Raw genomic sequence first — 72,089 nt, 5'->3', positions numbered from 1 at the left:
CCTTTCAGGTGTGGGACGCTGAATTTGGGCATTTTCAGTTTTCCTGAGGGAGCATTAACATCCCAGTCTGGACTTTGAAGTTCTGGCATTTTCAGTTTCCCTGATGGCATGTCTAAGTTGACATCTGGGGTTTTGAAGTCCAGTTTGGGAGTTTTAAGGTTTGCCTTAGGCAGATTTATGCCAGCACCAAGACTGGGACCAGAAATACCTAGGTCAGGTGTATCTATATCTAGGTCAGGTTTAGAACCTTTGAAGTCCATATTGGGTGCATTTACATTTATATCTGGCCCATCCAAGTTGCCATCAAATTTAGGCCCCTTCAGATGTGGGAGGCTGAATTTGGGCATTTTTAGTTTGGGAAGTTTCAACTTTGTTTTTGGTGAACCAATGTTGACATCTGGAGTGCTCACATCTAAATTGGGAGCTTTAAGGTCCATGTTTGGCAAGTCCAAATCTGGGGCATTCATTTTACCCTTTATCTTTGGAGCTTTTAGACTAAAATCTGGGGATTTCAGATCTGCATTTAGATCCAGATTTGGTCCTTTTGGCAATGTACCTGAAAGATTAAATTTGGGCATTTTCAGTTTTCCAGAGGGAGCATTAACATCCCAGTCTGGGCCTTGAAGTTCTGGCATTTTCAGTTTCCCTGATGGCATGTCTAAGTTGACATCTGGGGATTTGAAGCCCAGTTTGGGAGTTTTAAGGTCTGCCTTAGGCAGATTTATGCCAGCACCAAGACTGGGACTAGAAATACCTAGGTCAGGTGTATCTATATCTAGGTCAGGTTTAGAACCTTTGAAGTCCATATTGGGTGCATTTACATTTATGTCTGGGCCATCCAAGTTGCCATCAAGTTTAGGTCCTTTCAGGTGTGGGACGCTGAATTTGGGCATTTTAAATTTGGGAAGTTTCAGCTTTGTTTTTGGTGAGCCAATGTTGACATCTGGAGTGTTCACATCTAAATTGGGGGCTTTAAGGTCCATGTTTGGCAAGTCCAAATCTGGGGCATTCAGTTTACCCTTTATCTTTGGAGCTTTTAGACTAAAATCTGGGGATTTCAGATCTGCATTTAGATCCAAATTTGGTCCTTTTGGCAATGTCCCTGAAAGATTAAACTTTGGCATTTTCAGTTTTCCTGAGGGAGCATCAACATCCCAGTCTGGACCTTGAAGTTCTGACATTTTCAGTTTCCCTGATGGCATGTCTAAGTTGACATCTGGGGTTTTGAATTCCAGTTTGGGAGTTTTAAGGTCTACCTTAGGCACATTTATGCCAGCACCTTTGAAGTCCATATTGGGTGCATTTACATTTATGTCTTGGCCATCCAAGTTGCCATCAAATTCAGGTCCTTTCAGGTGTGGGAGGCTGAATTTGGGCATTTTAAATTTGGGAAGTTTCAGCTTTGTTTTTGGTGAACCAATGTTGACATCTGGAGTGCTCACATCTAAATTGGGAGCTTTAAGGTCCATGTTTGGCAAGTCCAAATCTGGGGCATTCATTTTACCCTTTATCTTTGGAGCTTTTAGACTAAAATCTGGGGATTTCAGATCTGCATTTAGATCCAGATTTGGTCCTTTTGGCAATGTACCTGAAAGATTAAATTTGGGCATTTTCAGTTTTCCCGAGGGAGCATTAACATCCCAGTCTGGACCTTGAAGTTCTGGCATTTTCAGTTTCCCTGATGGCATGTCTAGGTTGACATCTGGGGTTTTGAAGTCCAGTTTGGGAGTTTTAAGGTTTGCCTTAGGCAGATTTATGCCAGCACCAAGACTGGGACCAGAAATACCTAGGTCAGGTGTATCTATATCTAGGTCAGGTTTAGAACCTTTGAAGTCCATATTGGGTGCATTTACATTTATGTCTGGGCCATCCAAGTTGCCATCAAATTCAGGTCCATTCAGGTGTGGGACGCTGAATTTGGGCATTTTAAATTTGGGAAGTTTCAACTTTGTTTTTGGTGAGCCAATGTTGACATCTGGAGTGTTCACATCTAAATTGGGAGCTTTAAGGTCCATGTTTGGCAAGTCCAAATCTGGGGCATTCATTTTACCCTTTATCTTTGGAGCTTTTAGATGCAAATCTGGGGATTTCAGATCTGCATCCAAATCCAGATTTGGTCTTTTTGGCAATGTACCTGAAAGACTAAATTTGGGCATTTTCAATTTTCCTGATGGAGCATCAACATCCCAGTCTGGACCTTGAAGTTCTGGCATTTTCAGTTTCCCTGATGGCATGTCTAAGTTGACATCTGGGGTTTTGAAGTCCAGTTTGGGGGTTTTAAGGTCTACCTTAGGCAGATTTATGCCGGCACCAAGATCGGGACCAGAAATACCTAGGTCAGGTGTATCTATATCTAGGTCAGGTTTAGAACCTTTGAAGTCCATATTGGGTGCATTTACATTTATGTCTGGCCCATCCAAGTTGCCATCAAGTTTAGGTCCTTTCAGGTGTGGGAGGCTGAATTTGGGCATTTTCAGTTTCCCTGATGGCATGTCTAAGTTGACATCTGGGGATTTGAAGCCCAATTTGGGAGTTTCAATGTTTGCCTTAGGCAGATCTGTGTCTGGTGAATTTATTCCAGCTTTGAAACTGGGACCAGAAACGCCTAGGTCAGGTATATTTACTCCTGTATCACTCCTGTATTGACCTCTCGGCATTTTGAGTTTTCCAGATGGGCTTCTGATTTCCAGGTCACTTGATGGCACACCTAAGGCAGTATCTGGGAGCACTATTCCACCTTTAAGATCTGGTGCGGTCAGCTGCACATCTGGTGGCCCCAAGTCTCCATTTAGGTCTGGCACTGGAATGTCTGGTAAATCAAATTTGGGCATCACAAACTTGGGAGCCTTGTATTTTCCAGATACACCTGTGATGTCTTCCTTCCTGAACTCTTTAGTCAAGTCATCTGAAGCACTTGGCAAGTGCATGGCAGCTGTAGTGTCAATATCTGAGCAATCTGGCGATGTCCCAGATAGAGGGAAGTCTGGAGCATTGAGCTGCGGGCTTCGTCTATTAATTTTTGCTCCCGGGACATCAGAATCACGTAGAGCAATATCATTCAATCCAAGGCCCATTGGTGGAAGGTTCATATTGCTGCCGTATGTTAATTCTCTGGCCTCAGCTTGTGGATCAGCATCAGCATCCGTCTTTGATTTCAGGAGTCCAAAGTCAACTCCAAGACGAGGCAACCCCGTGTCATGTTTGAAGCCAATCGTGGATGAGGCAGAACTCTCCTCCCCAGAGGAGTCACCCTTCATAAACTTCCTTACTTTGGCATTGTAGAGTTTACTGTAGGAATCCTTCAGCATCTAGAAACACGGGACACACAGTAATGTGTTGATTAGAGTATAACATCAAAGATATCTGAACTTTTTGTTGATAGTATCTGCCTCTGTCTCTTTCACCTACCGCCTCAGGACTCCGTCCACGCTGGTCCAAATTGTCAACACTCTTGCTCAGGCCGCCCCGAGTGAGGACGTGGATTTTGTCATCAAATGGTTCCATCAGTTTCAATACTTTTAGCACCTCCTCTTTTGACAGTTGATCAAAATTTATTGTTGCGCCTAAAATTTCATCCCCTGAAAATGACAAACCAACTGTTTACAAATGCTTTCTCCACAAACTTCACATCCACGTATGTATGAGCGAATAATATGTACACATTTAGCGGCAATCCTAGACTTAACATCTGATACCTGGTATCTATGATGACGGAGCATGCACACTGGTTCGTGTGCAAAAAAATCTGATTGACCATCAAAACAAACCTCCCAAATGGATTTGGCTTCAGGTAAGTGTAAAATGATTTATTCGATTCAAAGATGTGTTCTTATTTAGAGGGACCTATTATGAAAAACAGGTTTTCTCTTGCTTTAACATAAGTGGTCTCCCCTCAGCCTGCCAACTCAGAGAAAGAGGAAAGCAACCAAATTCTGCAGTGTCTGTACCAGCCCCCCAATCTCGCACTCAGAAGGCACGCCGGTTACCCCCAGTGGCCAGCCGCGGTACTGCAACAAAAAATCCAATGGGGCCCAGAAAGCTTTTTTCCCATAGACCGCAATAGTAAAAGAGAAGCCTCTAAAACTGTTCACAGGAACCTCCAGCTGTAATCACCGGCAATTACTAATCTTTGTATTCTATATTTTTAAGTCATGGACTTTATATCCGTCAAAAATGTTTTATAACGGCCAGAAAAGTCAAAGAAAAGTCTCTTTCTGGGCGTGACGTCACGGCCGTGTCGGTGCCATTGATGTGCCCCAGAGCATCATGGGAGGTGACTCAACCGCGCATGCTCTATGGGCCCCTTAACGCGGAAGTAAACCTGGAAGTCAGGAACTCATTTCGGCGTATGCGCTGGTGAGCAAATTGAATTGAAATGAATGGGCGGCCATTTTCGATGTACCATCCAGTTAATATTATAGATCCATGGTCTGTACAGCCGCCCGGATGATCCGTCCAGTGTGATGTGGATCTACGAGCCAATAAGATTCTGCTCCTGTTGTAACGTAACGACAGGAGCGATGCGTGAAACCACGCCCACCACTAACTCCACCGGCCGGAGCTTCCGCCATTTTTTCGTAGCGGTGTATCACGTCATTCAGACAGCCAATCAGCACAGAGCCTCATTATCATAGCCCCGCCCACTCAGAATCCTGCATAGTATTTCTAATTTATTTAGCAAAAACAACCAAAAGCTTGTTTTTAAGACATTCAAGGCCTGTTTAAAATAGGTATTAGATGCCATAATAGGTCCCCTTTAAAAAAAAAAAACCTTAGACATTGTGTCTAACATTCATATCAAGCAAACTCAGTGTGGAGGAAAGCTGGAGTATTTGAGTGAGAGCTCTTACCTTCCTTCAGGTCCTGGTTGTGTGCGGGGCTGCTGATCCCGGAGATGACCAGGCCGCCCTGCTCGGACTCCTCCAGGGTCAACGCCTCGGAGAGGCTCCGCCCCCTGCGGTGGGCCGGCTGCAAGCAAAACATTTGATGAAGAGCAGAAACCTACATTCAAATATCATCGCATTTTTTTTCTCAACTATCTAACAAAGAACTTATAAAGTATGGCGTTGCGTCATACCATGGTGCTTGACGATGAGTGGCGTATCTTTCACAAAGCCTACAGGAGAAAACACAACAGTGAGTGAACACATTGTGATCAATATTATGTAACCACGTTTTTCCAGCAGTTAAACCAGTTAAATACATTTAAGTCCTGATCCAAGTTCAGTTTAACCTGTTCAGTAGGTGGAGGAGAAGACCGAAACCTCCTTTTCATTTCAGTGGACTATTTAAATAAAATCTGCTTTTGCAGAGCACAGGAAATGGAGATGAAAATATAAATTCAGATTTTCTTGGTCTCTATCAAGTGCATGTTTTAATGCATTTCATCCATCTTTTTGAACATGTGGTCCAAATGATCACAATCTAAACACGTGAAGGAAGAAGTTTTGTTTCGGTACTCTTTCCTGGACAAGTGGCATTCAGGAAGCACAAAAACACACACACACACACACACACACACACACACACACACACACACACACACACACACACACACACACACACACACACACACACACACACACACACACACACACACACACACACACACACACACACACACACACACACCTCAGGTATTCAACACATGCCTCCGGGCTGTGGAGTCACTAGTGGGAGAAACCAGGGACAGGTTTTTCTTTTCGAGTGTTTCCCATGTACGAGCCAATAATCATAATAACCACACCCGGTATTTTTCAATTCATGAATACTGTCCGCTCACTGTCTGAGAATCAGGGCTCTATCTGTTCTTAACAATCACGTGACTTCACTGCGAACGTGAGCAGGAAACAGAAAGCATTTATCTCCAATCAGAAGCTGACTTCAGTTTCTGCAGCTACACAAAAGTAACATTCAAACTCTTATCTCACTTCCCAGCAAAAGTATGTTTAAAAGAACAAGAAATGTGTGCATGTTATTTTGTGATGGGGCTGCAACATCTTAATTCAATCTACAAAAAATATTTCTGGTCAGTCTTTATATCAATGTGATCTCTAATTGGCAATCTGAAGATGACATCCCAGGGTCTCAGATGTTTTCAGGTAAAGCCAGGGGGTTCTGGATCTGGACAGGTCTCCAGTCCATCACAGAGCCACGTGCAAACTATCACCAGTACTCGAGTTGTAAAAGAAATCAGTGGGGATGGTGGATTTTATCATATGGGGACAGATAATTTGTGCTGATTACAAATAATATAATATATTACAAATAATAGCAGTGACCAAAACACCTGCAGAAATACTGCAGGAATGACATAGCAGCAGTTAAATGCAGCCTTGTAAGCTTTAAATATCCACTGGGCTTACATCAAATACATCAAAACACAACAATAAAAAACACTTTTCTGAACTTATCAATATGACTCTGTCCTTCACAGGATAAGTAAAATGGATCACTGCAAAAACTCAAAATCTTAACAAGAATATGTGTCTTATTTCTAGTTAAAATGTCTCATTTTAGTAAAGAAATCTCATTACACTTAAAACAAGACTAATCACTGGAAAAAACAACAATTTTCACCTGTTTTAAGTAGATTTTCACTTAAAATAAGTAGAAAAATCCGCCAGTGGAACAAGATTTTTTTTGCTTGTAATGAGAAGATAAATCTTGTCCAACTGGCAGATTTTTCTACTTATTTCAAGTGAAAATGTACTTGAAACAGGTGAAAATTGTCAAATAAGTTATTTTTCTGGTGATGACTCTAAATGTTGAAATAGCAGTAAAACCACATTCATTGATGAAATGACATAAGGGATGGAAAGGGGGGATGGCAGTTTTACAGGGGGATGATTTGGACCGTTTTTATTTCAGGGGGGGATGCCGTCCCCCCTCATCCCCCCTCAACTCCAGTACTGCCTCTCACACACTCACAGTTCACCTGGCACGTTCTGGATGAGGTGGGAATACCAGGACCAGACCCATGCAGGCACGGAGAGGACATGCAAACCCTGCTAGGGGTTGAACCAGGAACATTCTTCCTGGGAGGTTTGGGTCTGGTTTAAGTCAAATTATTATTATTTTTTAAGATTTTTTTAGTGGCTCTAGTGGCCCTTTATTCAATTTGCAGACAGGAAGGGGCTAGAGAGAGAGAACGGGGATGACATGCAGCAAAGGTGCAGGCCGGGATTCAAACCTGCGACCGCTGCAGGATTGTAGCCTCGGTATATGAACCGCTACTTAACCCACTGCACCACCCAGCGGCCCTTAAGTCAAATAAATAGGCAAGACTGATCTTACAAATACATGAGCTAAAATGTTTCAGTAATGAGAAATGAAAAATGCAATCAAATTGACTAGAAAGTGAAAACTGCTGACCCTAAACACGACCTAACGTACCGTGTGAAAAATGTCCCCAGATAGTAATAAAATATCATTCTTTTTAATGATTAGATTATGTCTGTTGGATGTCTTAAATACTGAGTTTCTTGAATATACATGTCATCATCCTGATATTTCAAATGTCCTCAGATGATATCTGATCAAAGAAACACTGCAAAAACCTAAAATCTTAAAGAATATTGTCTTATTTCTAGTTAAAATGTCTCATTTTTTGTCAAAAAAAAATCTCATTACACAAAACACAAAACAAGACTCATCACTTTCACCTGTTTCAAGTAGATTTTCACTTAAAATAAGTAGAAAAATCTGCCAGTGGAACAAGATTTTTTTGCTTGTAATGAGAAAATAAATCTGGTCCCACTGGCAGATTTTTCTACTTATTTCAAGTGAAAATTTACTTGAAACAGGTGAAATTTGTCAAATAAGTTATTTTTCTGGTAATGACTCTTGTTTTAAGAGTAATGAGATTTTTTGACTAAAAATGAGACATTTTAACTAGAAATAAGACAAATATGCCAGGTAAGATTTAGAGTTTTTGCAGTGAACGGCTGATCCACAGCTAAAAAGGTTAAATGTTAAACACCTCACGAATGAGCTGCAGTTTCAGTCAAGACAAAAACACAAAATCAAAGGCTCAGCAAAAAGCAGAAATGGGTTGTTTTTTTTCCACAACCAGAACCATGAAGGGATAAAACTGTACAGAAACATATAAAGCAACAGCAGGGCATCTCTCACGCTGAGCAGGGGCAGGTTGACAGAAACCACCGGCATGCCAGAGACTTGAAAACTGCACTGCACACCTCTTTCACCTTAAGGACCCAGGAGCTCCCAGGATGAGACACACAACTGACAAATAAAAGCTGAGAAACCAAACTGACCTGAGGATCTGTCACACCGTGGCTTCCACTGGAGCAGGTTCTTCTGCCGCTGGAGCTGAAGCCGAGACGTCAGTCCATGCTGGGAGTCTGAGAGTCTGAGAGTCTGAGAGTCTGAGAGTCTGAGAGTCAGTGAGGCGAGCAGCGCCGGGCAGGTGGACAAATACTCAACCTGAAGCCGACAAACAGGTTCCACCTTAAATGTTCTGCCATCATTAAGAGTCACAAACACACCCTCTAACGCCATACGCCCTCATGAAAACACTCCTTAACTACCCCACACCTCTGTGCCCTGTATACAAACAACACACACACACTGCTGACAGTCAGGGAACACACACACACACACACACACACACACACACACACACACACACACACACACACACACACAGACACACACACACACACACAGACACACACACACACACACACACACACACACACACACACACACACACACACACACACACACACACACACACACACACACACACACACACACACACACACACACACACACACACACTTGAGTGGGCCAGGTAGCCAGTTCTGAAGCCGTGACCACTCTAAAACATAGACCAAACACTCAGGTCTGCTAAAATGAAAAAGGAAACGTGGACCTGAGCCAAGAGGAGCGGCAGGAGTTGTGACTCATGTAGATACTTGAAATCACAGCTTGTATTGGTCACAAAGGCTGGGAGAATCTGGGTACAAAGAAAGGAGTGAGGCTGCAGTCACGCAGCTGTTATGTCATCGGACCTGGAAAGACAGAAATGTTATCAGGCACGCCTGCTGAATGGAGACTGATTGATTTTCCCTTTGGACGACAATATAGTCCAACAATTGACGTTTAAACCATAAATCAGTCTGTTAAGACAGAAAATAGAAACAAGTCAGAATAATCTTTGCTTCTGTGTTTAGTCCTGCATTACAGGGCCATGTTCCTGGATCAGTTTATTTCTCTCTTGAGGAGTGTAAGTGGGCGCTTTACAGACGTTACACGTCTCAAAATGACACAAAACGAGTTTGGATCAATAAATTATGAGTAAATAATGTCCGTTTTTAACAGACCTGTACATGCTGCCCCTTGGGGACGTCATCAGGAGACACGGCATCAGCTTCCATAGTTACGCTGACGATACGCAACTGTACATCGCCGTGTCTCCCGATGACACAGGGCCAATTGATGCCCTTTTTAACTGTATTTTAGATATTAAGTCATGGATGGCAGCAAACTTCCTACAGCTCAACCAGGGCAAAACAGAGGTTTTACTCATCGGTCCCGAAGGCCAGAGAGAGAAACTTTTACCAAAGTTACAGGATTTTAAACCCTCAAAATCAGTTAAAAATCTGGGCGTGATTTTCGACTCTGAGCTCACTTTTATTCCACATATTAAAAACATAACAAAGATCGGTTTTTACCATCTTAAGAACATAGCCAGAGTCCGCCAGTTTCTCTCTCAGGCTAGTACGGAGGTGCTAATGCATGCTTTTATCTCATGTCGTTTAGATTATTGTAACGCCCTGCTCTCTGGTCTTCCTAAAAAGAGTATTAATAACCTACAGCTATTACAGAACTCAGCCGCACGCGTGCTGACGAGGACCAGAGGGCGGGAGCACATTACACCTGTTTTAAAATCGCTGCATTGGCTCCCCGTGCACTTCAGGATCGATTTTAAGGTTCTTTTACTAGTTTTTAAGTGTCTTAATGGTCTTGGGCCTTCTTATTTGTCTGCACTACTTTTACCCTATCGACCCTCACGGACCCTGAGGTCCTCCGGTGCCTTTTAACCATACCAAAAGTTAGAACCAGGACACACGGGGAGGCGGCATTCAGTTTTTATGGTCCCCGATTGTGGAACAGCCTCCCGGAGAACCTCAGGAACCTCGAGAACCTCAGGAGAACCTCAGGGGAACCTCAGGAGAACCTCAGGAGAACCTCAGGAGAACCTCAGGGGAACCTCAGGAGAACCTCAGGAACCTCAGGAGAACCTCAGGAGAACCTCAGGGCCGCAGAGACTGTTGATGTTTTTAAAAAGAGGCTCAAGACCCATCTCTTTAATCAGGCTTTTAACTGACTCATTTAACTCTTTTAAATTTCTTATGCTCACCCTTATTTTTATTGGATCTTACTGCTCTGTTTTATATTTAGTTTATCCTTTTTTATCATATTTTATTTTTGTTTAATTTCATGTTTTATCTAAATATTTTAGTCGTTATTTATGGTCTATTTTATACATTCTACTGTCTTATTCTTTTAGTTTTTAATGTCTTGCTTTTTAGACATACTTTTAGGATTTTACGTTATGTTATACTTTTTAAACTCTTTTAGTGTATCTTATCCTGCTTTCTTGCAGCTTTTATCTCCAGTGTTTCCTCATGGGGAGCCTCCATGCTGGGAGTGACTCTGGCCTGCAGGGGGTCGTCCTGGGGGTGGTTCTGGCCTGGATGGTTGTGGAGCTCTGCACCACGGCTTCACCGCTGTGGTGTGGACTCCTCTATCCGTCCGGGCCGGGATGGTCTCTGTGGGCCCCCCCCTTGTAGCTGCGGGCTATGAGAACTCCTGGCGTGGACGGCTCCCTGTTACCTTTTCCTCACCTGGATCCTCTGTGCCTAGCCATGTCTGCACCGTGTGTCTGTGTGTGTGTATAACCTAGGACGGTCAATTGTAGTGTGCTTGTGTCTGCGGGGAGGGGGGAGGGGGGCAGGGCATTAATAAGTTTTATGTTCATTTGTTTCATGTTAAGCACTTTGTGTTGCATTATTTGTATGAGAAGTGCTATATAAATAAAGTTTGATTTGATTTGATTTGATTTGACATGAAGACAAGACTTCCTTGCCACTGTTTGGCTTAAGGTTTTTCTCCCACTAGGGGAGTTTTTACCTGCCATTGTTTATGTAATAATTGCTCAGGGGTTTATGTTCTGGTCTCCGGAAAGATCCTAGAGACGACTTGTGTTGTAATAGACACTATATAAATAAAATTGAATTGAATTGAACAAGACAAAAAGGAGAAACATTAACAAATCAGTTATTCGAGTCTGCTTGCAGTCAAGAGTGGCAGTTGAACGGCAGAAAAATCATTAAAACACACGTAGGCTACAGGTCATATACGGCTTGAGACCCAGAAGATGCCGGACCATTTCAAACGGGACCTTTAAAATAAAACCAAACATGAAAATGAACAAAAGATGCTTTTTTGTGTGATTTTGTGTGGAATGAAAACTGCCTAAAATGGAAACGGCCTCATACTTGATTCTAATGCGGGGGGGTTGTCCAAGTTTGGACCGGACTAACCAGTTTTCTGGTCGAAACAGGGAAGCTGCTTTGAGAGCAGAACCAGAATTGAAATGAAAGCTTAAAAAAAAAGGAGAGAAAATCTGATGCAAATTGGTGTTTGGCTGCAAGAATCAGTTTGACAGCAGCTTCTCTTGTGGAGAAAGTAGAGCTGTGTCAGGAGCTCAACGTTAACCTGACCTGATGTGAAAAGAACGAAAACTGACGATATCTTGCTGCTGAATATCTAAACTATTTTTCAAAGCATGTTAAGAATGAAGAAAGTCTCAACACAAACGTCTGAACCTGACTGAGCTGCGGTGACCCTTTGACCACTTTAACTACGTGGACGTGAACCAAATATGCTCCAAAGTGTTCGTCAGGTCTGAGCACAAATGCACGCACACAAGTTTTACACTGGTTTAACCCTAACCCTAACCAACGATGGCAACTTGGAATATCAGGCGTGCATCATGTATATCCAGTACTCGAGTTGTAAAAAAAAAAATCAGGGGGGATGGTGGATTTGATCATATGGGGACAGATAATTTGTGCTGATTACAAATAATATAATATATTACAAATAATAGCAGTGACCAAAACACCTGCAGAAATACTGCAGGATTGACATAGCAGCAGTTAAATGCAGCCTTCTGTAAGCTTTAAATATCCACTGGGCTTACATCAAATACATCAAAACACAACAATAAAAAACACTTTTCTGAACTTATCAATATGACTCTGTCCTTCACAGGATAAGTAAAATGGATCACTGCAAAAACTCACAATCTTAACAACAATATTTGTCTTATTTCTAGTTCAAATGTCTCATTTTAGTAAAAAAAATCTCATTACACTTAAAACAAGACTCATCACTGGAAAAAACAACAATTTTCACCTGTTTCAAGTAGATTTTCACTTGAAATTAGTAGAAAAATCTGCCAGTGGAACAAGATTTTTTTGCTTGTAATGAGAAGATAAATCTTGTCCCACTGGCAGATTTTTGTACTTATTTCAAGTGAAAATTTACTTGAAACAGGTGAAAATGGTCAAATAAGTTATTTTTCTGGTGATGACTCTAAATGTTGAAATAGCAGTAAAACCACATTCATTGATGAAATGACATAAGGGATGGAAAGGGGGGATGGCAGTTTTACAGGGGGGATGATTTGGACCGTTTTTATTTCAGGGGGGGATGCCGTCCCCCCTCAACTCCAGTACTGTGTATATCTGCAGGTCAGGGTCACAGGGCTCGGCTGGAGCCTGGCCAGCTCTCTGTGATGAAGCTAAGAGGCAAAATTGAATGTGGTAAACAGGCTGCAGGCTGTATGGCCATCTTACAATATGCAGCAAACCATTTTCCTGAGACAAGACATCAAAATGACATAAATGAATAAATAAAAAGAGCAAGTGAGTGACTGAAGTCAAGTGATGCCTTCAGTGTGAAGTGATGTAAAAAATATGTAAGCAGCATTGAGATACATTTCTGGCTTTTATTTATCATTAAGTGGAGGCTTTGAGCAGGTTTCAGGGAAGGGAGTGGGTGTAACACGGTTATAAACCAAAAAGTGTACGCCGTCTTGGTCAACATTTACAAGACAGGTGACTTTCTGACAACATCCAGTCAGACTCCCAAGTCTGGTTCAACTTTAGAGCTGCACTTTATTTCTAACAACTTAATTAAAACAAAACAGTCATGTACAGTACATTCATCATTTCTTCAAAACCCAACGTAAGGAATCATAACTTATTTTTGCTGGCGGCAGATATTTACAATTACAAATGCAACAAGTAGAATTAGCAGCCAAAATATTTCTCTTTATTTTTATAAATAACAGCCCGGCTCCCAAGACGGATGCAGACTTTGTGTTTAATTCAACTCTTCAAATGATTTATAAAAATAGTTTTTTAGTTCAAAGCCCACAAAGCCCATAGATGAGGGCTCTTACAGTTTATGCGCCGTGATTGAATGAATGACGTCTGTAATTACAGTAAAGCTCGTCTGGTGGGTCCGTGGTAGAGAACAGTTGGTGTAACTACTGTACGTCACTGAGCAGCAGTTTTAGACGTTACTTCACATCCCAGCTGACTAAAACTGGTACTTTACGAGTCTCGGTAAATAATGAAAAGCAGAAACGGTGTATACAGTGGTTAGTGTATCTCCGTCTTGATCGACGTTTAGGTAACAAAAGCAAAGAAAAAAAATCCTTATTGTAAAGTAGTAGTTGGCAAAGTTGCACGATAACTCCCGCCGTGCATCCTGGGAAAGGAGGAGGAAACAGGAAACAGTGAAGTACAAACGCTGTTTAGAGCAGCTGACAGCACTGACGTGTAGAAACAAGTTATACTTTTACACAGTAAAAAGTACTGCAGGGCAGTAAAATAAAATGTAGACATGGATATAAAGAAACACGTCAGCCAAAATGTTTACGTTTCAACAAACCAAAGTCGGAAATTAAGGTAAATACAATAAGAGCTTACATTTCTTAGGAAATGAAACAGCAGCAAATGACATTTTTCTGGCCACACGCGTGACGATGAGCCCGTGCAGGCGACGCCTCTCAGCTTCAGCCGGGCCGGAGCTGCAAGCGTGTGTGGAGTCTAAAGGTTTCTCAGCAGGCCGGTCCGGGATACACGAGGGGAAAAACATCGTCAGGTTTCACAGTCCTCTCCTTCTCCCGTCTTTGGGACGTCTCCATCTCCTAACTCCCCAACCAGCCGGCGGAACACCGAGGAGTCAGACTGGCAGAGAGCAGCGGGAGCGTCAAACTCCAGCACCTTCCCAGCATGCATCACCAGCACTCGGTCACAGTCCATGATGGTGTTGATCCTGATGAAACAAAAACAATATTCTCTAAATATCCACAGGAAGACGAGGAATCAGCCAAGATTTGAACGTCTCATTCGAAAACAAAACACTTTTGACTCTTACTAATGAACTGGATTGAAAACACAAAGTTACAAAGGTGAGAAAAGGTTTTACTGCATATCGTACTGCAGCACGGGGCAGGAAAACTGACTTTTACAGACATTTGCACCAGGAAACATTTACCTGTGGGCGATAGTGAGCACAGTCTTGTCATGAAACTTGTCCCTGATGGTTTGCTGCAGCAGTTTGTCCGTCTGGTGATCCACACTGGCCGTGGCTTCATCAATACACAGCAGCTGCACAAAAACACACTCTGGAGGTCAGAGGTCAGTTAAAAACAGCTGCAAACTGTGTGGGGATGACTGAAACTGAGGAAGTAAGGACGCAATAATACAACCCCAATCAACAAAAGTTTAACTTTGAATTTATAACAAACTATATGACACCCAGACAGCGGTTTAAAGGTAGGTTATTTTGTATGGTGTAGTATATTACAAATATGATTTTTCGGCACAAAAAAACCTCTTTTAGGAGAAAGATTCTTCGTGTTCCTCTAAGCTGTTTCTTATGTTTTTCTTTTTGTCATCACTTTAAAGAAGGAATTTAGATGAAAACTGTACTTTGAGAACCCTCTCGTGGGTATAAAGGCAAAGAGGGGTTCAAGAGGCTACGGTTGGAACATTTAAAACCTTTGTTCCGGGTATGGGTCTCTGAAAAGCGTCTAGAGACAACTTTTGTTGTATTAGACGCTATATAAACAAAATTGAATTGAATTACCTGCTCTTTTTGCACTGTTTTTTTTTCGCACTACTTTTATTTCCATTCCAATGTATATACTGTCTATATTTTGTAATTATATATTTTTACTTTACCCCTCCCCTGCATGTGTGTGTTAAGTGTACTGCTGCTGAACAAATTGAGTTTCCCCATTGAGGGAGAAATAAAGGATAATCTAATCTAAATAAACAATGAATAAAAGGCATTCAAATCTACATATTTTTGTAGAGCTGTGTCTCTGAAAACAACTGTTGTTTTACTGTATACTGTACTTATTCCACATGTCACTGTTAAATGTACAGTGGAAAAGTGTTTTTAGTAGAAACCTTTAATTATGTCAGTTTTGGTCCTCCATAATCATGGTTCCGCGTTACACCAACGCAGAGCCTGCGCCGTAGGCTCTGCGTTGGTGTAACGCAGAACCATAAATCAGCCATAAAGGTTTCACGCGCGCACGTAAAACTCATTATATATATACATTAAAAAAATCCGTGTCCCTTTAGGGGCTCCGTACCTCTTGGCCTCCACCTTCAAATCACACCACTTCTTTTTTCTGCAACAGATCTGTCCGTGGCACTCGCTTTATTTTTGTTAGTGATGCCATTACTGTGACCACCAAATAATGTGGTTTTCCTGCCTCCACCTCATCCACAACATCTCGATCTCAGTCTCCGTGAAATTTAGTGGCACGGTGGCTGGACACGTCTCATCACACGTCTCATTCATCCTGACGCAGCAGAAACAGACTGCAGGTGGCACTGCACATGCTCAGCAGGCTCATTCATATACAAATACAGTCATCAAGTACTTTGCATTGCCCATTTATGGTATGAAGTGGGCGTGTAGACGGCGGGATATGAGGCGAATTCACGTGCGCAACCTTCCAGGTGGACTGTGATTTATAAAGCGAACATTGCGTGCAGATGTGCGTGCAAACGGTTTTATAAATCAGGATTTTTTTGTGTGGACGCCATTTTCGGCTTTTGGGCGCACACGCACTTTTAGTATGAATCCTACGCACTCTTTTATAAATGAGGCCCCAGGTTACCATTTTAGGAGAAACAAACAGGAAAAGCAGCTGAAGCTCTCGGTAAAAGAGCTTTGCCACCACCACAACGTCCCGGTACGGTAAAAAACGCTAGTCCAGAAGTGGAAAAGAGCGGATAAAACAGGACTAAAAGCAGAGTGAATATCGGCAGTGCTCGCCCTCGTCGGAGACAGTTTATGGACAACAAAGAAATGAAATTTGATGCAGAACTTGCAACATTTTTTTTAGATTGGCAAGTTAACTGCTGCAGATTTTTGTTTCGTTAAACATTTTTGATGGTAGAGTAAGTCAAGTTACTATGGTGTTAATTCAGCGCCAAATGTATTGATCTCAACTATGTCCTGCCTGTGATGGAAATATTAGCCTTGGCCTGAGTACAGAGTGCAAACTCATGTTTGTTTCTGAAAGATCAGCTCTGGTGCCACAATGACCTGTTATCGTAATGTTTAGTCATCATTTTGTTGTTTTCAAAATCAAGATGCATCTTTCATTCTTTGTCATTCCTGTATCGAGGTGCCTGATGTACGTTTTGACCCATTCGCAAGCAAATAATTAATTAAATCTACTGAAACTTGGATCATCTCTCAAGTCTTCCTGGTCATCTAAATGCCTTCAGTTTCCGTCCAGATAATTGCGAGTGGTTTAAACATTTTATAAAGAGGTGTTAATCCGTTTTTCCACCACACCGCCTGCCCGCAGTAGATTGATGAAGTGCTGATTTGACTCGTTTCAGAATAACAGCAGCAAAAAGAAAAAGGCACAACTGAGAACGACACTTTGGAAACAGAGTTGCTTTTAGAAAATGATGGTGATAAATGAAATGTGTAACAGAAAAACGTCTGCACTCTTAGTTTGAGTAGTAGATTTTGACTTCATGGTTACAGATCCTGGGTTTGGATTATCAGATTTCCGGTTTTGATTCACATTACATTTGATGTTGAATTGACAAGGAAAGACTGTTTTCTCGTTTCTTACGCAAGGGTAGACCAACTCACTTTGTGCAGCTACACTGCTCCACATTCCCAGACTGGCGTATGGAGTATGAATTTCATTTCCGGGTTCACATGACACATTGCTACTTTAATATTTAGTAATCAAATTTGTTTCACTTGCTCAAATCCGTCCATTACCTTTCAGGCCTGCAGCACACTTTAAAAACATTTGGGAACTCAAATACGGTAACCTGTAAAGACCCCTTGCTAGTCTTTAAAATACGTCATTACAGCGTGACTGTTTAGAAAACACACACATTTAATAGAGGCACAATAATGGTTATAAAATCAGTGTCTATATTTAGTGTTAGTGTCTCTGTTCAAAGCTTTTCTCAGTGTCCCAACCTCCCAGCATTGTGAAGACAGGACATTGTTGTGGAAGTACTGGTTATAATTGTTGGACCGTTACCCAGAAGTGTCACCAGGTGGGAAGGAAAGAGAGAGCTGGGTGTCATCTGCCTAGCAGTGGTAGAAGCCATGAGAGCTGATGATTTCACCTAGTGAAGAGGTGTATAGTGAAAAGTGAAGAGGGCCAAGCACCAATCCCTGTGGCACCCCTGTTGCCAACTCATGCAATCTGGACACTCGTCCTTGCCATGACACTCTGAAGGATCTGCCTGCGAGGTAAGACATGAACCACAAGAGGACAGATCCTGAAAGCTTTGAGAGTGTGGAGAGGAGGATGTGGTGGTTGACCGGATCAAAGGCAGCAGACAGGTCAAGCAGTCTGAGGACTGAGGACAGACCAGCAGATCTGGCAGCCCGTAGTGACTCAACAGTATGAGGACTGAGGACGGACCAGCAGATCTGGCAGCCCGTAGTGACTCAGAAACTGACAGAAAAGCAGTTTCAGTTGGGTGGCCTAAAGCCAGACTGATGTGGATCGTACAGGCAGTTGTCGTGAAGGAACTGTGAGACCTGACTGAAGACGGCACGTCCTAGAAGTTTAGACATGAACGGGAGCAGTGAGACCTGCTGGTAGTTTTCAGCCTGGCCAGGGTTGAGTGTGGGGTTTTTCAGCAGTGGAGTGACTCAAGCTTGTTTGAAGGCAGAGGGAAACATGCCAGAAGTAAGAGAGGAGTTGATAACGTGGGTTACTGCAGGTCTGACCGTCGGTAAAATGCTCTGCAGGATGTCGGTAGGGACATGATCAAGAGGACAGGTCGTTGGTATTGAGCCAACTAGAAGTTTAGAGACCTCATCCTCATTTATCCAGCCTTTAAGCTGGATGTGAAAAATGAACTTTTTTGTCGGTACTCAGACAGGTCAGTGTGCTCTTTGGATTTGTCCCACTTTCTTTCTGCTGCCCTAAGACCAGCTCTGTGGTTCCTCTGAACCTCCATGGACTGGGAGGTTTCTGTCCAGCTGGTTTGGACACCAGAGGACAGAGTTTATCCAGAGAGGAGGCCTCTCCGTAGCCTCATTAACAGATAGTGTGGAAAAGTCTGAGAGGGAAGGGAGGGTAGAGCAGACCTCATTAGACAGCTGTGTAGGGCAGAGCGATCGTAAGTTTCTGCGGTAGGAAACCATCTTTGGAGTCGGGTGAGTGACATGAGGGAGGGAGATGGAAAATGTAACCAGGAAGTGTCTGAGAGGTGCAGTGGTGCGACACACACGTCAGCTGTAGTGCAGTTTCTGGTCAGCACCAGGTCAAGGATGTGACCAGCTTTGTGTGTTGGGGGAGTCTGGACCAGCGCAAGATTGGAAGAGTGGATGAGACCGAGAAACTCATTTACCTGTGTTTTGCCGATGTGAATGTTCATGTCTCCCAGTATAATTAGCGGAGAGCATCATCAGGGATGTCAGAGTTAAGAGATGAACCCATCTATGTTGCCTCCTGGAGGGCGGTATATGACCAGAAAGTAAGCAGTGAAGGGCTTAGAGATTTTTACTGCGTGATGTTCAAGTGATGAGCAGTTAGCAATGGGACAGATGGATGTGAAAATACACTTTTTGGACATTATAAAAGCCTGTACCACCTCCTCGTCCAGCAGAGCGAGTGAATTCTGCATCTACGGATAGAGCAGCGGATCCAAGTCTCAGTCAGGGCGACGACCTGCATGTCTGAGAGACGTAACAATGAACTGCTGAACTCTGTTTTGTTAACTGCAGACTGACAGTTCCAGAGACCAAAGGTAAAAGAGGATGTGGCAGACGGACACACCCTGGGACAGCACAGGTTTTGTGGATTGCGCTGCCTACGGGAGGCACGTCTTGGTCTGTACCCGTATCTGACCGGGATGGTTTTGATACACATTTTGCACTACTTTGGTTGTAACTGTGCTCAGTGGACTCACGCAGGTAGACTCGCAGGTCTTTACCCGTTGTGCTTTTAATCCGAGGTGGTCAGTCACAACGCTGACGCTTCAGCGCCCTGAGTGTGGTAAAATACCAGAAGTCGACTCAGCTGAATCACTAAGCTAATTGCATTTGGCCGTACCCGCCTCTTTCTGCTTGGCCCCGAGCAGAACAGTGGGTGTGACCCGCGTCACGGCCTCAAACTGCAGTCCAATCCAGACAAAAGTGCTGACGGCAGAGATTCAGACTAACAATGGCCATCAACAGCCCGAAGCCAAACCAGAAACTCAAGCAGACGCTCACCTAAACCCACTAATCCATACTAATTCTATCTGACAGAGCTGCAGTGCTATTATATTGGCATTACAGACGGGCATCCAGGCAGACGCCTCTCTGTGTGCTCAAAACTTTATGTACTGATAACTTCAGGTGCAGAGCGTGTTTCTGATTAACCCGGCCACACATCCTCATCCTTTTTTTCCTTCAAAACAAAGAATTACTCTGTTTTCCTTGGATTTGATTTCTTACCTATTTGTTATTATGTCCTGTCGCTTTTAATGTCAATGTAAAGCACTTTGAATTACCTTGTGTTGAATTGTGCTATATAAATAAATTTGCCTTGCCTTGCCTTGACTGCGATTTCCAAGGATGCAGAGCAACGTTTCTGCAGACACCAGTGGAAGTTTTTAAAAATAAGGGACATTTTCCACTGCCCGCTGTCCCACCAGCCCAACCGAGGTCCAGTATTTGCATTCCATTTTAAGACAGGTTTACAAGAAATCTAAAATATCTACCTGTCAAACATTTATAAACTACAATTATGTGTTCTGAATCTGACAGGTCTGCGTCTGTTGACACTGAAATGCTGTGGACATTCCTATGTATGTCATATCTATAACAGAGCCTAAATGAAAACATAAAAGTGAAATAAAGCACATTTATTTATTTTAAATATTTTCAGTTTATATACACATTGATTGTCTTCAAGTGAAACATTTACATTTTCCCTCTCTGGCATTCATGACTGTCAGAACGCGTAACTGAGCCCCGTCCTGCTCCTCTTTAGGAAAGTAAATTTGGTTTCCCATTTTTAGAGATATTTACACTAAGTCTTTGCTTTTTTGGAAGAAATGTTTTCTCTCTCGTTACATCCATCCATCTCCTATTTGTTGTTCCGAGTTTGTTCCCGCTGTTGCCACTAACCTCGCGAGAACCAGGGCACAACGAGGGGCAGTTATTGCAAGGTTAGTGGCAATTCACTTAGGAGAGGCATAAGAATGCTTTTTAAAAATTATTATATTATAAAACGGGAAATTTACGGGAAAATACTAAAAAGGAAAGAGGGGTACAATACGGTAGTTTCCTGCCCAAAACTGGAGACTTGACAGGTATGAACTCATGTGACGTGTAGGAAGAGCAACAACCACACTGCAAAAACTCAAAATCTTACCAGGAATATTTGTCTTATTTCTAGTTAAAATGTCTAATTTTTAGTCAAAATACTTGAAATAAGTAGAAAAATCTGCCAGTGGGACAAGATTTATCTTCTCATTACAAGCAAAAAAATCTTGTTCCACTGGCAGATTTTTATACTTATTTTAAGTGAAAATTTACTTGAAACAGGTGAAAATTGTTGTTTTTTCCAGTGATGAGTCTTGTTTTAAGTGTAATGAGATTTTTTTGACTAAAAATGAGACATTTTAACTAGAAATAAGACAAATGTTTTGAGTTTTTGCAGTGCAGACAAGTATCTGCAATAGATATCCCAAAATGGGGAAATGCCTGGGGGGCTGGGCTGGGGACTCATCTCTCCAGAGAAAATGTTCAAAATAAATGGGTCTGGCTGGCCAGGCTACTCCCTGATGACACACACACACACACACACACACACACACACACACACACACACACACACACACACACACACACACACACACACACACACACACACACACACACACACACACACACACACACACACACACACACACACACACACACACACACACACACACACAGAAGCAGCGGTGCTATCGTGGACGACCAGACTGTTCCGCTGAATCCTGACGGGGACGGCATCAGTGACTCCACAGAAACCAACCTGATATTTTGTCCGGTCTGCCGTGTTTAAGGTTAGAGCAAAACGCCGTAGCTGGGACTCACCTTGGCCTGCGTGAGCAACGCTCTGGCCAGACACAGCAGCTGCCTCTGGCCAGCAGAGAAGCCTTTCCCTCTCTCTCCCACCTCAGCATCCAGGCCCCCTGCCATTCACACGCACAAACACAGAACAGACCCTGTGATCATCCCTCAATCATCCCCAGTAAACATTAGCAGATACAACTATGGAAGTACTTAACAGAATCAATACACAAAGGAAAATAGGGAGAAGCAAAAACCTGTAGGATGGCATCACTGCCAAATTATCAAAAAATACAATCTATTACGTTTTGACAGTTTTGTAGGCTTCTCATTTTTAAAACTTATTTTCAAATGTGTGAATAACCTTGCCCCAGAAATACTAAACTAAACAAACAAAACGGTGGAATTAGAACTAGGGCTGCAACAAGTAGTAATTGTAGAATAGCAAAACGCAGAACAACATTTGGACAGTCATCCTTCTCTGTAATAGATACCAAATTATGGAATACACTGAACCTGAAATCAAAATACTGACAGAGCTCAAGGTTTTTAGCAACAAGTAAAACAATGGCTGAAACTGAAACAAGCTGGTGAACATTGACTTTAACATACTGTACCACTGTATTATTTTAGTTTTCTGTCCTTATCTGGTTTGTGTTTTTGCTTCTTCTCTTTGTATTGTCTTTATTCTGTTTATTCTGTTTTGCATTGTTTTGTATTTTAATGGTTTTGTACTGTTTTAACTCTGCTTTCCAATGTTAAGTAAAGGCCTAACCAGGGACAGGGGTTGCAAATTAGCTCTGACTAGAAACCTGTTTGTATGACATCTGTTTTGTATTTTTTATGAAATAATGTTTGATACATTTGTCCCTGTTCAATAAACGTAATTAAAAAAAAAAAAGCAGAGAAAAAAATCATGCTGCAACGTATGAAATATGATAATAAAAGTGTTTTACTGAACTTCTGAACTGACCAGTTAATACAACATGTGCAGAAGCAAACTGACTGTACATGAAATGGTTTAATTTATCAATCATTCTGAGCTAACAGAGACTTTCTCAGGTGATACTGTGTGGAGTTTAACTTCCCGAGTCAGGAGGTTTTCCAACACAGTTTGGTTTAAAAGGGGCCCTCAGCTGTGCTGCTCAGCGATCGTCTCCAGATCAATAACTCACCCATCCTGCCGACCACGCTGCTGAGGTGGCACTGGTCCAGGACGTCCAGCAGCTGCTGGTCCGTCTGTCGCCCACACGGGTCCAGGTTCTCCCTGACGCTCCCGCTGAACAGGAAGGGGTCCTGAGGAATAATGGCCAACCTGGACCTGCAGAGGGCACAAAGAGCACGCTGATGATTCCACCTCACAGCACTACGGGACGAGGTGAGAAAATCATTGATAATCTTAAAGAAATGTGGTGTCTTCTAACTGTGGCGTACCTCAGCTGAGCCAGGCCCACGGTGCTGATGTCCAGGTGATCTAGCAGAATCTGCCCCCGGTTCAGTTCCACCATGCGGAACAGGGCCAGGAACATGGACGACTTGCCAGAGCCTGTGCGCCCCATAATGCCAATTTTCTCCCCGGGTGGCACCAGCAGGCTCACTCCATCCAGCGCGTTGGGCAGACCCTCCCTGTAGGACAGAGCCACGTCACGAAACTCCAGCCGGCCCTGCTCGGGCCACGCAGGGGGCAGCTGAGGACAGAACACCAGCAGAAACACACACTGATACAGCAGCAGTGGGAAACAGAGGAATCAATGCACATACAGTTAGCAGACCTTACAGAACAAACTCACTCACTTTGTAGGACGTCTAGTGTGACTTTTTTAATTTTAAAACCTGAACACTGCATTTATAATTTTGTGAGGGTAGTCAAGGAGCAGAGCAGATCTGCAACATTTTATACAGGACTGTCTTTGTACAGTTTGTAAGGATTCAAATATAATGTGACGTTGTATAGCTTCATTCCTGCTTTGTATAAGGTGTCTAGATCTTTTTTCTGTTGAATGAAAGATGCCTTAGACAGCTGGGCCCAGTATTTAACTTTGCTTTTCTAATTATGCTTAACATTTGTAAAAAAAAAATATTTTCAAATTTTAACTTATGTTACATGATAATGTCTTTGAGCACTGATTTAAAAAAAGCCAAGTTCCAAAATTTGTAAAATGAATGCTGATTGAAATTAAATATTTATTTGTTTTTTCATTTTTTTTTTTTCTTTTGTTTTGTTTTTTATCCCAAATTAAGGAATTACTGGTGCCTGGTTTCTGTGAATTCAAAAGCTGTCCTTCTCCTAGCATATATGTAACACACTTGTGCTTATCAGGAGGAAAACAGACAACCAGCAATTACATTCATGAATTATATGAAGGTGCTACAACATAGTTTGCTCCTTTTCTACAATCACATCTACAATAAAAGGCTCAACCATTACATTGTTCCTGCATTTGTTCTTACTGCGGTTTCATGTTTCAAAACTGCCTTAAATGAAGTTAATAGTGGGAGTGACAAAAAAAAACCCAACCTGTTTGATGCTTAATTAAATTGCAGTTTGCATCTTAAAACCATATAAATCTACTTTATAACATTCAGATTTTTACAGACAAGTTGCATACAAATATATTACCAAATAAACTATATATATAAGATATGCACTGTAAATGCACATTTTTCATCCATCCCTACATACAAGAATACCCACTTGAGCCCAACGTCTGCAGTTGTTGGTCTAATCTTCAGAAAGAGAATGCTGGGCTGCAGACCAGACCACATGTTTCATGAAATGTTTGCCTTGATAAAATAGATGTGATTTCAAGACCTCCCATCCCCAGGGGAAACTGGTGTTTCTTTAATGAATTTATCTGTGCATACAGGACTGTCAGAAAATTAGAATATTGTGATAAAGTTCTTTATTTTCTGTAATGCAATTAAAAAAACAAAAATGTCATAAATTCTGGATTCATTACAAATCAACTGAAATATTGCAAGCCTTTTATTATTTTAATATTACTGATTATGGTTTACAGTTTAAGATTAAGATTCCCAGAATATTCAAATTTTTTGAGATAGGATATTTGAGTTTTCTTAAGCTGTAAGCCATGATCAGCAATATTAAAATAATAAAAGGCTTGCAATATTTCAGTTGATTTGTAATGAATCCAGAATGGATGACATTTTTGTTTTGTAATTGCATTACAGAAAATCACAATATTCTAATTTTCTGAGACAGTCCTGTACATTTTCAGGAGAAGAGAGATGGCAGACGCAGCGGTCAGGTGTGGGCGGTCACTGGTCACGCGAGTAAATATGGTCCTATTTGTTCCTAACTGCTCCCTGAGCTGCAACACTGTTGTGGACTGGCCTAAAGGAGCATTCTGAGTCTAGTTTCAGATGATAAGGAGTGAAAACGTTCACCAGGAACCAAAACGACGTGAATCAAAGCAGTTTTGAGATAGCTGAGTGTAAATCCATCTAATAAAATTCAGAATATATCCATTTAACTTATAAGTTATATGGCCGTGAGACCTTGCAACAGGAGACCCTGCAGGAGTCATCCCGCCTGCGCTCTGCTTTCTGATGTTGTGGCCTAAGACAGTTACTGTATTTTCCGCACTATAAGGCGCACCTAAAAGCCTTACATTTTTTCAAAAGCTGACCGTGCGCCTTATTATCTGGTGCGCCTTATATATGGATCAATATTGAGCCGCAACAGGTCTATAGATATTTCAACAGATATTTTTCAGCAAAGGCTCTGTGTGTATTGTTGAAATGTCTTGCGACATTTGACCGTTTATAGTTAGACAGTTTTTCTCCATAAATTAGGCATACTGGTAGGCCACTCTCATCAGAGGTAAATGCAAATGAATCTGCCCAGGCATCATTGAATGTTCCATTTTCTTCTGATACTTTTCTTTTCTTACATTTCTCCATACTTGGCCTTGCTGGGGTTGAAAGTTGCAACGAATGGATGGCGTTTTGGCGGATACACCGGATTTTGAGCGACGAAAAACAATAAAATACAATAAAAAATAAAATACACTCCAATTAAATACTTAGTTTTGTTTTTTTTCTGGAATTTATTTTCCCAAGCCACTCGGAGCCGCCGAAGGATGAAAGAGCCGCATGCGGCTCCGGAGCCGCGGGTTGAGACCCTTGGTCTAATGGATAACGTAACTCCAGCCTCTACTGTAGCGCCTTATAATGCGGTGCGCCTTATATATGGAAACCGTTTTAAAATACGTCATTCATTGAAGGTGCGCCTTATAGTGCAGTGCGCCTTATAGTGCAGAAAATACGGTATTAATAACTCAGAACCTATGTTTGGGATCATTGTCATGCTGCAGAATGATTCTGATTCCTATTTAATTTCCTCTACCATGGCATTGGTGAAGCCGTGAGGAGGCTGAGCTACAGCCAACACCAGTTATGTCTCTCAGCATACACTCGACAACATTTCAGATAAAATATATCTGCATTGTTGAAAGGAGGGGTGGTAACCTGTGTGAGCGAGGGGTTTATTCTTCCTGTGTGATATGACCGCGGGTCGTTACGTTTGAGCATCAGTTTTTGTGGTGGTTAAGCCTGACCTGCACGTTCTGATCCTGCGGCTCGGTCGGCAGGTCAGTGAAGTATTCCTGCGTCCGCTCCACGCTCACCAGCTGCATTTCAGTCTGCGTGAAGCTGAATATGAGCCCGGACAGGAGCGATGTGATGGACAACGCATAGGAGAGGGACAAACCCACGAGACCTGAAATAAACACCACAAGCAGCAAAACAGAGACACGGTTTTAACTAAATCAAATACTTTTGCACAGTTAGAAAATCCAGCTGTCGTCTCACCTGGATCAACAACACCATACTGGTGCTGCACAACGGCTATCACCCCGAGGCCCGTCACTACAGCAACACCAATCAGCTGCAAGCGGATGTCCAGCCACTGCATGGCGGCGTTGCTAAGAAACAAGCAGCGCTGGTTCTGCTCCAGGCGCCTGGCGCTCTCCTCCACAAACCTGAGACGAGAGACAACAGACCTTCTGCTCTTATATGTAGACAGACACACTGTGGAACGAGCAATGCTTTTAAGAAACTGTGAAAAAGGTGATGGTCTGGTAAAATACATATGATTTCAGCAACTGAACATGACGACATCGTGCGCTGAGCTAAAAAACAAAGAGTAGATGAGATGCCCGCTGCCATTTTGAGTTGAAAAAACACTGTAGCAGTAATGTTACAACTCAGACTGTGAAGAATTTATTTGTGTAATTTAAGGATTTAAAGAGTTTTATTGTGTTTATGGCCTGTTATACAGGTCAGGTTTTTTTGCTCGGTTGAAAGCTCGGTTGGAGCAAGGATTGGTCTGCCATGTTGCTAGCCATGAGCGTGCACATCCACAGACGGGATTCAAGATGGCGAGCAGACCCAGACATTCAACTAATCTTCTCCATCACACCAGTGAGGGGTTCTCCTGCATGTGGTAACTCGCTGCCAGAGTGGTAGGAGTATCAGGAACTAGTCTGAACTGAACAGAACTGATTGAACTAATATTTTTGGACTGAATTGAACTGAAACCTTTCATTGAACTGAACACTTGAACTCACATTTGGACTTGAACTTAAATTTAAAGTGCCATACTTTTATTTTCATACGTTTACATTTTTGAATGTGATTTGAATAACTGTGGTCCACCTTGATTTAACTGTGTTTTGAAGGTATTTTCTTACCTGTAAAAGAAAGGAAAAAGAGTTAACTCAGGAAGAAAAATAGGAATCCTAAAATAGGTGCAACCTAGGAGAAAAGAGACTGGTCTAACCAGCTTTATTAGCTTTACTAAAATAAACTAGGTGAACTAAAGAACAAAAAGAAAGAGTGATATACTTTTTTTCCATTTATACCTTAATATTAAGAACCTGCAGGGTATTTTTAGTTTCATGTACTGTGTTTTATATGTGTGTTTGTCGTTCACTAAATTGCCGGCTTTTTCTACCTCTGGTGTCATTATTTTTGCTCCCCACTCCTTAGAGCCTAGAACTGGTCCAGTGGGGCAGTTAGTGGTGTGATACCGGTGCTACACTGGGCTTTAAAAGGGCTGATTTTCCGGGCTCTGACCTGGCGGAGTGTCCGCTGGCCCGGATGGTTCCCAGCCCCGTCAGGGTCTCTGAGAAGTGTGAATACACGGGCGACAGCGTGAGGCTGCACAGACGCTTCAGCTCCCGGGAGGTGTGTCTGTAGAAGGACTGAGTCCGTTGGTAGAGCAGCGTCAGCGGGAGCAGGGGGACCAGCACCCAGGGCAGGCCGTAGCTCATCACCACCAGCATGCCCAGCAGGCTGAACACGTTGGCCAGCAGGATGTTCAGGATGAACGGCAGGCTGTCGTCGATGGTGTACAGGTCCGAGGAAAAACGGTTGAGGATGCGGCCCAAAGGTGTGGTGTCAAAGAAGGTCATGGTGGCCTGGAGGAGGACACAGAAAGGACCGTTTTTGTCATTATTCAACCTTTATATCAACTGCAGAAATCAAAGTTGGATGAATGTTTTCACTGAAATCTATCTACCAACAGCTCCAGCGGTTCTTTTCTTTCTACTGGATACTGATAAAGGAAAGTTATCAGTAGGATGTTAATGAGCCAGTTCAGACGTAGGGTGTGTCCTAATACTCCCCCTGCCCTCGTTTTGATCCCTCCCCCTAGATTTTGCGCGTTCCCGTGAAGGTAGTGGTGTCCCAATTCCTCTTTTCACCTAGGGGGAGGGGGCATAACGAGGGGGAGTGGCTGAGAATAGCCCCTTCACAGCGAGTGTTTTCAGATGCACCCTAGTTTGATCTAGGGGCCTAAAATTACCTAGAATACTTTTCGTCGTCATTTGCGGACTCAATCCAAAAAAAAAAACATGGCGGACATTTCTTATTTTTTAGTGAATAAAATCAATATTTTGAGTTAGTTTCTGCATAAAAATGCATTTTGATTACATTTTTAGCGAGAAATATACATTTTACTTTCATAATATTCACTCAGTGAATGTACATAATCCCTTTTTTGTCCGTTGTTCGTGAAGATCGCGCCAGAATAAAGGCTGTTAGGTTTCGCCGTAGGCTACGTAACCTACGCTGTACGCCGTACCCTACGCCGTAGGCTCTGCGTCGATTTAACGCGGACCCATAAGCTCCAGAGCCGGCAGGCAGAAATCTCCAAATTTTCGGAGCAAATTTCTTAACAGGCGTAGCTACAACTGTTAGATTTCATCTATTAAACCAACATCTTCCTAAATGATTTATTTCAGCCGGCGTGATTCTCAACAGAGCTGCAGGTTTCTCTCCCGGGACGACGGAGCAGCTTGACCCGGAGGACACGTCTGTCCCCCCGGCCGTGAGCTGAGGCTGCTCCCCGGGGCCGGCGGGTCTTCTCATCTCCGAAAACGTAGAGTCAAATTTCTTAACAGGCGTTATTTGGATAAACTGAGCCCAGGTTGGGGATCTTAACGGTTACTTTTACGCCTGAAAAAATATTAAAACTTAATAAAGTGCCATATTAACAGCGCTACAGCTGAAATTAAAACAGCTTTTGGCTCTCAGCTTCCTGATCAGGGTAGGGATGAAAACGAGGGGGAATAGGAGAAATGGGACAGGCACCTGGGCCAAGTGCCCTAGATCTCAAGTGCCCTAAAATCTCCCCCTTCTTTTTTGGGGGTAGGGAAGAAAAGAAGGGCGAGTGAAGAAAAGTAGGGGGAGTATTGGGATTGGGCCATAGTTTCTGACACCCAAAATGAGTTTATTTTTGAATGATATCATGCCAATGACATAAAAACACTGTAATTTTGAAAGGAAAGCTTGATGGTACCACAGGAGTGCTATGAAATGATGAGCTAAACGGCATTATGGTACACAAGTTCACCTGCTGCAAGTTCACCATTCAAGATTATTGAAGCTCATGATGACACTAACAGGCTGAAATGACATCTGCAGATGTGATCTTTTATTTTTCTACTGATGAGACTTAATCTTAATTTTTCTAGGGCAGTGCGGATGCAGAAACCTGAGTTCTGATTTTCAGATAGGACTCGTGTCGCTTCAGGCTGTGGTCGGAGATCAGACAGATCCAGTAAACGGCCATGTGCCATGAGTGACAACAAATATATCTGAATCATGTGGATTGTTTTCCTGTTGGCATTAGGGCTGGGGATCGATTCAAATGTCAAGAATCGATTCGATTCCGATTCTTCAGATTCAGAATCGATTATCAAGATTTGATTCGATTCCGATATTGATTTGGGTTTGTGTTATTAAATAACTGTTTTTTGAGCTGTTGCATGAATTATATGACTGTAGTTCTGCAACATATTAATACTAGTATTATATTGAGATTAAACAGCAAGTATTGCAGCTAATGATGCTGTAAGGACCAATCAGCTCCCAGAATGCTGATAGAACTGCTTTCAGAAACATCGTGTGGCAGAATTACCAAACAGATCCAGGGAGGAAACAGAGACGGATGAAATCAGTTTTATTTTTTCCCACATTCCGTTTTTATTTGTTCCATTTTCGGTCTATTTTGGTTTTTAATTTTTGAGCATTTGGTTTTTAGCATTCTTTGCAAATGTAACCCCAAGACAGTATATAAAGTAATGAAATATAGACAATTTATGCAATTATAACTGAAAACTTTAATGTTTTCATACCTTTAAACATATTTAAAGGCAAAAACATGGCACCAGTTATTCTGGTGTCCAACAAAACATTCCTTTTTTGGGCATAAACAAAAAAATAACCAAAAGTTGTAATGTAATGATGAAAAAAAAAAAAAACATAATTAAATAAAAGAAACCCCCCCCACCCCCTAAAAAAAAAGAAAAAAAATATCGATCTTTAGACATATGAATCGATTTTTTGGAATTAATATGAGAATCGATTTAGAATTGGGAAATCGATTTTTTCAACACAGGCCTAGTTGGCATGCATGAAGCACTTTATGACAGGGAACACATTTCTCATCATTCAGATCCCATCGCGGCTGCAAAGTTGCTGCAAAAACCAGTCAGCAACAACGCAGGACAGTGACAGTAATCAGCGGCAAGACGTTGCCAGTATCGACTACGATCGCTTCCAACCTGCAGCAGCTGAATCTCCCACTTCAACATGTTTTTTACAGTTAATGCGAAAAATTAATGCCAGACGCTTTCTGGTGCATAGCCATGATGTTTCAGAGGGTTGTCGCGTTCACGTGAAGGACTGACACAGGACAGATGTCATGAATCTGAACGGTCAAATCCTATTTTTACCAAATTAGAACTGTATTGGAGCCAGACAAAGTGGCTGTAGCGTGAATCCATTGATTCATTGATCTTTTAATGGAAATTTCTGAGCATTCAGTTGTGTTGGATTTAATGGCACCAAGTAGATGAGACGGTGTCTCTGAGTGTCACACCTCCTCGTCTAGAGCATTTGAAGCCCAGATGAGACTCAGTTTCAACAATATCCTCCCATCGGGTAGTCTGGAGTTTCATACCGGCAACCTTAAAGTCACCAGCTTGCTCCTCTGACCTTCACCACGCCTGCCAAATGTGATAAAACCCCGTCTGCCCGGCTCAGTCCTGACAGCGGGCGCTCGGCGTCTGACAGGTGTCTGGGGGCTTAGAGCTGGGATGACGCACCTTCAGGACTCGGTCCAGGAGCCTGTTGTGGATGGAGGAGGCCGCGCAGACGACGCCGTGGGCAAACAGGAAGGCTCGCAGGGCCGTGAAGAGGGTGTTAGCTGACGCAATAGAGCTGTAGACGGTCAGGTAAAACCTCACATCCACACTGCTGTTGGTGGACGGGGACGCCTGCCCGGAGGGGGGAGGAGATCTGAAATTAAAGAATAGCATTTTATGAACATGGAAAGCTATGACATTGTGTAAATTTGCTTACAAAACTGATAAAATAAATAAACAAATAGAGAATCAGTTTACACTCCATAATTCCACTAAAGAGAAGTTTTGCTTCCTGATGAGGAAGCATTTGTTCAACCAAAGAAATTATTTACCGTATTTTCCGCACTATAAGGCGCACCTAAAAGCCTTTAATTTTCTCAAAAACCGGCAGTGCGCCTTAAAATGCAGTGCGCCTTTATATATGATAATTACGGTAATTTCTGTTACTGTGGGTAATGTAGTCAGGGGGATTTTGGGTAATGTAGTTGGTGTCGCTGAAGTAACGGCGCTAAAAACGTCAGGAATCGTCACAGATGTTCAAGGCAACAGCAGCGACGCTGACTCGCATAATGGCGACGTTGATGAGACGGAGAAAGCTGGTTTTTATTTTGTTAATAAAGTTTGACATACGGTACTTTTCTTGTTTTGTTTTTTTTTGCATTTGCTGTAGGATTTTGTAGCATTTCCTGTAGCGCAGCTCCATCAGATAGATACGTAACTCAACCCCAGCCACTATACTACAGTATTTTACCATATATTTAGTGCGCCTTATATATGGAAAAAGTTTTAAAATACGTATTTCATTGAAGGTGCGTCTTATAGTGCAGAAAATACGGTAGTTTCATACCTTCAAAGGTCATTGATAGCTGCATCATACCTTCTGTTATGTGATTGTCATTACGCTGTAAATCATCCATGACTTCTCAACCCTCGTTAACATTTGTTAGTCATATAAAGGACCCGCCCAAAGTACTCGAAGTACATAATGAAAAAAGCCAGGCCAAGCCAGAAATCTGGGAGTGGTTCTGGACTCAGACCTGGATTTTAACAGCCACATTGAGACAGCAGTGAAGTCTGTTATCGCCTAAAGGACATGTGGAGGATTAAAGGACTGGTGTCTCAGCAGGACTTAGAAAACCTGGTCCTGCTTTTATCTTCAGTAGACTGGACTACTGTAACGCTGGTCTCACGGGTCTCTAGAACCTCCATCATTTAGTCCAGAACTGCCCGAGTCCTCACTGAGACCAGGAGAGTGGCCCATATAACTCCAGGTCTTAGATCTTTACACCGGCTTCCTGTCTGCCCCAGAATAGATGTTAAAATGCTGCTGCTGGTTTATAAATCTCTGAATGGTCTGGGACCAACACACATCTCTGATCTCCAGGTCCACGATGAACCAACCACAACCCTCAGGTCGTCTTTCTGTCCCCAGAGTTAGAACCAAACACGGTGACGCAGCTTTTATGCTCCTCACCTCTGGAACAAACTCCCAGAATGCACCAGGGCTGCTGAAACTCTCAGTTGCTTTAAATCAAGGTTGAAAACCTTTTTATTTACTGCTGCATTTCAGTAATCTCCCATAATGCACTGCAACCTTTATTTCCTGCATCTCATTTATTAATTATTTTTAAGTGATTATTTTAAATCCTGTAAATTATTTTTTATTTTACTTATTTATCTCATTATTATTTGTTTAAACTTTAAATCATGCCTTTTAATGTCTTCGTAAAGCACTGTATCACTGTGTTGTTGAATTGTGCTATATAAATCAACTTGCCTTGCCTGGTGAACACACCAGAGCTGCCAGGAATCTCAGAAACCTTCAGATGTTTCACATTTTAAGAGAACTGTACTTAAGCACGGAATTGGTTATAAAAGAAAGTAATTTTTGATGAATGACCATCAATCAGGAATTAATCCTTTTCTGAAAAAGAAAAGCTTCTCCAACATCGGATTACTGACCCTCTGCGTAAATAACATGACACAGATGAAAGCACAGGAAGGTTCATCTTCCTGTGCTGGAGTGTGCAACAAATTAATGACCATGTTCTATCACTCTGTGATTGAATCTGTCCTGACGTTCGCCATTATCTCCTGGTTTGGTAGCATTATCTCCTGGTTTGGTAGCATTATCTCCTGGTTTGGTAGCATTTTCTCCTGGTTTGGTAGCATTATCTCCTGGTTTGGTAGCATTTTCTCCTGGTTTGGTAGCATTATCTCCTGGTTTGGTAGCATTATCTCCTGGTTTGGTAGCATTATCTCCTGGTTTGGTAGCATTTTCTCCTGGTTTGGTAGCATTATCTCCTGGTTTGGTAGCCTCTCACTAGGAGATAAAAAGGGGCTGGAACACATCGTCAAAGTTGCCAGCAAAATCATTGGTGTTGCCTTCCCTGATTTGCCTACTGTCTTTGGCAGGAGGGAAACATCCAAGGCTCAGGACATCCTACAGTGTCCTGACCATCCTCTCAATCCACAGTTTGAACTCTTACCCTCTGGCAGGAGATTCAGATTGCCCAGGACCAAATCAAACAGACTGAAAAATTATTTTATAACTCACGCCATCACCCAACTTAATTTAAAACTCAATAAATGAACAGCTGTGAACTCCACTCCCCACTCTCCACACTACATCCTCAGCCCCCCCCCCAGGGTATTTGTGTGTACTTTGTGTGCTGTGTCCTAGCTGTGTGAATGTGCTCTGTGTTTTTGTGCCTTTTATGTTTCTTGGTTTTACCCCCCCCCCCTGTAAAGCGAATTTCCCCTCTGGGAGATAATAAAATGAAATTGAATTGAATTGAATCTCTAAACCTTGACAAGGTAACTGGACACTGTAAAGGAAGGTTACGTTAAATGATTAGACTCAGCTTACATTAGGCCAGCGGTGTAGAAGAGCAGCAGGTGAGGGGAACCGGCAGCAGCTGCAGAAGAGCCGTTGATCCAAGTGGAACCGTTGTTTTTCAACTGAGAGATCCAGTAGGACAACCACCAGTCAGAAACGTTCTTAGAGGCTGGATATCACACAAACACACACACACACACGGACAGAGAAGTAGAGAGAGATGGTTTGGTTTATGCTTCTCCAGAAAAAGTACAGTAACGTGGGTTCAAATGTTTTACAAAGTTAGAGTACTAATATACAGAATATTTAAGTGTAGGACTGAAAAAACTAAATATTGCTAGTGTACAACTACAGCAAACTATCAATAAGAACTGTAGACATTCCCTAAATATCACTCAAGCCATTAAAACCTCATGAATGTCGTCTTGTAAGTGATGCATAAGTCTCACCTCATTAATCTGAGATCATTACTTTCCCAATCTTCATGATATTTTGGTTGTTTTTGTGTCTTGTGTAATAAAACACTTTATTTTCTAGTGTTTGATATTTGTTAATTGGACCTTGTCAGGGTTGCTCACGTGACTGACTACAGGAATAAAATCTCACACATTCCTATTTGAGCAGATAAAAAATAAGAATCTCAGTGTTTCAGCTGTCGTGTGTCGTGTTTCCCAGACCTTGCATGAGGAGCAGAGACATTAAGATGGAGCTGGCCAGCACAGCACCCACAGCCAACCAGTAGGTCCGGTAAACTCTCCAGGCCAGTCCACCTGCTTGCTTCTGCTCCACCCCCACCAGGTCAGCATCATCGTCCAGGCCCAGGTCAGGAGAACTACCCAGCTCCTCCTCCCGCTCTTCACTGGCTGATTCAAATACAAGAAACAAAAAGAAACCAGTCAGACGTTCCTTAATATCAGAGTTTAGTGAGAGACGTGAGAGTCGTGGGACATTTGGCCGTGACAGGGTTTGAGTTCTTTGACTTTTCTGTAAAAGTTGTTTAAGTCTCAGTTCCAGCCTACTGCTCAGTGACAATGTTCATATCTAAGAGGTGCTAAGTTTAGCAGCTCTGTTTATCATAACCATGGGTAAATGATCTCACTGCAATTCTTTTGACTAATGCCAGAGGTGGGTAAAGGAGCCAAAAATTGTACTCAAGTAAAAGTACTGTTACTTCAGAATAATATGACTCAAGTAGAAGTAAAAAGTATCATCCAAATAATTACTTGAGTAAAAGTAAAAAAGTACTTGGTGAAAAAACTACTCAAGTACTGAGTAACTGTTGAGTAACTCCTGATTTATTTTTTTAACACAACCATTCAAGCAGACAAAAGTACAAAATAATCATCTTCAGGGAAATTAAATCAATAAAATAATAAAATAAATTAAAATTAATAAAAAATAGCTTAAATAAAATAATCTTAAAGTAAATTCAGGTACTTTAATAAATAATAAAATAAATACAATAACAGAATAAAAAAATAAATTAAGCACAAGTAGGACAAAATGTCAAGCCTTTGTACTTTTCTTTTTTAACCAGGCAGAACTAGAACAAACATGAACTCATAGAAACTCTGTGTGTGTTTGAGTCTGTGTAAATGTGACAAAACATGCAAAAACAAACATTTTTCCCAAAGAATCACTCAGTGATGTCATGAGATTGACGCGTACGTGGATAAAAGGGATAAAAGAAAAGTAACAGCTCAACGTAGCCTAATGTAGCGGAGAAAGAGTAACAGTTTCTTCTTCACAAATCTACTCAAGTAAAAGTAAAAAGTATAGTGATTCAAAACTACTCCTAAAAGTACAACATTTAAAAAAACTTACTCAAGTAAATGTAACGGAGTAAATGTAACTCGTTACTACCACCTCTGTCTAATACTGCCATTGGGAATATATCTGTAATCCTCAGTTCCAGTCAAATTAACAATGTGTTCTGCATCACTGTTGCAGCATTGAGGTAAATAGGACATGATGGTATCTGAAGGCAGCGATTCTTCAGCTGAAAGTCCTCTTTTTTCCCCCCTTTAAAATTCTGCGAGGGTAAGTTGACTGAGATGGATGGGAGAGGGAATAGGATGTCTTTAATTGAATGTTCTGATAAGGTGTTTTTCAGCCCGTATTTCATCCCTGCATCGATAGTCTTTAGCCAAGACGTGGTTAATCCCTATGTTTCCATGAGGCTTAGGGACTCTGTTTCGCTGACTATTTCGGTAGCGCTGCATGATGCTTTTTACATTTGTCACACAGGAGCTTAAATGCTGGTAATGGTTCATCATGTTGCTTCTTATACCAATGCTATTTCTCTGAAGATTACAATTAAATGTTATCCTTCGCCTGCTTCCAAGTGTCTAGAATTGGCCCATGTTTGACTGCTACGTGAGAAAACCGATGCTTCTCATTGCTGAGCATCTCTATGACAGGAGGAAGACGTGAGTCCGTACAACCAGTGATCTCAGGTGTGCTGCAGAACTTGTAGTATAAATAAAGCCTTTGCATTTTACTAATTGCATTATATCAAACAGTGATTTTGATTTGAATTTGATTTCAAATTTTCAGCCCACAGGATAACATCCCCGTGCACAAAGTACAGCAGAGGTTGGCAGGAAGTTTGTCATTTTGATCTTAAAGGAAGGGCATTTCCCAACGTGCATACCCTGCACTATACAAACTGTCAGTAGTTTGACCTGAATGTCTGCAGTTTTTTCTTCATTTACTCAGTTTGTGCAAAAGCGTTTTCTATGCCTAAAAGTAATGATGGTGCAAACTGAATCTTTGAGTAACTAATTTTGCGAGTACCTTTCTGGTTTGCTTCATGATCATTCCTCCCCATTTGAGGCACAGCCTGCACAAAAGGGAGGATCTCTGCTGGTGTCCCTGTGAAAGACAGAGTACAGTTAAAAGAAGATATATAAACAGTTTATTTGTTCATCTATTTACCTTTAATAGTGCTAACCCATACTCAGAAAGTTTAACTTGTAGGATGATGTCACAATCTGGATTCAACTCACTAAATATCTAACTGGATCCACTGAAATGTACCGCCGTGATACATTAGATGTTTTAGCTTCAAAAGGTTATTTACTGGTGAGGTGAGTGGCTGTCCATAAACTACCGTACTAACTGAAAGGTGGCACATCAAAATACTAGAGGGTATTATTTTTGTTTGGTTTTTTTCTTGGCCAGGCAACGTAGACACAGGCAGACTGGAGACACTGGAGGTTTTACTGATGTAACTGTGTCCCATTTCTGAATCATGAAACCCTGAAACTGATCAGGCTTTCTGACCACGGACAGGTTTGCAGGTTCTGCCTCCACAGGGATGCAGCGCTGCCTCACAGCAAGAAGGTTCTGGACAGCCAGGGCCATCTGTGCTCCAACATTCAAACACAGGCATGGACGTTACAGTGGACTTTACAGAGGATTTGATACACTGCCGCTTATGCAGGTTTTCCCACTTGCGAAGCATGTAGAAGTCTGTCATTTCTATCGGAGGTTCTCCTCAACTGTGAGTGACGTAATCTAAAACAAGAATCCAAAAAATTACATTGTATGATTTTTAAATGTTTAATTTTCCATTTGTTGCATAAGTATTTGACACATTAGAAAAACAGAACTTAATAATTGGTTGTATGTTGCTCTGGTTGTGTTTTTCAGGCCGTAGGCATGCTGGAAGACTCACAACCCATCTTCATCGCTCTTACTGAGGGAAGGAGGTTGTTCACTAAGATCCCGCGATACAAGGCCCCATCCATCCATCCTCCCCTCAATACGCTTCAATCCTCCTGTCCCCTTTGCAGAAAAGCAATGATCAACAAAAAAAAACAAAAAAAAAAAAACAATGATCTCCCCACCTCCATGCTTCACAGTTGGGGTGGTGTTCGTACTCGTCCTTCTTCCTCACACACACGGTGAGTGGAGTTTAGACCAAAATGCTCTATTTTTGTCTCAGACCAAAAAACCTCAGGCCCGACCAAACCTCAGACACTTACATGCATTGGCTTGAGCAGCTCTGCAGGATTTTAATCCATGACAGAATCAATGAACAGAGGGAGAATAATATATATATATATATATATATATATATATATATATATATATATATATATATACACATATACACACACACACACACACACACACACAACTTTAGTTGTGTTTTTGTTGTGTTTTTCAGTTCAATGGTTTAATTTGAGACTGTGGTCCCAGCTCTCTGACCAGGTCCTACCGTGTAGTTCTGGGCTGTTCCCTCGTCTTCCTCATTGGTGCCTCACGGGGCGAGATCTTTTATGGAGCTCCAACCGAAGGAAATTGACCGTCATATTGAACTTCTTTCATTTTTATAAAAATTGCGCCAACAATCGTTGCCTTCCAACCATGCTGTTGGCTAGTGTCCTGTAGCCCATCCCAGCCTTGTGCAGGTCTACAAACGTATCCCTAATGCCCTGACACAGCTCTCTGGTCTTGGCCATTGTGGAGAGGTTGGAGTTTGTTTGATTGAGTGTGTGGACTGGTGTCTTTTATACAGGTAACGAGTTCAAACAGGTGCAGTTAATACAGGTAATGAGTGGAGAACAGGAGGGCTTCTTAAAGAAGACCTAACAGGTCTGTGAGAGACAAATTCTCACTGGTTGGTAGGTGATCTAATACCTATGTCATGCAATGAAATGCAAATTAAATATGTAAAAATCATACAACGTGATTTTCTGTATTTTTGTTGTAGATTCCGTCACTCACAGTTGAAGAGAACCTTTGATCAAAATGACAGACTTTGCATGCTTTGCAAGTGGGAAAACCTGCTAAATCAGCGATGTATCAAATACTTGCTCTCCCCCACTGTAGTTGGTCTTAGCTGTGAGTGTTAGCAAACATGGTCATCTTTCTCTTTGTGACAGTCCAGGGACTGACTCAAAAGAGAAAAAAAAACACACCGTTTTCATTTGATACCTTGATGATAACTTTTTATATATTTATATATATATATATATATATATATATGTATATAGTATATAATTTTGTCAACTAAACACGTCAGAGATTAAAAAAAAACATCTAAACATGACGGTGTGTAATTTTCCCCTGCATTGTGGAAATGTGTGTTTGTACCTGTTTTGATTATTGTTCCATTGTCCATGAGGACCACCATGTCAGCTTTGTCCACGAACTCAATGCGGTGGGTGCAAAGGATTCTGGTCTTTCCCTTGAGAAGCTCCAACACGCACCTCTTCATGAGGTGTTCGGCCACGTCTGTGTCAACGGCTGCCAGCGGATCATCCAGAAGGTAGATGTCTTTGTCCTGATGTGGAAAAGCATTTTTACCACATTATACACATGTTACATGTCTGTCATTTTGCTTGATGACTCATTTACAGGCATAGGAAGTTCTCAGAGCTACAGCGTGACTTATCCAGGTGAAAACTCTCTTAATGTCCCTGATGTATCAGTAGAAGTCTTTAACAATCAGTGAGATTTATACAACAGAGAATAGTTCATCATTGTGATTATTTTTTTAACCCCTGGTTGTGCAGCTTCACACTTTAGTTCAGTAAAGCCTGGACTACATGTGTTTAGTCACAGATGGAGGACTGACCATGTAAACAGCTCTGGCGAGGGCCAGCCGGGCCTTCTGTCCTCCGCTCAGAGTCACTCCGTTCTCACCCACTTCTGTCCTGTCACCGTTTGGCAAAACCTGCAAGAACCCAGAAACAGAGCAAAAAAAAACACTGAAACCTAACCTAAAAAACTCCCAAACTCTGTAGAAAAACTCCCAAATTAAATTTAGTAAAACTACATTTTTAATAAAAATCATCAGCCCAGTAGATCAGGGGTCGGCAACCCGCGGCTCCAGAGCCGCATGCAGCTCTTTAGCGCCGCCCTAGTGGCTCCTGGAGCTTTTTCAAAAATGTTTGACCTTTTTTTTTTTCATTTTTTCTCCTTTCTTCTTTTTTTTCCTTTTCTCAACATTTCGTGTTTTTTCTCAAAATTTTGACTTTTTTCTCGAAATTTTTACCTTTTTTCTCGAAATCTTGACTTTTTTCTCGACATTTCGACTTTTTTCTCGAAGTGCATAATGAAAGAAACAATCTTCCCCCAGTTATAACTAATATAGATACATGCAGCATGTGTTGCCTTCATTCTAAGGCTTATACAAGACTTCTCATTTTTTGCGGCTCCAGACATGTTTGTTTTTTGTGTTTTTGGTCCAATATGGAGAATTCAACATTTTGGGTTGCCGACCCCTGCAGTAGATGCTTTGGTTTGAGATGAGCATTAAAAGAATGGGTAGATACCTCTCGGAAATCCTCTGGGGATGATGAATTTGCAATTTAACTGTCATGAAAATGCAAGTACACAGTTTGATCCATTGTTGGAATAAGTACTTTTAAAAGAAGAATATTTATCTGATCTGATCTAAAACCTCTTACACCTTTTAGCTAAATTCCTCCTTTATTTCAGGTCATTCTTCTGCTATCAGTGTTTATTAAAGGGAGATGTTCATACACTCAGGTCATCTGCGAGAGCACAGGCCGCGATCACAGCTTGGTAGAGGGCGGCGTCGTAGTCCTTGCCAAACAGAATGTTGTCTCGTACGGACGCATGCTGGATCCATGGCTCCTGAGAGGCCAGACCAAAGCCAGCTTCTCTGTTTGCAACATAGATCACACCGCTCATCCTGCAGAGGAGGGAGGAAAAGAGAAGATCTATAACCACATCATTCAGTTCTATCCTGGAAATAAAATGATCTTAACTGGCTAAAGTCCTACTGAACATAATGTGAATGTTTGGAGTACCTGCTGAGCTCTCCTGTGAGAGCGGCGAGTAAGGAACTCTTTCCACATCCGACCTTTCCCACCACAACAACCAGCGAGCCCTGAGAAGACAGACGTCAACACTACTGCTCTCACAAAGACTGATGGAAACATTTACCATCAATAACAGCTTTAAGGTGAACAACATCAAACATCTAATCATGATTTTGACTTAAAGGACAGATCTGACTTCAGCTGATTAGTCATTAGATGTGACTTAGAGGCACTTTTGTCAAATGCAATGGCATCTGGTGGCACATTTAGCTAAATTACATTGAGCAGAAATGGCCAAGAACAAAAGAAATGTTGCGGTGTATCAGTGTGGAAGGGGTGAAACTATGGAACCGCCTGGATGAGGAACTAAAAAAAAAGTAGCTCAATTTACAAATTTAAAAAAAAATATGAATCTAAAATAATGGATAAATATAGAACACTAATATAAATTATCTTCATATTAAACTGTCTAAATTATGCAACTTTCCTCCAGCAGCTGTCCTCAATCGTGAGTGACCACATTTATTTTCTTCTCTTCTTTGTTCATTTTCTTTGTTTTGTTCGTTCGTTTCGTTTTCTTCTTATTAGTATCTTTTTCCCTTTCTGTAGTCTGCCTTTTGTTGAAAAGGATAGGCAGAATAAGCCATGAGGCTTCAGCCTATACCTTTTTGGTCAAAAAAAAGGAAATGTGTACATTATATATATATATATATATATATATATATATATATATATATATATATATATACACACACACACACATCACATTCTGTGGGACTGTGTCATGTTGAATCAGTTTCCTAAAAAATATTTTCTTATTCTGCAGAAATAATAATGGACAAAGAGCATGAGAGTAATACATTTTTTTCATGCATCTGTGAGAACAAAAAGTAGTACCTTTGTCACATGTAGGTTGAGACTGTGCAGCTGCAGACTTCCTCTCGCAGCTCTAATTTCAGTTTCTTCCTCTGTGACACTATTAGGCCCCAGCCAGGAAAATGTCCCCTGACTCATCAGGACAGATGTCTGACTTTCTTCAGGAGAGACTGTGGACAGACACTCGTGTTTTCATTACAACAGCTATACGAGGACTAACAGGCAGCATTTGAGATTTTAGAAGTTACACTTCAACCACCAGAGGCCGTGCTAAACACAGACAAGCTGTTTATATTTATGTAACTGTGTGAAACGGCACCAGCATACAAACGTAAAAGCAGCTAGGTAACGGCCTACTTAGGGCGTAGTACGCCGGTAGATCCTGGTTGGTGAGTTTGAAGAAGCGCTGAATCCGTTGCAGGGAAACTTTGGCCTCCAGAATGCCGTTGAGCACCCAGGGGAAAGCATTGAGAGGAACGATCAACATCCCCACCAGGGCCAGCGTGGTGAAAACCTGCAGTGGACCACACAGCGCTAAATATCAGGTTTCATTGTTCAATGCATGTAGATTCATACAACTCTCTAAAAATGGCTTTTGAGAAGAATAGCTTTTTCAATAGCACATTTTTAACCCTTGTGCTGTCTTTGGGTCAAGGGAGGGGGAAGGGAGAAAAGATGGAAGGAAGGAAAAAAGGAAGGAAGTAGGAAAGGGAGTAAGGAAGGGAGAAAAGATGGAAGGAAGGAAAGAAGGAAGAAAGGAGGAAGGAAGGAAGTAGGAAAGGGAGTAAGGAAGGGAGAAAAGATGGAAGGGAGGAAAGAAGGGAGAAAAGAGGGAAGGAAGTAGGAAAGGGAGTAAGGAAGGGAGAAAAGATGGAAGGGAGAAAAGATGGAAGGAAAGGAGGAAAGAAGGAAGGAAGTAGGAAAGGGAGTAAGGAAGGGAGAAAAGGTGGAAGGGAGGAAAGAAGGGAGAAAAGATGGAAGGAAGGGAGAAAGGGAAAGAAGGGAGGGAGGAAGGAATGGAAAAAAGGAAAGAAAGAAGGGAGGGAAGAAGGAAGGAATGGAGAAAATAAGGAAAGAAGGAAGGAAAAGCAAAGAAGGTAATAAAGGAAGGAATGACGAAAGGGAGGTAGGAAGAGAAAGGAGGAAAAGAGGAAAGGGAGAAGGGAGGAGGAAAGAAGGATAGAAGAATTGGGTCATTTTGACCCAAAGACAATACAGGGGTTAAAGAATTTTAGACTACTCTTAGTGCAGCACCAGTTGATCCAGTTGGAAATCGTAGCAGAATAAACAACATAGGGAGGTGGTACTTTTAAAAACTGAGGGTCTGATCAAAGATTATCTTGCATTTGCTGCAAAACATTTAGATGATTATGTAGTTAGAGGCTATGTGGGAAATTCACTGGGCATCTGGACTTTTAAGAAAAATCTGCATTGAACTGCGCTGCGTACTTCATGTTCTGAGTCCTACCTTGGCTGCAGTCAGCTGGTTCCCCAGCAACACGTAAGTGACGAAGGTGAGGATGGAGATGACCACGGGCAGAGCGGCCCACGTGTACACACACATGGCATCCAGGTACTTGATGGCCCTGAGGTGGGACAGCTCGTGTTTACGGCAGTCCGTCACCCTGGCCGTAAAATGAGGCTCCCAGTTGTAGAACTTGATGACACGAATGCCAAAAAGGATCTCCGTCATTAACTTCAAGAGAGAAAAAATTACTTTGCTGTCTCTTGAAAAAAAAAAGTTTTATTCTTCTAAAAGATGCCATCTATACTAATTTTACATCAGTCTGGCCCTGACATCTGCAAACTTTTGATATTATTACACAAAATGTTCTGTATTTACAATAACTATAGCTTTCCCTAACAACAAATGTATTTATGTATGTATGTAAAGGACTGTCTCAGAAAATTAGAATATTGTGATAAAGTTCTTTATTTTCTGTAATGCAAAAATGTCATACATTCTGGATTCATTACAAATCAACTGAAATATTGCAAGCCTTTTATTATTTTAATATTGCTGATCATGGTTTACAGTTTAAGAAAACTCTAATATCCTATCTCAAAAAATTTGAATATTCTGGGAATATTAATCTTAAACTGTAAACCATGATCAGCAATATTAAAATAATAAAAGGCTTGCAATATTTCAGTTGATTTGTAATGAATCCAGAATGTATGAGATTTTTTTTTTTTTTAAATTGCATTACAGAAAATAAAGAACTTTATCACAATATTCTAATTTTCTGAGACAGTCCTGGATGGATGGATGGATGGATGGATGGATGGATGGATGGATGGATGGATGGATGGATGCATGCATGCATGGATAAATATCCATATCTCACCTTAACACGGTTATCTTTGTGCTTCAGCATGTGTGTATTATTGCTGAGGATCCGGGAGGCGAGGAACTTGTTGAACGGCACCAGCACCAACGCCACCCCGAGTCCTCCCAGGAAAGCTACGCCCACCTGCAGATACAGCAGGTAGAGGGCGATGGAGAAGCTGAAGGGCAGACTCCAGAGCTCGTGGAAACTGTTTAAGAAGTTGACCACGCGGTCGGTGTCCGCGCTCATCAAGTTCACCAGCTCTCCTAAAGTGGAGCCGGCCACGCTGCAGCCGCTGACCCGCAGGGCTTTGCCGTAGATGGCCGTGACCAGAGCTGCACGTGCCGACAGTGCCACCTTACAGACCTCAAAGGTAAAAATGTTCTGGAGAAAAGAACTGAGGAGCGTGGCTGCGAAGAGACCCAGCACGCACCAGGCCCCCCGGCTGACCGGAGCCCCCTCCTCCTCCATGAAGTTCACCAGACTGCTGAGCAGCAGCGGCCCTGCAAACCTAGACACATTCACCAGCAGCTTCAGCACACCAAGGCTGTAGTAGCGCAACCCAAAGGCCTTGTGCAGCACCCTCAGTAATCCCACATCCCCCTCCAGCTCCAGCACCTCCTCGTTGTACTGGGAACTCCAGGTTCCTTTCAGGAGATTCCGGCCGACCGGTTTGGGCCACTGAGCCTGACGCACATCGACGCTTTCCCTTTGTCTGCAGGCTTCCCAACACTGGTGAAAGTATCGGTAAACCACATTAGTCCGGAGTTTTCGGGGAAGGTGGTACACATCAGCTGCTCTTTCCAGTTCCCCCCGCTGGCCCCGCAGGAGTAAAGGGTTCAGCCACAGGTAGAAGAGTCGAGAGAGGCAGCCGCTTCCGTCTTCAGCCACCATGTCACCCGTGTCCGGCTGACTGTTCTCTGGGATGAGTAAGGATTCATCCACAGAATTAATATCCAATGTAGATCTAGCTTCACTGATGCAGGGAAAGGCAAATGAAAAGAAATAAACTACAAAAAGTAGCGTCCTGGCTGAGGCAAGTGCAAACCGAGCCAGTTTAAGAGGCTCGGCGGGGCTTAAATATTCCTGGTTGTGACAGTAAATCATCAGGGTGATGACGAGGTTGGGGACTAACAGAAGAATTGTGACAAACAGTCCCGGCGGTCCTCGGGTTCTCCCAAGAGAAGTCCGCAGAAGTCCCCGTAGGGCACTGAAGTGGAGCAGCCATGCCAGGACTGCACAGCTGTCGGTCAGGATGTGCAGGTACATGTCCCCGTCCTGGAGCACAGCCACCACGCTGAGGTCTGTGATGAAGAGCAGGGCAGCCAGCAGGGCTGACGCCAGCCGGAGCAGCCAGCCACACGGGACAGGAGTCAGGACAGGACCACCTCTGGAAGCAGAAACCAGTACATTCAAGTTACTTTTTATTAATAATTCAGATTTTTAAAAACACACACAAACAGACAAACAACTGCGATGGCAACCTATTTTCTCATGCAACACTTTCAGCAGGAAGTCATAGGTATATATTGTGATTATTGTGCAAATTGTATGTATATTATAAATATTATATATTTAATATAAATGTAATAGTGAATATATTCTAAATCACTGTAGGCTATGTGTGTATATATAGTTTAGAAGTGAGTATATTATAATGTATGAGTATATTATGACATGTAATATATACTATAAATAGAGGTATGGGTATATTATAAAGTCGTTGCAAACTATTTTGCTCAACATTGGAACAGATCTGGTGATAGTAGCAAATATTGCTACTTAAAGGAGCTTGAGGCAGGATTTATGAAAAAAATGTGTATACGTTTTAAGTTTTCTAGCAATAATGTCAGATGAAGCGTTCCAAACCAAAAAGAATGAGCCCTCTAGTGTATCTCTCCGTTGCCTTGAACAGGCTGTGTGCTGCAAAATGTGCTGCAATTCCGGGCCCGAATTTCCCGCGCTGGGCGGCGGATGTGACGTCACATGACGCTGCATGCACGTTCTCCCCGTTCTCCCGTGCCGGCTTCACTGTTGGCTGCAGTACCCCTGACGGCCGTCGTGTTGAAGGGTGGCGCTAGAGAGTCTCATTTCTTAAAAGAAGCCTCATGCTCCTTTAAGATGTGGATGGTTGTTTACTTAATCTTTTATTTTTGGTTCAATTTATTATTTCAGGAGTTGTAGTGAATGTTTTTCCCCCTTTTGAGTTGGATTATTGTCATCTTTTGTATGTCTATGTGTGGACCCCAGGAAGAATAGTCTTCCCATGGTGAAGACTAGTGGGGATCCTTTTTAATAAACAAATAAACAAACACTTTCAGCAATAATAATCTGCATATTTACATTATAAACACTTGCTCTGATGTCACTGAATTGTACAATTCATGACATTAAACTATCACATCCTTTGTTGCTGATAAATGTCCAGTATGCCGTTACGAACCTTGCCGTTCCCAGGTAGTAAGCACTGAACACGGCCACCCCAGCGTGCGGCGCGGCCCCCAGGACCAGCTGGTTGAAGCAGGAGCCGACCTGGCCATCGGTCCACAGGGGGAAGGGATTCTCCTGGTCGCTGTGGCACAGCCCGGAGACGAGCTGGGCCAGCCGGGACTCACTCATCCCTCTCACTGCTTTACTGCTGTCATGTTAGAAAATATCTACACACACAAAAAAGTTATCAATCAATCAATAACTTTATTTGTCCCCAATAGGGCAATTAATTTTGCAGCAATGTACAGGACTGTCTCAGAAAATTAGAATATTGTGATAAAGTTCTTTATTTTCTGTAAAGCAATTAAAAAAACAAAAATGTCATACATTCTGGATTCATTACAAATCAACTAAAATATTGCAAGCCTTTTATTATTTTAATAAATACGTTATTAATTAATACGTTACCTTACTTAAGTAGAAATTTTGGTTATCTATACTTCACTGGAGTAATTATTTTTCAGACGACTTTTTACTTTTACTCCTTACATTTTCACACAATTATCTGTACTTTTTACTCCTTACATTTTATTTCATTTCGGCCTTTAATAAAAACTATCCAGTTAAATTGCTCCATCCGGATAGAGTGAATTTGGTTGTGGTTGTTTCAGATGTTCTTGTCCAGTTTTGTTCTTACATCCGTTCCCTCAGATTCCTGCAACTAAACTTGGATGTACATTCCAATAAAGGTTAGGATAAATGATAACATGAACATGAAGTTTGACTTTTTGCACCATTACAATACTTATAGACAACTAGTCATCATATCTCCTGCTCTCTGAAACACATGTTAATGCTCAATAGTACACATATATGGTTCTTTAATATATTTGCATTATACTAAGATACATTCATTTTCATGGCTTTTTTCCCACTTACATTACTTTTACTTTTATACTTTAAGTAGTTTTGCAGCAGTACTTTTATACTTTTACTTGAGTAAAAAACTTGAGTTGATACTTCAACTTCTACAGTAGTATTTTTAAACTCTAGTATTATACTTCTACCTGAGTAATGAAAGGGAATTTTCCTTGCCACTGTTTGGTTTTTCTCCCACTAGGGGAGTTTTTACCTGCCATTGTTTATGTAATAATTGCTCGGGGGTTTATGTTCTGGGTATGGGTCTCTGGAAAGCGTCTAGAGACAACTCTGTTGTATTAGACGCTATATAAATAAAATTGAATTGAATTGAATTGAATACTGAAGACACCTCTGGTTGAATCTTGGCACAATGACACAATAGAGCTCTGGAAAAAACTGTGTCTTTTTAATTAAACCTCCAATTACATTCAGTCTGCTGTTTTGCAGCTGATCCATCCAAGTGTTGTTGTTTCTTTTCAAGCAGCATCAAACTTTTCCTGCAGCACATTAAGCTCTGAATGTTACAGAGGGAAATGTGTCCAGAGTTAGTGGAGACGATGACAGCACGAATGTAAACAAACCAGGCTAGCTAATGCTCAGCTCAACCTCCCTGTTTAACCTGTTTATCCCTGACTTCTGATGGAAAAAATACAATCAAACCCAAACAGGACAAGCACGTACAAAATAAAACTTAATGACAGTCCCGATATGAAGGAATAAAGGAAAACCACCTTTAAATGTTACCGGCTTCCATTCGCGAGCAGGACACACGAGCAGCTACTGATGACGCAACCGCGACCTTTTCAAAATAAAAGCCTCCTGCTTGTGGTTACTCTCCTGGAAATGATGTTATATCCACACACAGAAATACTCGTTACTCTCCTGGAAATAATGTTACAGGACTGTCTCAGAAATTTAGAATATTGTGATAAAGTTCTTTATTTTCTGTAATGCAATTAAAAAACAAAAATGTCATATATTCTGGATTCATTACAAATCAACTGAAATATTGCAAGCCTTTTAATATTTTAATATTGCTGATTATGGCTTACAGTTTAAGATTAAGATTCCCGGAATATTCAAATTTTTTGAGATAGGATATTTGAGTTTTCTTAAGCTGTAAGCCATGATCAGCAATATTAAAATAATAAAAGGCTTGCAATATTTCAGTTGATTTGTAATGAATCCAGAATGTATGACATTTTTGTTTTTGTAATTGTATTACAGAAAATCACAATATTCTAATTTCCTGAGACAGTCCTGTATATCCACACACAGAAATACTCTGGAACAATGGGCATATTACTTTTTTTTTCTTTTTTTTGCACAACAGAATAAAATAAACAACAAAACACACACACACACACACACACACACACACACACACACACACACACACACACACACACACACACACACAAAAAACCATCAAACAAAATTAAAAACATTATACATATATACCATTTTGTCAATACATATAAGATTTCATTCAGAGGATTCCTTATATACACTACATGGACAGAAGTATAGACATATTCGAAGACAAAACATACACAAAATCATGTTATGGGTCATTAGAGATATTGTTTGTTGTTACCTCACCCATTTTTCCCATCTTTCTTCAAAAATATAAACTTGATTTCTAAGCCTCATTTATATTTTTTCCATTCCATATATGTCATTTACAAGATCCTTCCATTTAGAATTAATTAAATTATCATCCTTTAACCAATTTATTGTAATTTGTTTCATTAATGCTAGTCTTAAAACTAAAAACAAGTGAGTATCTTTCCTCTTGATTTCTTCTGGTGTTTTTCCAATTAATAACACCAGTGGATTTCGATCAAAAGATTTGGATAAAAATGGGCATATTACTATAAACAACAGACTTGTATATAAAGAGAGCTGGATTGAGAGGGACATAATCTTTTTGGTGGCTTTTTTTGACGATAATGTAAATCTTTATAGTTATGAAGACTTCTTAAAAGCTAAAACCTTTCCAGGCAAATACAAAAGGTTTGTTTCCATTGTAAGGGCTATTCCCATTGGTATAATTAGATTAATGGAATGAGATGTCACATAAGTTATTATAACGTTAATGTTCAGAAACCTTCTTTAAAGGTCAAAGGGATTGACATAAAAGACAGAAAATGTACAAACAAACATATAAGGAAATCATTACAGAGACATAATAAGATTCCGCCCAGAGGGAAGTTTTTTTGGGGATTCACAGTTGGTCAGTATAAACTGGCGTAGGACATGGCTGTGTCCCTCTCAATTTTATATTTCAAATAAAATTAGAGAGGTTCAATTAAAAATGTTGCATTGTATTTTTCCTTGTAACAAGTTCATTTCTAGGTTTGCTGAAGTGGATGAATTTGTTTTGTGTTTGCCCATCGTCAACTGTATTTTGGAGGGACATGGAAAAATGTATCTGTGATAAAACTGGACAGTCCATCACAATCACACCCAAAGATATTATCTCCAAATTTGAATGTGATGACAAACCAATATGCTTTAGAACAAATCTTATGCTTCTGATGGGTAGATTTCATATTCATAAGATGAAGTTCTCCAAGTCCCTTCCAAACTTTGATGTATTTACAGTGTAATTAAACTTTTATATAAACACTTTAGAGCTACTGCCAAATAAGGAAAAGTGAACGAACACTGCTGTATTTTAATAGCTTACTTTCAGTAACTCCAGAATAAGCAGATATTTTGTGCCTTATTTTATTTTAATTTTATATGTTTTGTTATTTTTTTATATTTGTATTATCCAATTGTAAATATCTACACTGAGAAACATGTTACTTTACATACAAAATGAATGTCTGTATGTCTGCAGTTTTTCAATAAAGTTTGTAAAAAAAAAGGTTAATTATCAAAATTCAAAAAAGCATCAGGCAGAATAAAAATAAAAAAAAGATTCCTGCTTATGGTCGCTTCAGGTGAGCTTTTTCATTATTATCATTAGTAATAATAGTAGTAGTCGTATGTGCTCACCACAATGAACAACAAATTGAAGAAACAAACAATATGAATGGTAACCAGATACCAGCACAACTGCAAAGAAATTCCAGGTCAAATCTGAGGTCAGTGCACATCGGTGTCAGATCCACCATCCATCACTGAGCCAGAGTGGACGGCTGAGAACGATGCCACTCCTGCATAATTAAAAAGCCAAATTGGTATTTATCAAAATGCATATTGACAAGCCATAAAAGCTTCAAGTGGAAGAATGTCCTTTAGAGAGATGAGACAAAACTGGAACATTTAATCAAGCCACATCATCTATATGTTCAAATGCAAAAACAAAGCATTTAATAAAAAAACACTGTACCTGTTGAGAAGCATGGAGAAGGCTCAGTTATGCTCAGTAGTAGTGTAGCTGCATCTGGGAAAAAGGTGTCTGGAATCTGTGCAGGTGTGAAGACATTCAAGACATCCTGGAGCTAAATGTGCTGCCCAGCGTCAGAAAGCAGGCCGCAGGCAGAGCCGGATTAAATAAATGGACTACACTAGGCAGACTGTGATTTTCGGGCCCCCCTCCATCGATGTTATTTATGAAATCTTAAACTTACCAAAGTTACTAATAAAACTTAATTCACATTTTACATAGCAAAGTCATAGTCAAGTTGGTTCTTTGTATTCCAAAATAAGTCATGTGTTGTATATTAAACAGTCTATCAGACTATTTTTAGATTTTTATTATTTATACGTTATTACAATGCTCTATTAAATGCTATTAAATTATCCTTATCTTATCGATTGTGAGCATTTTGCAGAAAATCTTAATTAAATGTGTTGATTAAATTGAATAGTTAAATAAGAAGTCAAATCTACAAAGACAAATACAATTTGCAGTAAGACAAAGTGTGCTGTAGTATGTATGTCTGTATGTGTATATGTATGTATGTGTATGCGTATGCAGAGCCGTTAGAGAGATTTGCGAGGCCCTGTGTGAAATAGCCAGGGTGGCCCTCGCGCGTGAGCGTAGCGAGCGCGCGCGAAATTTTTGGGTTTTTCGGGTCGGATCTGGTGTCTCTATGCGCAATTTTAACTCTCCAATTAGCAAAATACTGGATACCTTCCCCTGCCTCATCATCATCTGGGCTTACCTCGACGCGGGGCCCCACGGCTGCTTGAGACCCGAGCGGATCGGTGATTTTTGTAACAAATTTATCAAACGTGCCTTTCAGAGAGGCATTAAACTCTTCCATTGTCTTTAGTTTTTTTCTTTTTTCATCCCCTGATGGAAATTTCCTGAATCTGTCTCGTTTTCTCGACATTGTGTGACAGTTTGTTCCACCTCCACCCGTCTGGATCAGAGCAGCTTGTGTCTGCGCTTGGTCTGATCATTGGATTGAACAACAGACACGCGTCATCATTGCACATATATTTATTGATATGCACAGACTAGTACATATTTAGGTATGTAATGGAACGTGACTGTTGATATTTATAAAGAAAAAAAAAAAAAATAGGGGAAAAAAAAACGGCCCATAGCGCCAGGCCCCTTGGGGCGCCAGGCCCCTTGGGGCGCCAGGCCCCGTGCGGTCGCACGGTTCGCATATCCCTTGCGGCGGCCCTGTGCGTATGTATGCGTATATATATATGTATGTATACTAAATATAGTAATAATGCACATATATATATGCCTTAGGTTTTTACCGGCATGTTATCAACCATTAATATGTGTGCAGACAAAAAAAAAAAAAAAAAAAAAAAAAAATTTTTTTTTTTTTTTTTTTTTTCCCCCTCTGTCTGGGCCCCCCCCCTGTCGGGCCCTAGGCACGTGCCTACTCTGCCTCTCCATTAATCCGGCTCTGGCCGCAGGTCATGTGACCTCCAACAGGATAATGACACAAAACGCATAACTAAAAACAGCCAAGAATGGCATACATAAACATAAACATAAACCCCCGAGCAATTATTATATTGGGAGGGGGTGACGCAGGCAGGTGGAAGCAGCAAAGGGACGACCAGGGGGGGGGGGGGGGGGGGCTCCGGGACTGCAGGCCAGAACGCAGCTCCTGAGGCTCCGGCCTGCAAACATACACAAAAGAGAAAAAAGGGGGGCCGGCACAAGAAACTACAGGAACGATGGACAGAAATGATAGCTATGAGATATTTATAATAAATATGGTAATGGAGAAGAGAGGCAGGGAAAAGGAGAGGAGAAGAAGGGTGAGAGGCACTCCCCAGTGGATCATGTCGGTCCCCCCTGCAGCATAAGCCTATAGCAGCATATCTACCACGAAGCTATATTTGAGACTAACTATTATAGTCTTTTTCTATAGCTGCAACTATGACTACTGACTCTAACACACTAGAGTTTACACTACCTAGAGATTTACCAACACCAGCTAGAGGTTTACTAAACACTAACTATAGGCTTTACTAAACAGAAAGGTTTTAAGTTTAGTTTTAAAGGTGGAGGTGGTGTCAGCCTCCTTAACCCAGATTGGAAGTTGGTTCCATAGTAATGGTGCCTGATAGCAGAACGCCCGCCCTCCAAATCTACATTTAGATACTCTAGGAACTACGAGTAAACCTGCACTCTGGGAGCGGAGAGCTCTGCCAGGAACATAAGGCACTATCAAATTTTGTAAATAATGCGGAGCTAAGCCGTTTTGGGCTTTATATGCAAGTAAATCCTAGAAAGACACTCAAGGATAGCACATTATAATGACGCAGCTGATCCACGCTGTCTAATGACACCAGCACCACGACAGAGTGACACAAGACACCAAACGTATAGAACAAAGTTGAGCAGATGGCCAAACGCTCTGTCTGGTTGACAATGTAGCTGTTAAAAGAGGTTCGTTGCAACTGTTGAAACTTACATAATCATGGACAGATGTCTTGAGGACCAGTGGACATGACAGTGAGGATGTGAAGATATTTTTTGGCAGAAATAGAAGCTGACACATGATGACAAGAACCTGTTTGGTGACCCCCTCTTGTAAAACTGCTCAGTGATGGGTGGGCTGTTGTTAAAACCCTGGAGGTCTGTGACAATGTCATCCTATCCACTTTAAGAAGAAAACATTAAAGATCTATGAATCTAAGGTTCAAATTCCAGTTGAGTGAGCAAGTAAAGCTAGATAAAGACATTCACAGAGGTTTGCTGAACTAGTCAAATGTTGTGACTCTGTTTCAGTTTCGACCGATGAAGTGGAGGTTGCTCTGGGATGACTGTAAGAACAGCTGTTCGGACTTCCCTTATAACAAAAGAATCTGAATCTTATAGTAAAATAGGCAAAAGAACGGAAACTTATAGTCGGCTAAAGCTGTCTCCAGGCAACTATAGAAAAATATAGTTTCCTTTCAAAACAATCACTGAAGTGTCACTTTATCCTACAAATACTACAGATCCCTTTGTAAGGTTTGGTGTCTTTATACACGCAGATATATTTTCTTTTAGACTAGTTTATAATCCTATTAGTCATTATTCTAATAGATAAATAGAAAAGAATGACCATATGATGGACCTGATTAATCACCACTTGAAAGCAACAATCTGAAATATTCCTGTAATTCATCTACAGCAGCCAAAGTAATTCACTGCAGAGTTAGATTTATTAAATGTGTTAAGGGTTAATCTCACCTTTTTTAACACTGGGTTTAAGACCGATGTTGGGAACATCTGGCTACGCCACTGGTCCAAAACTGACATAAGATTGTAATCTGAGCTCAGTACAATACTCAGTGACAGTTTTAGCACCACCGGGTAGCAACAGGAAATTACAGATTTCACATCAGACAAGTAGATTGAACAAATACAACCAGAACTTACTCTGGCAGTAATGATGGTGATTGTAACTTTTGATTGAAGGACTTCAATAAGAGTCTTGGGTGAACTCCATAGCGCCCCCTTCTGGTCAAAGGGACGTGAGCAGCACCTCCGTTATCCAGTCAGGACGGGAGGGTTTCACCATACAGGACTGTTTCAGAAAATTAGAATATTGTGATTTTCTGTAATGCAATTACAAAAACAAAAATGTCATACATTCTGGATTCATTACAAATCAACTGAAATATTGCAAGCCTTTTATTATTTTAATATTGCTGATCATGGCTTACAGTTTAAGAAAACTCAAATATCCTATCTCAAAAAATTTTAATATTCTGGGAATCTTAATCTTAAACAATAAACCATAATCATCAATATTAAAATAATAAGGCTTGCAATATTTCAGTTGATTTGTAATGAATCCAGAATGTATGACATTTTTGTTTTTTTAATTGCATTAGAGAAAATACAGAACTTTATCACAATATTCTAATTTTCTGACAGTCCTGTATGCACAAATAATTTCATTAAAGAAACACCAGTTTCTTTATATGGGAGGTCTTGAAATCACATCTATTTAACAAGGCAAACATTTCATGAAACATGTGGTCTGGTCTGCAGCCCAGCATTCTCTTTCTGAAGATTAGACAAACAACTGCAGACGTTGGGCTCAAGTGGGTATTCTTGTATGTAGGGATGGATGAAAAATGTGCATTTACAGTGCATATCTTATATATATAGTTTATTTGGTAATATATTTGTATGCAACTTGACTGTAAAAATCTGAATGTTATAAAGTAGATTTATATGGTTTTAAGATGCAAACTGCAATTTAATTAAGCATCAAACAGGTTGTTTTTTTTTGTCACTCCCACTATTAACTTCATTTAAGGCAGTTTTGAAACATGAAACCGCAGTAAGAACAAATGCAGGAACAATTGTAATGGTTGAGCCTTTTATTGTAGATGTGATTGTAGAAAAGGAGCAAACTATGTTGTAGCACCTTCATATAATTCATGAATGTAATTGCTGGTTGTCTGTTTTCCTCCTGATAAGCACAAGTGTGTTACATATATGCTAGGAGAAGGACAGCTTTTGAATTCACAGAAACCAGGCACCAGTAGTTCCTTAATTTGGGATAAAAAACAAAACAAAACAAAAAAAACTGAAAAAACAACAAATATTTAATTTCAATCAGCATTCATTTTACAAATTTTGGAACCTGGCTTTTTTTAATCAGTGCTCAAAGACATTATCATGTAACATAAGTTAAAATTTGAAAATATGTTTTTTACAAATGTTAAGCATAATTAGAAAAGCAAAGTTAAATACTGGGCCCAGCTGTCTAAGGCATCTTTCATTCAACAGAAAAAAGATCTAGACACCTTATACAAAGCAGGAATGAAGCTATACAACGTCACATTATATTTGAATCCTTACAAACTGTACAAAGTCCTTTCCTTCCCGGCCGGCTGCGCCAACGGGACAGCGATGCAGCTTCACTTTGATTTTCTTTAATATCCTACATATACCGTGTCCGAGGACACACACTATATTTACATATTTAAAACATGAAAAGCATAAATATGGGTCCGTCTCGCCATCCCAATAGCATTTCACGTGTTTGGACACATGTTTAAAGAAAAAAAAAAGGAAATGAAATAAAACAAACCAAATATTGGCCACCTAAACTTTACATCTGCACCTCTGTGAAGAACTTCAATGAAATCTTGCTCCGAGTGCTTTACAAATAAAAATCTAGTTTGACAAAGTTTTTTTTTAATTTACATAAAAATGTGTAATTAAAACACCTCAGCCATCAATCTCCAAGCTCCAAAACTCATTTGACCCATCAGCTTCTCAATCGAGTTAAATCTGTTTGAAGAAGACGAACTCTCAACGTCACACTTGAAACAGACTGATGAACTGGTGGTAAAACACGGTACACATGTGCACTATTAAAAAGGTTAGGAATAGTAGGATTTCTCTTATGAATCCTGTACAGTACAACCGATGCCAGTCGCCTGTATATATCGACACAAATCATATACTGTAGCTGAAAAATATGACTAAGAAAGTTGAGGAAGCATTTTGTTTTTTAGGTTTTTTTTTTACATCATGTGACATGATTGTCAAATCAGGCCCAATAATTAAAAATCCAATCATATATACAACAATGCATAGGCTATAAATCACTAGATCAAAATGATACTGTAAGTGAAGCAGAGTGAAACTGGAACCCTGGAATCTTGTTCATCCTATTTCCGAGGACACGACGAGCAACGTTTGCACTTCTTGGATTCTTTACTCAGGGAAGTATATTCTTTTAAATATACATCAGGACAAAATTTCAAATAATTTATTTCTTGAAGAAGCAGCAGTTATGGTGGTGTTTCATTGAGCTGACGACGACCAAGCAGGCATTTAACAACATGTGGAATACAGTCTAAAGAGAGTTTAAATGAATGATGACTTGAAAGAGAATGAGAAGTCAAAGAATGACGTTTCAGTACCAAACGAGTATTGAAATCTGACGCCTAGCCCAAGACACTCTGTACCTTCTGTGGTATCCAAGATGGATAACCAGTTATGTAGCGGCCAGGTCTGATCACTAATATTTGAATGTGTTTTAACACATTAGGACTTAACACGTTCTAACCTGACCGCCAAATCCCCCTCAAGTGTCTCAAAAACACAGTGAATGAAGGAGCCGGTCAGAATTCATTGCAGTGTTTCTCTAAAGGTGTGTTTAGGGTACTTACATGTTGCTCATCAATCTGATCAAACAGCTTATGAGTAAAGTACAGGACAAATCACTCACATATCAAATGTGACTTGCTGATGAGACAGGCTTTGGAGAAAAAAAACAACCTGATACGCTCCTACTCTTAAGTTAGAAAAGTGTTGACGAAATTTCATTTGGAACTTTTCAGTTTCATTTCTGCTTTTGAACTTCAGAAATACATGTTTTCATTTGCGTTCGCAGTAAAATGATGATCAAGTGTACCACTGCATCACCTGTAACATTTGGAAGGGTAGCTCAAACTGTTGGCCTGGTATTTCCACTAGCATCCTTTCTATGTTACCCAATAAATATTCTTATCTTGAAATATGTGAAACTTCCAGTATCAACGTGTAAGGCACAGTGAGTGTGGGCCCTATAGTCCGTATTTATCCCTCTCTGACCCCGACTTACTGCTACTCTGTCCTGCCTCTCTGGACGGACTAACGTGAGCCTCACTAATGTGAACAAAACCAACTCTTGCGTCTTTGAAAGTGATTTTTGCTTTGATTTTGTATCCTGTGTTTTTACTCTGAGCCTCATTTAGTCCAACTCTAGTGTAGCTATGCAGGGAAACACTGGATAAATCGCTTATTATAGTTATCATTATTTATGATAACATTAGTTTAAAAATGTCAGATATAACCATCTAAACTTTTTCCAAAGGATAAGTTTAGGATTTAATTCACCAGTAACTCTAAAACAACATTTCCGACCATAAATCCTTTTTTGGTGCTTGGCAGTCTCAGGCCGCTACAAATATTCCAAAAACCAAACAAATGGAAGAAGAAAAAAAGAAAAAAGTTTTGGTTGCAAAAACCCAAAGGAGCTGGAAACTGTCACACAGATCCTGGAATCTCAGGCTCTGGTGTCGGATTAACTTTGTGTCCTTCATAGAAGTTAATAAATAAGCAAGAAGACTCGAGCATCATCATCATCTCAAATTACACCTTCTTATCGTACAAATTCAGCTGGTGCTGGTTCTGGCGTTTACTCGGACAGGAGAATTAAAGGGAAAGGAAAAAGAAAAAAAGCAAAATAAAACATTATTATTGACCTTTCTGGATCAGTCTGAAGTTTGTGTGGAAGGATTTCTCTCTAGCTCACACAGGCACATCCTGCAGGAGTGACAGCGAACATGAGGGCTTGATGTGGAGCATCTCCCTGTGTGATCAGAACCGAACCTCCTTCCTCCAGAACAATCCTCACAGCCCGCCAGAGTAAAAACACATTCAAGTCCGCTCACAAGTTCTTGGTGTTTATGTGAGTCTTGTAATGCTTCGTAAGGTGGTCGCTCCTCATGAAGCGCTTCTGACACTGGCTGCACTCAAAGCGCTTGTCTCCTGTAGGAACAATGACAGAAGAAAAGGTGTGAGTAATGCTTTTGATTTCCAACCGGGTGCATCTTCATTAAGAAAATTGTGCCTGCGCTATCAAGCAATTTCACTTTTCAAGTTGTAATATCAGTGTCATTTTCATTTGAAGGAATATTAGCTCAGTGTCGGCCGGTCTACTGTCTCTACTATCAGCAAAAACCGCCCAAGGTAACTTTGACGCCTGCTCCCGTCCTCTCTTAGCACAAAGCTATCGCTGAATTGCAGTTTTTGAGCCTGAACGGCAGCCAGCCAAGTTTTAGACACCCTCTTTAAAAAAACAGAGGGTATCATTTAAAACTGGACGGCCTGCAATACTTTTAACTTAGACCTTCAGTTCTGCGGCAACCGAGTGATTTTTGTAACTCTCGAGGAGATTCCTGCACCTGTACAGGCATTTTGTCCCAAATCTCATTAACAAATTGTTCCACAAAGGCTTTCCTCTCCAGACTTCATGTTCCAGCTCTTTCCACAGATGTTCAATAAGATTTAGGTCAGGGCTCATAGACACACACTTCTGATTTCCCCAAAAATTTGACCTTAGTCATTCTTGGCAAGTTTTCTGACACCTTTGCTCCACAAAGTGGTGCTAGCCTTGAAATGTCACTGTATCCTCCGCAGATTGAGGAGACCGTGTACCAGACGCAGCTAAGAAGCCTCAGAACACAACAGAACCCCCTCCATGTCTCACAGTCATGACATTGTTCTTGTCTTTGAATGCTTCATTCTGTGTCTGAACACAGAGCTGATGTAACCTGCCAAACAGCTCTGGTTTCATCTCATCTGTCTAAAGGACAGTCTCCTTGAAGTTTCCCGGCTTGTCAATATGCATTCTGACAGACTCCAGTCTTGCGTTTTCATTTGCTTTCAACAGTCATCAACTTCTGCTCAAACGGTGACGGACGGCTCGACCTGACACTGATGTGCATTGACCTTGGAATTCACCTTGACTCTCTTCCAGAGTTCTTGTGGGCTCTTTGATTACCATTCATATTATCTGTCTCTTCCATTTGTCATCAATGTTCCTCTGGTGTCCACAGGGAAGCTGGCTACAGTCCTGCTGACCCTAAACTTCTGAATGAACTCTGCAACTGTAGTCACAGGAACACGGAGCTGCTGGGAGATGTTCTTCCTTTAACATGCTGCTCATGAGCTTCCTGATCTCAGAACAATCCCTCCTTTGATTTCTCTCAGAAAGACCAAAACTACCAGTTATCGTTGTAGCAAAACATTTGTTCTCCGTCATCATGATGTCAGCAGCTGCATCATATGGTGTTAATAAGATGACATGTCAACAACAACTCAATCAAAGTAAAAGTAAAAGTATGCGATAGCTAGGGGTGTAACAATATATCGTGCCACGAAATTTTGCGATACAAAAACGTCACGAAACGTGTCGTGGAGGTGACAAAGTGTATCGCGATATTGGGTTATTAATATTAATCCATTGTGTTGACTAGTTACGACCATCCGACCGCGCCTCGACCCGCGTACCAAAATCTTCCTCCGCTCAGAAGAAACTAGTACCGTTTTGCGGCCCCGTTTTGAGCTCTGAACTTTTACTGATGTAAGGCTGGTGTAGAGTTAAGCCTTACCTTATTAAATTAAACCTTTTTGGGGTGGTGAGTAGGATAAACACGGGGAAACTTCTGCTGAGTTCCAGTGTACTTTAATGTCCGTCAACAGTGTAGGATTTTAGAACATCAACACAGCACCTAGTGCCGTACTGTGGCGTATCACTCCGCCCAATCTAAAACAGACTAATCACTACAGATAAACTGACTAGTGTCATTATAGTCCCTGATTTACATCAGAATAGAAAGAATATATTTATAAAATAATGAACCCTGAATTACCTAAATAACCTTCTTAACAAAAATAAATCTCCTCTTACACTTATAAGGTGAGCATGAATCAATCTTTTTATGATGTAAAATTGTATGTATTTATTTACTTTGATGTATTTATTTAATTTTAGTTGTAGTTTGTGGAAAATGGTTGGCCTGGCTTTCTCTTTAAAACTTAAACAGTTATAAAACATTACAACCTGTAACAATAGGGAAAACGTACAGTATTGTTTTGTATTTTGTGTCTTTCAAATAAAAGACTATTTTTTCCAGTCATATGTTCCTCATTCAAGGTTGTTAAAAAAATACTGCTATAATATCGTATCGTTATCGTGACCTCAATATCGAGTATTGTACCGTATCGTGAGATTAGTGTATCGTTACACCCCTAGCAATAGCACTTCCACACCCTGGAAGAGCAGCACTGTGAAATGATTTGGGCAAGAAAGTGTATTTACATGTTAGGATAAAAGTGTTGCTCTTTTTATTTTGGAACTCACTATTCATTACATGCTGTTAGTGAACTGGCAAAACTTTCATAAACGGCGTGAAAAACAACATATTTTACATTTTCTTGTCTTGTTATATCTGTCAAATCACAAACATGACTGTGTCCATGTGACATGTATCAGCAGCTCCCACCGTCTTCCACACCGGCCTCTCCAGCAGCGGGTTCCCCTCTCCCTCACTGCACCTGTGATTCTCTGTCTGTGTATACATGTGTTTAGAAAACTGCAGCACCTGTGTGCGTCCTTGCATGCCTCTGCAGCTCGTCGCTGCGTGTGAAGCGTTTCCCACAGAAAACCCAGTTGCAGACAAAGGGCCTCTCCCCGGTGTGCAACCGGACGTGAGCTCTGAGCAGCGACGTTTTCCTGAACGTTTTCTCGCAGCCGGGGACGTGGCAGATGTGTTTCCTTTTCCCCACCTCCCCAGGCCTACAAAGTAAGAGCACACAAACACACTCTGTGACGCAGAGTTTCCAGGGTCAAGCTGAGCATTGAAGATTATAGCCTTTAGCAATGATTTCAGCAGAGACAGAAACAGTAGGTTTGTTTAAGCTGATGAATTATTGCAAACATTGCAAATAACAATTAGCTTTGCATTCAAAGTTCATGTTAGAAGAAATCTCTGTACATGTCACTTTATCTGAGATTCTTTGTCCATGATAGGGCTGGGCGATATATCGAGATTTTAATATATATCGATATATTTTCAAACGCGATATGGTACGAGACAATATCGTTTATATCGATTAAAAAAAAAAAGAAAAAATTTGATATAGCTTATTTTGTGACAAATTGACTTGAATGTTTTATTTGAGATTTGCACAAATGTTTTGTTATTTGCACAACTGTCAACCTCAGTGGAAAAGTCTGCCTGTTACTGTCTACATTGTATTAATTGCACAGTGTATTTTAATTTAATTGTTATGCAGGAAAGGGATATTTGTTTTATTTTATTCAAGAAGCATTTTTATTCTATATATGCAGGCAGTTTATTTTTATTTCATTTGTTTTATACATTTTGATATTGTGCAGACCTCTGTTAATAAAGGAATCTGTGTGACATTTGGCACGAGGCTTTGTATTAAAACTGACTGTTTTTTTAAGGGTTTTGCCTCAGAAAAAAAGGAAGCTAACAGAGATGCTAACAGAGATGCTATGCTATAATGCTTTGGGGGAAACCCCAATTATGTCACAGAAAAAATATCGATATATATCGAGTATCGCCATTCAGCTGGAAAATATGGAGATATGACTTCTGGTCCATATCGCCCAGCCCTAGTCCATGATATCCATTTTCAGGCCATAAAGTATGTCTTAGACTTTGATTCTAAATCTGTGCCTTTTTTCTCTCGTAGGAAACTCAAATATTCTGCCAACACATATTTTTCCATCTCTTGTCATTCACCTTTTGTCTGCATCTTTACAGTTGGGGCAGGTGCAGGCCATGCGTCGTTTCTTCTCTCCTGGCTGACTGGGCAGCTCCAGCGTAAGAGTCTGGTCCACCTGGATGGCCGGCTGTCCCTGCGCTGAAGCGATCTGTATCCCTCCCCCCTGCATCGTCTGCACCGTCAGGTGCTGCTGACCTACCGAACAAAGAGACATGCAATGTAACAGACAAGTTCTTGTAAAAACATATTTAATCCAATATTAATAAATATTAATATGTAATGAACAACCTGCAGCTGTGAAAGCATTTAAAAACATGTAATAATTTGGGCCTTTTCTCCCTTATGTTTCCTGCATAGTTTCTTCTGGAATTATCAAAGAAATTATCTAAATATGTCGGCTTATTTTATAGACTTGAAGCCTCTCCTAACTCTGTACTGGTCTCTATTTGAGCTTCATTTAAATTATTGTAATTTCGTTTTATGGTGTAATACATATCCAAGTTATGTTGACAAATTACAGATCTTACAAAAGAAAGTGATTCGAGTTATATCATGGAGCAAATTTAATGCTCCCTCTGATCCTCTTTTTTATGGATATAAGTTTTTGAAACATTTTCCACAATGTAGTGTTTAGACTCAATGACAGACTCTGTCATCTCATCCCCATTTATGCTCCCACTCATGAACACATGAACCTAACCCTAAAACTCATGAACACATGAACCTAACCCTAACCCTAACACTCATGAACACACCACAAGGGGAAAACAACTTTTAAAGGGAAAGCTAAGGAAACTGAAATGTACAAGTTTCAGTGTAACCTGCAAAGGTCCAAAAATTTGGAATGAGATTGATAGTTGCTATAAAAGAGTCTGGATCTCTCTCATTTAAAAAAAAAAAGACTAAAACAAAAATTGTTATTAAATTATGTCTCTTATTATTTTTTTTATGTACCAATACCTGATGTATTATTTTTATATGAATATATTTGTATCTAGGAAATCTGAGGAGGTCTCAGGGTTTGTTTTTTTTTTTCTTATATAGGTTATAAGGTTATATATAGTATGTATATGTATTATATGTGTAATTTATAGTTGTTCTGCTGTGTGACTGGGCCCCTATTCATAAGCTACAGTAGCTTCTGGGGAGTCCCATTTTACAAACTTCAATTGATTGATTATTATCTGTATTTGTGTTTTTTTTAATTATTTGTAAAATAAACTCTAAACTTAAACTTAAACTTCTGGTGGATATTATCTTCTGATCTGCTAATAATTCAGCATGATCCTTTTTTTTTACTTCCCAGTGTTTTAGTTACAAAGTAGTTTTTATTTGAATTGATCTGTGCCAACTGCCCCCAGTGTCAAGTGTTAATCAATAGTAAGTTTCTCTTGTTCTAAACAATCAACAGAAATCATGGACAGACCCTCCATCAGCTCACCGCCTGCGTTGGTGATGGTAACAGGAACTCCCTGGACCTGGACCCCGTTGATGCTGATGGTCTGGACGGCTTGGGCCGCTGACGAGAGCTGGGAGGGGTTGAACGCAATCATTCCACCAGCCGGAGCTATTTTGGCCAGGGTCCGCTCCTTTTTTCCTGCCGCTTGAGTCTTCTTCTGGCCGGCCGGCGTGGATATGGTGGTGGTGGGGGCGACTGTCGTGGCGGTGGTCGTCGTCGTAGAGATGGAATCCTGAAGCTGGATCGTCTGCCACTCACCCGAAGCCGTTTTGAATATTATCTATGGAAGGAAAGTTAGAAGATTAAAGCTGATATTAGACTTGTGTGCTAATTTACAGACGTGTTTCAATAAATCCAAGGAAAGAATAAGTAATGCCCAAATATGAAGTATTTGCATTCTACCCTCTCTAAACTGCCGTCAGCAGTTTACATCTGTGCTTCTCTCCTACCATGGTTTTGTTTTGGTTACCAGTCAGCACACGTTGGCAGAACTACAGTCTGACCATTTCACTGACCATGGATGCAGTCAAGCTGTTGGGTAAAGTGTGCACGTATGGCAGCAGAGGTACGGGAGCACGATACTGTGACCTCAGTGCTGTCTCGGGCTGCAACCAGCCCAGGGGTGACACGCTCTCCAGCTTGTTACAAGCGTTTCCCTGAGAACTGCTGTCCCCTGCGAACCCTGTGACTCCTCCCAACACAGGAGGACACAAAGCTCCCGTGAACAAAACAGGGGGAAGGACACACAGATACTCTCTAGGACACTGTCTGTTTTTCAGTGATGTACCCCCTGTGAAATATTTTGTCAGCCAAGTATCCACTAACCAGTGCAAAGCATTTCTGCATTGGGGATAAAAATGGTAAAATACTCAGGTGGCTTCTTGGCATAGCATCCATGTTTCGGGGACATGTGCTAGTTTCAAGCTACTGTTGACTCATTTCTCCCCTGCAGAAAAAAACACAACACCATGGGCAGGTTGCAACCCTTGGACCTAAACCCCATTAAACCATACTGGTGGTAATTTAGCAGTTGTGATTTCTCCTTGGCCTTTCTGGCACTTGTCCCTCTGTGTTTTTAGCAGCATTGCTACAACAGTTCCACCACAACTCTATTTTTGGAGTTTTGGTGATCGACAGGTGAAGGTTCTTGAGTCATGCCAGGTTAGGTGGATTAAACGAGTCCCGTCTGGATGTGCATCAGCCACGGGGCACAGAGACGTGTGGACCTCGTTGCACCACAGAGTAGGTTTGTTGCCATCTACCCGAGTTTAGCTGTAAAGTAAACTTTGGAACAGCCGCCATATTTAAAACCTGGGTTTTGAATATGGAGTTGCTATCAAGACTCGTCAGAGACTTTACTCTCTGGCCAATCAGTGGCCTTCAGCCTTGTGATGTTGCTCGTTCAGCCTGACTCAGCTCGGTTGGAACCCCGGCCAACTAGGTACGAAAAAAGGACCTGGTGGAAACCCCTCGAAACAGAGCAGAGCCAACCAGAGCGAAGCCGAGCAGGTACTAGTGTAAATGAGCCATAAGAGAACTCACAACATTGCAGGAATAAAACTTGATTCAGGAGACAAATCAAATGTGTTTTCTTCTTTATGTCTCGTTGGTTTTGGAGAACAAGGAAGAGCTTTGTCCTGCTGCTGCTGAGAAGTCAATGAGGGCGTGTGGCTCCATGTGAGGCTCCCACAGAGACCACAGCCTCTTGCTACGAGGGGATTGGCTCCCTAAAGTGAAATCTTTCAGATACGGCGGTGGAACTCCTACAGAGTCGCTGATCCTTAGCTCAAGTAAAACACCATCAGAACAGATACCTGTGTTGGTGAGGGATCAGTTGGAGAGATGCTCATACTCGTAGAGGTGGGTTGTCTCTGGGGAACCGTCGGCAGCGTGGCAGACGCAGCCTGCACCACCTTCAGGGCTTGCTGGGGGATTTGAACCAACTGAGACTCCGGCTTGGGCTGGACCAGCTGAACTTGTTGCACCATAGCCGGCTGCCCAGGACTCTGCACAATCAATAGATTGTTCCCTGCCTGCAAACACAGAGACATAAGACATTATTCCAGTCGTTCCCAAAACCGTGGAGTGCTGCTTCTCTTCCTACTTTCCACTTTCCTTTATATTAAACTGCCGTATTCCCAGTACATCTTGGAAGAAGAGATCATGTGAGAGCATCCTGGCTAAATAAAAAGTATTAAAAAAAATAAAACAAAAAAGGAGTTTCATGACATTAACAGTGTTCTCATTTCACCTGCATTAAATGAAGCTTTGGCCTCATTTAAGAGCCGTAAATATAGCACTGCTGACTTGGTGCAGAAAGTTTTATTAATGCATTCAACAGACATGAAGCAATATGTCTTCATATCCTTTTTTTGTGTTTGCTTTTCCCCTTGCCAATGCTAGCACCGTGCTCACTCCTTTTAGCCTCTTCAGCTCCACTGAACTCACTAAACGGCCATGAATTCAAACACTTACTGTGAACCTGAGTTGTCTGCGCTACTACCCTGCAGTTAAATTGTTTCACCCACTGACAGCAGAGTTGCATCATGGATGATTTCTCTCATGCAAAGGAGGCTCTGACTCTTATGCAGCTTAGGAATGAAAAACGGGAAAAGCAGTTCTATGAACTACAATGATTTTCTACGTTGCAGACGCAAGAAACTTTCTCCAACAACCCAGACATAAAAATATTCCTGCAGTCCAAAAAGTCCATTTTGCTGTTTGGCACTGTTTAGCTGACAATGTATGTTTTTTAAGCCTTTTTATAAAAAACTGCCCTGCCAAGAAGTTCTGCCAAAGACAGAAGTGAGTGAACATAAACATTGAGTTGATCAGTGTAAATATTAAAGTGAAAGCTTAAAAAAGGAAAGTCATTAAGACTGAGGATGTAAACTCAGCCACTGTTAATGTAGACTGGAAACACATAAGAGATGAGACTAACGGATTTAAATAACTAAATTCATGGACAGTTTCCAAAGTATGTTATTTATTTAAGTAAATAACCTGTAAGATAAGGTCAGATATGTTGCTGTCCTTAATGTCAATAACCAGCCTTGAGCTTAAAAACCATGTTCACACTAAAATTTGTAGCAAGGTGTGAAACAGTGACTGCGTTTCCATGCACTCAATTACCCTTTTAAAACCCAAATATTAGCAATAACCTGAATTTGCACGGCCATGTAAACACCAATAACCCCTTTGAATAACCTGAATTTGCTCATATTCCGGTTTTTAAAAACCCCAACATGAGCCCTGGGTTACTCCTTGTAAAACCTGAATATTGGGTCATGTAAACGGAATATCCCCATCAAACGGAACAGGAATTTGTTTTCTGCACATGCTCTGTTTGCAAGGAATCCTGGTCTTTTGAGTCCAGGAAGTTCTTCTAAACACGGAGAAACCAAGACCAGGAGGAGACTAATCACTTCATAAATGTAATGAAGGATATGAACATTTCTGCATTTGTAGACGGTAGAAAGTACCGGGATAGAAGATTTACAAGAAGGTGAGAGAAAAGTTGCGCGAAGCAGCATTTGTTTTGAATTTGGATACAGGAAGAAGAAGCAGAAATGACGCTAATGGCACTTTTGCACTAGTCTCACTTCAGCTCGGCTTGGCTCCGCGCGGCTTGACACGGCTCCACTTGTGTGTTTTCGCACTGCCAGGGGAGAACCGGGCAGGTTGGGGTGAAGCTGCTGTGACGTACTCGATTGCGCAACCGCTTTGTTCATGTCGGCGCTGATCAGAAATCAGCTGGAGCCGTGAGCGGCTGAGAGTAAAACAGCCCGTCTACATCCCTTTTTTAATTCTCTCGTCAGCCACCAGGTTTATGAACATCTGCACCTCAGAGTTGGATCACCAAACAGACGTTTGTGCTGTATAATAAAATCGCCGCAGGTCGCTCTCGCGCTGACTCCCGCTTCCTGATTCAAACGTTTGACGGCCCCGCCCCCCGACCAATCAGGGGCCTGTAGTTTGATGACGGCCCCGCCCCCCGACCAATCAGTGGCGTGGAGGGTGGTGACCTCAGAAATAGTCCCGGCTCAGCCCGCTATAGAACCTCGCTGAAATGGTTACAGAAAAAAGTATCGACTTGGAGCGGCTCTACCCGTCTCAGCCCTAGTGCGAAAGCGCAAAATGGGGCCGTGGCGGGTAGAACCGAGGAGAAGTGAGACTAGTGCAAAAGCGGCTTAATTGCGTCATGACGTTCTCCGTGCGTCGCTGGTTTGATCCAGATATCCCAAATGATTAATCACCATGTAAACAGGGATAACCCTGTTTGCTCACGCATGTAAACGGAATATTCCGAATGTTTCAGTAATATAATAATATTAGTAATAACCCGAATTTTGACTGCATGTAAACGTAGTCACTGAGTTTGTAAACTTGTCGCACCTTTCCCATGAATCAGTGCATCATAAACAAATCACTTTAAACCAAAAGAGAACAGCCATCTGCACCTGGCTGTGATCACTGTGCCCACACTGGACAAAACTAACCACATGAGGTGGGAAAATAAAACCAGAGTGGTAACTGTAGGTGTGAAAGCATCCTAGATATGTGGTCAGAGCTTACTGTCCTGCATGTTTCAGGTCAGGGTTCCCAACCCTGGTCCTCGGGGACCCCCCGTCCTGCATGTTTCACATGATCCAGATACACCACAGATCATTCAAATGACTGAGTCAATGACAGATTTGTGCAGAGTTTGGTGACAGGGTGAATGTCTAAATGATGCACTGCAGTGCACCCTGGGGACCTTGATTAAGGAACACTGTCCTAAGTCATGTTACAGCTGAACAATTGCTTCACCCAAAAGAAAATCATAAGAAAAACAGTAATCTCATAGAATCCATTAAGACACATTTAGATGGTTTTATGAACATGTAGATTCTTGTACTATAGTGTATATGTAGGGCTGAAACGATTCCTCGAATAATTTGAGTAATTCGATTACAAAAAATGATCGAGGAATTTTCTCTGCCCCGAGGAATCGTTTAATTTCACCAGATCAAAGCAGGTATTTCGCCCGGACTACATTTAATGCGGCACAACGCGCTGACGCCGCACACGTAAAGGAAGAAGAAAGAGGGGGCGGATATGTTTGGTTTTTGTAACATCATGCTCAGGCATAGATATATGTATATTATATATCTCTATGTGCTCAGACAGTCTGCAATGGCCCAGACGGGAGACACATGTAGCTCAGTGCTTAACTTTTATTTTCAATCCACGCTATATTCTTCTGGTCCGTTCTCCTATATGTTCCCCCTCTAACCCGGTACATACATAGATTCCTCTAAACATCTGTTCCCGCTACAGTTTTAACTAAAAGAAAAGGCAGAAAATATCAGAAAAATAAAAACGTAATAAAGCTAACTGGGTAGTTTTCAATTTTAGCTCTGTAGTCATTGATGGATAAAACAAGCACTGGTGCCTAATGTGCTCCAATACAGCAGGTCTTTATTTTGAACACTGCCAAAACTCAAAATCTTATACTTTAACTTAAAACTTAACTAGAACTTAAAATTAAATGAAAGTTCAATTGAAACACGTGGGAAAAACACCTAACCTTTTAAGTGATGTGTGTTATCAGTTGTAATGGCATTTTTAGGTTAGAAATAAGAAAACTTCTTGGTAAGATCCTTAGTTTTTTGAGTGAAGGCAGTGAATTTGATCAACTGGTGTAAGTTCAGGGTTTTTAAATGCACAGCCATGAACCTACTGGATTATATCATTTAGTCTTAGTGATGTCAATTAACATCTTATGTATATTTATAATTGCTCTTTAACTAAACAAATATATATTTTATCCGATTACTCGATTAATCGATGGATTAATCGATTACTAAAATATTCGATAACTGCAGCCCTACTATAGTGTGAGTAACTGCAACTAATGTTTGGCACCTCTGTTGTATGTTTGTGCAGCAAGAAGGTGTACCTGTATGATGTTGTCCCCAGCTTCTATTAGTATGGTCTCCATTTGCTCCGGGGATGGGGAAGAGGGCTGTGTGGGAGCAGGCGGAGGAGGTTCAGCAGGCAAAACCACTTTCTTCCTTCTCCCTCGTCGTCCCTTTTCAGGAGTGGGAAGAACAGCTGCCGTTTCTGTGACGATTGGAGTTCCACCCACCTCTCCTGTGGACACGTTCAGGGGAAGTGTGAGCCCACTTGGCAGCTGCACCACATTTGCAGCTGTGTTGTTTGGCTTCCGCACCTTTAGAGAGGGCTTTATGGCTACGGTCTTCTGGGGAGTGACGGGAGCGGTGGCGGCCGCCGGGGCCGGCACAGTCATTGGAGTGGTAATGATGGCCTGGTTGGTGCCTGGAATAAGTTGGATCTGTCCTCCCTGTGGCATCATCTGGATAGTCTGGCCACCCTGCATCTGTGGCACCACCTGGTATTGGATGTTGGCAGGGCCAGGGGTGTTGGTGCGGGCAGGACTCTGCTGGATAGTAAGGACAATTGGGTTGCCAGGGGCAGTGGAGCCCAATCCGGCAGGAAGCTGGATCACATTGCCCTTTGTTGAAAGGAAACCCAGGTTTTTTGGTGGAGCGGGGGCTATGGGAGCCGGCTTTATGGGAAGAAGCCTCCGCGGCTGTGGCTGTGCTGGAGGGGATGTGACGGTGGCCTGAGCAGCAGGAGGGCCGATTTTACTGCAGGTGGCCGCTAGTAGGGCCAGCGGAGACGGCTGGGCGTCCTGCTACAAGAAACAGAGGACAAAATCAACATAAAACCAGCCCAAGAAGATGAGATATCGGAGAGAACTGAAGCTAAAACAAATATGGAAAAGAAAAAAAAAGTCCAAGCTTCAACTAGATATTAAAACTCAGTGTTGTAGTAGGTTTGAGTTTCCACCTGCGATGCCTTTGTGGCGGTCTCTGGTCCATATGTGTGATCAGTACTCGAGTTGTAAAATAAAATCAGGAGGGATGGTGGATTTTAATCATATGGGGACAGATAATTTGTGCTGATTACAAATAATATAATATATTACAAATAATAGCAGTGACCAAAACACCTGCAGAAATACTGCAGGAATGACATAGCAGCAGTTAAATGCAGCCTTCTGTAAGCTTTAAATACCCACTGGGCTTACATCAAATACATCAAAACACAACAATAAAAAACACTTTTCTGAACTTATCAATATGATTCTGTCCTTCACAGGATAAGTAACATGGATCACTGCAAAAACTCACAATCTTAACAAGAATATTTGTATTATTTCTAGTTAAAATGTCTAATTTTAGTTAAAAAAAATCTCATTACACTTAAAACAAGACTCATCACTGGAAAAAACAACAATTTTCACCTGTTTCAAGTAGAGAGAAGATTTTTTTGCTTGTAATAAGAAGATAAATCTTGTCCCACTGGCAGATTTTTCTACTTATTTAAAGTAAAAATTTACTTGAAACAGGTGAAAATTGTCATACAAGTTATTTTTCTGATGTTATTTTTCTGGTGATGACTCTAAATGTTGAAATAGCAGTAAAACCACATTCATTGATGAAATGACATAAGGGATGGAAAGGGGGGATGGCAGTTTTACAGGGGGGGGATGATTTGGACCGTTTTTATTTCAGGGGGGGATGCCATCCCCCCTCATCCCCCCTCAACTCCAGTACTGTGTGTGATTCTCAGGCTGCAGAACAGGGAAGCACCAGCTTTAACACCTCTACATGTACCTGAGCTGCTACCTGCGTCCAAGCTTGGTGACACTAAATATTACATTCACTCAGTGTAGCAATTTTCTAATTATCTTAAAAAAAAAAAAAAAAAAAAAAACCTATTCAAGTGATGTATTTTTAAGTTGATGTAATATTCAAGCTGTCTGGGGAAAAAAATAATAAATAATCTTAGTTGCTAAAACCCAGTAATCTCAAGAAAGATAATTAACATTCACCATTGTTATATTCAGAAGATAAAAATGATCAATATTGATCTAAAGACGTGCTTCTAATAGCTTTTTCAGAACTGACAAGCAGAAACTGCATGTGCTTCAGTTATGCCTAAGGCTGAACGATTGACTGTATTTGCAATAATATCGTGATGTCATATCAAGTAATCGCAATGTGAACAATAACAAGGTTGTCACAAGACAAGAGTGAACTCAGGACGTCAACTTTTCATGCTGGGCTTGATCTGTTGCGCGATGGCCTCTGGTTCGACATAAAAGTCAGAGACTGGATCAGATGATTAGTCTCGAGGAGCATCAACACATCCAGTGTGGGATTATTTGAGTTGGGGAAAAAAAAGAAGATGCTGCTCAACATCAGGTAGCAGAGCATGCCGTGCTAACATCCCTACTTCATGGAGTAAAACAACAACCTTGTTCTGACACTTAAAAAACGACATACACCATATGTACAACAGCTCTATGGCTAAAATGA

The 72,089-nt window shown here is 41.2% G+C and overlaps 3 protein-coding genes across 8 annotated transcripts in view; all 3 read right to left on the bottom strand.

Moving 5' to 3' along the window:
- LOC133448685 (neuroblast differentiation-associated protein AHNAK-like) overlaps nucleotides 1–8,404 on the bottom strand; it is a 10,816-nt gene extending 2,412 nt beyond the window's left edge. The window contains exons 1-5 of the mRNA XM_061727454.1: nucleotides 8,277–8,404; nucleotides 5,078–5,116; nucleotides 4,851–4,968; nucleotides 3,409–3,578; nucleotides 1–3,308 (exon numbers count right to left, since the gene is read on the bottom strand). The exon at nucleotides 1–3,308 is cut by the window's left edge and continues 2,412 nt beyond it. Coding sequence (XP_061583438.1) covers nucleotides 1–3,308; nucleotides 3,409–3,578; nucleotides 4,851–4,968; nucleotides 5,078–5,080 — 3,599 coding nt within the window. The 5' untranslated portion in view covers nucleotides 5,081–5,116; nucleotides 8,277–8,404. The remainder of the gene's footprint in view (nucleotides 3,309–3,408; nucleotides 3,579–4,850; nucleotides 4,969–5,077; nucleotides 5,117–8,276) is intronic.
- Nucleotides 8,405–13,043: 4,639 nt separating this feature from the next.
- Nucleotides 13,044–46,828, bottom strand: abcc10 (ATP-binding cassette, sub-family C (CFTR/MRP), member 10). Its single transcript, XM_061727442.1, has 21 exons — nucleotides 46,638–46,828; nucleotides 44,213–45,584; nucleotides 43,333–43,560; nucleotides 42,222–42,378; nucleotides 41,886–42,034; nucleotides 40,977–41,056; nucleotides 40,687–40,858; nucleotides 39,776–39,874; nucleotides 39,292–39,481; nucleotides 36,985–37,062; nucleotides 34,866–35,051; nucleotides 34,219–34,357; nucleotides 31,311–31,503; nucleotides 27,775–28,118; nucleotides 26,509–26,678; nucleotides 26,256–26,416; nucleotides 23,110–23,363; nucleotides 22,851–22,996; nucleotides 21,700–21,797; nucleotides 14,605–14,717; nucleotides 13,044–14,382 (listed from the first exon to the last, which is right to left on the bottom strand). The coding sequence occupies exons 1-21, from the start codon at nucleotides 46,811–46,813 to the stop codon at nucleotides 14,205–14,207; spliced, it is 4,683 nt and encodes a 1,560-aa protein (XP_061583426.1). The 5' UTR covers nucleotides 46,814–46,828; the 3' UTR covers nucleotides 13,044–14,204.
- An 8,454-nt stretch (nucleotides 46,829–55,282) lies between these two features.
- Nucleotides 55,283–72,089, bottom strand: part of sp2 (sp2 transcription factor) — a 26,436-nt gene continuing 9,629 nt past the window's right edge. For 3 of the 6 annotated variants that reach the window (XM_061727383.1, XM_061727402.1, XM_061727410.1), the window contains exons 3-8: nucleotides 69,641–70,399; nucleotides 65,514–65,732; nucleotides 63,667–63,979; nucleotides 62,258–62,435; nucleotides 61,088–61,281; nucleotides 55,283–58,469 (exon numbers count right to left, since the gene is read on the bottom strand). In XM_061727383.1, the coding sequence (XP_061583367.1) occupies nucleotides 58,369–58,469; nucleotides 61,088–61,281; nucleotides 62,258–62,435; nucleotides 63,667–63,979; nucleotides 65,514–65,732; nucleotides 69,641–70,399 (1,764 nt within the window). In that variant the 3' untranslated portion in view covers nucleotides 55,283–58,368. The remainder of the gene's footprint in view (nucleotides 58,470–61,087; nucleotides 61,282–62,257; nucleotides 62,436–63,666; nucleotides 63,980–65,513; nucleotides 65,733–69,640; nucleotides 70,400–72,089) is intronic. The other 3 variants (XM_061727393.1, XM_061727420.1, XM_061727430.1) reach the window with 2 other exon arrangements.

This window comes from Cololabis saira, chromosome 1 (genome assembly GCF_033807715.1).
Source record: "Cololabis saira isolate AMF1-May2022 chromosome 1, fColSai1.1, whole genome shotgun sequence".
NCBI classification, from domain to species: Eukaryota; Metazoa; Chordata; class Actinopteri; order Beloniformes; family Belonidae; genus Cololabis; species Cololabis saira.
This window is presented reverse-complemented; position numbering and strand designations above follow the sequence as displayed.

Excerpts from the sequence above, each read along its gene's own strand:
- abcc10 (XM_061727442.1), bottom strand. The coding sequence starts at position 46,813 with ATGAGTGAGTCCCGGCTGGCCCAGCTCGTCTCCGGGCTGTGCCACAGC. Across the intron at positions 45,585-46,637 it reads TACTACCTGGGAACGGCAAG|AGGTGGTCCTGTCCTGACTC; the intron begins GTTCGTAACGGC and ends TTCTGCTTCCAG. Across the intron at positions 34,358-34,865 it reads GTCTCTGCTCCTCATGCAAG|CCTCTAAGAACGTTTCTGAC; the intron begins GTCTGGGAAACA and ends TGTGATATCCAG.